This window comes from Ranitomeya imitator, chromosome 5 (assembly GCF_032444005.1).
Source record: "Ranitomeya imitator isolate aRanImi1 chromosome 5, aRanImi1.pri, whole genome shotgun sequence".
NCBI classification, from domain to species: domain Eukaryota; kingdom Metazoa; phylum Chordata; class Amphibia; order Anura; family Dendrobatidae; genus Ranitomeya; species Ranitomeya imitator.
This window is the reverse complement of record NC_091286.1, coordinates 596,230,849-596,302,937: the sequence shown is the minus strand read 5'-3', so window position 1 is coordinate 596,302,937 and position 72,089 is coordinate 596,230,849.

Here is a 72,089-nt window from a genome sequence, read left to right as displayed (position 1 = left end):
AGTCTGTCTGTGATTTGAGACTGGGATAGAGGTTCAACTTCCAACAAGACTATGATACAAAGCTTACTGCTAAAGCAACACTCAAGTGGTTTAAGGGGAAGCATGTAAATGTTTTGGAGTGGCCTAGTCAAAGCCCAGACCGTCATCCAATAGAGAATCTGTGGTCAGAATTGATGATTGCTCTTCATGAGAGGAAACCATCTCACTTGGAGGAGCTGGAGCAGTTTTGCTTTGATGAATGGGCAAAAATCCCAGTGGAAAGCTCATAGAGACTTATAGTTATAAAAACTGGTAGAAAAATGAGCACTCACCATTCGTACAAAAATTATCCTCTCTTTATTAAGGCTTCATTATAAAATAGCAGGATATGGCAGGGAGAACCTGTGGATCCTAGTGACGACGGCCGTTTCACTCTCCTGAGCTTCTACGGGTCTTGATTAGACCCGTAGAAGCTCAGGAGAGTGAAACGGCCGTCGTCACTAGGATCCACAGGTTCTCCCTGCCATATCCTGCTATTTTATAATGAAGCCTTAATAAAGAGAGGATAATTTTTGTACGAATGGTGAGTGCTCATTTTTCTACCAGTTTTTACAGTTGTCAGTATTGTTCTTTTCCAATGAGCACCCGTATTTCGTTGTGGCTTTGATAGCGCCATTTGGTCCGCAGAAGGTGAATAATTAGGGGTGTACAAAAGAGCTGATTGTGCGTTACACTTTTTTCTCTTTTGGTTTTTGCTACAGACTTATAGTTATGCTCACTGAATGTTTCTGTAATTTTGTGCTACTTTTTGTTTGCTTCACAATAAAAAGAAAACCAAATGTTCATAGTTGAAGGCATATTCTTTACATGAGCTGATGCAAAATAAAAAAAAATAAAAAACAGTGACATTCCAGGTTTGTGAGGCAGCAAAACACAAAAGATTACAAAAATTACAAGGAGATGAATACTTTTGCAAGCCACTGTAGATAGTGAGAGCATGTAAATAATTGTGTCACAGTGATGGAGTCATGGCCACATAATTATTTTAGGCTGTATGAGTGCTCATACCCTTTACTAATTTAAAAACTCTCCATCCCGAAACCCAAATGAAAGATCAATAAAATTAAAAAATAAACAAAAAAGACCATCTAACGTGCCATGCTTCAAAATGTAAGGAAAACTATTGTTCAGCTGTAGATTGTGAGCCCTCGCGGGCAGGGTCCTCTCTCCTCCTGTACCAGTTATGACTTGTATTGTTTAAGATTATTGTACTTGTTTTTATTATGTATACGGCTCCTTACATGTAAAGCGCCATGGAATAAATGGCGCTATAACAATAAATAATAATAATAATAATAATATCTACAATTTTAATAGATCAAAATGGATGTGTTTCGAGATGTGACCACCTTACTCAAACAAGTAGATCTAGTACTTGATCCACTCATTCAATCTACGTGACTGAAAATGAGGTTCTCACTTCTGAAACATGTCCATATTGATCAAATAAAAATTGTTTTTATGCCATTAGCGTCCTTATATTTTGGAGCACGGCCCTTTAGATTTTTTAATTTTTTTTTTATAATTTGCTACTTTCTCACTTATTATTCAAGCAAGCTGAAGTCCTAAGGAAGTCCGCTGCTGGAGAAGTTGACCCCTCTTTCTTCCTGATTTAGGGGACAGTCACTTTTCCACACAGGGCCCTAAAGGTTTGGATTTCTTTTTCACTAAATAATAAAGACTTAAATTTTAAAACTGCATTTTGTGTTTACTTGTGTTATCTTTGTCTAACATTTAAATTTGTTTGGTGATCTGAAACATTTAAGTGTGACAAACATGCAAAAGTATAGGAAATCAGGAAGGGGGCAAACACTTTTTCTCACAGCTGTATATGCAGCCTATCACCCTTCCTGAACATACGAACTGTCGTATGCTGTGATCTTCTTTCTTTTTTTTATTGGGTGTTCTCCGAGTATCTTGGTTGTGCACGTATATTATGTTTGAGTCCCCGCAGCGGCATGATTTGAGGCTGCTAGGGAATCCCCACATGTATTCAGGCTGTCAAGCAGCCGCAAACCATGCAACTGCAGGGACTCAAACATAATATACGAGCACACACAAGATACTAGGAGAACACCAGAGCATGCTCCGAAAATTTGAGCAATGAGCATACTCGTTCATCACTAATTATCACCTATTATAGGTTAGGTGACAACTTGATCAGTGGGTGCCCCATTACTGTGATTTGCGCCGATCGGCACATCAGGGAATTTTTTATCACCATCACAAAATGGCTCGGCGGTTCAATGCTTGACTGCTGCTTCATTCATTCCTTATAGTGTTGCCCCATAGGAAAATAAAGAAGCAGTGATCAAGTTTGTAAACTGCCACTTTATTTTAATGGGGATAAAAGCGGCCCATTCTCCCGACTACTGCGGGCCCTAGAAGTAGGACCCGCATCGATCAGGAAGGTATCATCTATCCTTGGAAAAGTGATATCTTGTTTTCACCGGACAACCCGGTACATGGGGTACTGCAATAACAGAAGTAGATAGATAGATAGATAGATAGATAGATAGATAGATAGATAGATAGATAGATAGAGGACTGATTCAACATACAATTCACGGATCAGTCTTATCAAATATAATATGGGTAAAAACCTCAGCTAAACAGAAAATATAATAAAAAACATAGAGAAGAAATAGGAGGAGAACCAAAATAGTATTATATATATATAGATTTTTTTCCTTTTTTTTTGCATCTGTCATTTAGTTGCTATCTCACATGTGACTGCTTAATCCATCAGAATGCTGTGAAGATAATGTTTTGGGCAACATAACATGAGAGAGGAGACAGACTCCCAAGGACCAGTATCTTTATTGCTAGCAGGATAAACGGATTATGTCAACTATTTTCTGTCGCTGACAGCTTTTCTTATTAACCGATTTTATTTTTTAATCTTCTGGGGAAGAAATATGGTTTTTATGTCACAATAAAACGCTGGTCACATCTAATTCTGCCCTCAAACAAACAGATTTCTTTTAAAGCTTCTGCAGAAGAATTTAAAATAAGTTATAAACACAGGGAGGAGATTTGTAGGGGGGGATTGTGTATTAAAAATGTGCTATATAGGGGGCACATACAGGAAAATGAGAGAGAAGACAGCAAGATAATCAGAAACATTGTGTGCTTGAGATAGTTTTGTGCAGCAGAGAGAATGTACAAATAAAAGGGGTGCACATACTATCCTCGTGTATACAGCTTGCCTGTTACCCAAACAATACATTTTCCTTTTTCCTTGTCTGAGTGATTTGCTCCATCAAGCTTTTAATTAGTAAAGGTGAATCCCAATACTACCCGTACTATGGACATGTACACTATCATGACAGTAAGCTTTTTTTGTCACCAGGTTTTCCCCATATACAGTTAAAGCACCACCTTTAAGTAGAATCTCTCAGCAGGTTTTTGCTATGTAATCTGAGGATGGCAGGTAGGGGCTTACCCCATCATGACATATGCCATATATGTCCAGCGCATGTCGGGTCTTCCCCTTTGATGTGGGCTCCTGCAGTAAGCTCACATTTTTCCCAGCAAATGTCAGCTGATTTGAACAGCTGACATGTGCCACTATCAGCCATCGCAATCCACCTGTGGCTGTTAATTCTTACATGCCGCTGTCAATCTCTGACAGTGGCATTTAACATAATCGCACTGGAGGAGCACCACTAATCCCGCCCATCGGCGCCTGTGCCACATGACCATGGGTCGCCAATGGGTCGGAATTACCCATTCCAAGACCTGTGTTTGTCATTGGCGATTGCTATGAGTGCCGCCAAGCAATTGGCGCTCATAGCAAGTGAGCATTTTTCTTCGCACTGACTTTGATGCAGATTCAGAAACTTGTACCACATCTTTTCTGGCAGATGATGGCTGTGATATTCAACCATCATCTGCATCTAACAGCTGTGGATGGATTGGAACGCCGTTCATGCCTGCTAACATATAAAATGTGACTGTCATTTTCTGACAGCGTCATTTACAGCACACAGGGCCAGGAGATGCATCATTCTATAAGTCAAATGGCAGCCTCTTGATGAGATTATGAGGCGAGGATGGGCTGCCATGATGCTGAAAACTTCCATACCTGTTATATACCATACTCCTGGGAAGGCTAGCTACTGGCTGGTGTTCATACGAGACTCTGATTTTTGCCATATACAACAATATTTATGGTACAATCAATCAGATGATTGAAAGCTCAAGTCACCTAAGTGGACTAAGAAATAAAGTGAAAAGTGAAAACATTTTTTAAAAATATGGGAAAAAAAAAGTTTGAATCACCCCAATTAATAAAATAAATTAAAAAGCACACAATGTGGTATTGCTGCCTCCATAAAAGTCCAGTGTCTCAAAATATAAAATTAATTAACTCAAATGGTAAACAGCATAATGAGAAAAAAATGATAAATGCCAGAATTAACTCGTACATTTTTAGGCCTCCACAGCACTTCGAAAAAGCAAATAGGGAAAATAGAGCATCGTATCTACGCCATAATGGTATCAATAAAAACTTTGGCTCAGGGTGCAAGAATAAACCTCCACACAGCATTACAAGCTAAAAATTGGATACATGACATGTCTCAAATATTTGACACACAAGCATTTTGTTTTTTACAAATTTCAACATTTTTTTTCACTTCTTAAAGAAAAACCTTGCATATTTGGTATAGCCATAAAATTGCTGCTCTGCAGAATCTTATTGCTAGGTATGTTTACCCTATAGTTCACTCTTTAAATAAAAATATCCAAAAAACAGTTGTGGATCCATGCCTTTTGGGCCCTTGATTTTTTTTCCCTGTTTTCCAGAACATCACATGATAAAATAAATGGTGTCATTCAAAAGTACAACTTGTCCCACAAAAGAATAGTTCTCATATGGCTATGTTGATAGAAAATCTTCTTTGAAGACGGTAAGCAAAAATCAAAACACAAAAACAGACAATAGACCAAGGGGAAGGGGTTAATCTATTATAGAAAACAATTGTTTTGAGTAAATGGCCATGTGGAGCATAGAAAATGTAGGAACTACAGGTCACGAGACGACTTAGGGCACATGGTTCTGCATGTATGACTCCTAATAATCAGCATAGCTCATTAGATAGACATACTGTATAATAGGCTCAAATGCGCTGTCTATAGGCACTTCACTTTTGCAACCAACTGTTGCTAATGTTCCACTCTATCAAAATGAAACATAAATTAACTTTGCAGTTGATGTTCATTAAAGAAGACATCCTCCTATCAAAATTTGTATCCTCTTGATATATTGCAGTCTTCATATTATATAGCACTGTGTACTTACAATTGCTCATTTTGCCTTTCTACCCATTTAATTCTTCTCTTTTCCATTAGGTTTATGACATCACATTATTAAAAACTGACTAGCTGATTCCTTCTAATCTCTATGAAGAAACAAGAGGTTAATTTTCTCTGTAAAACTCATCAGTCACTGCAAAAGCCCTTGACAAGGGGAAGGATGGAGCATCTGGGTCAGGAGTTGAAGAGGAGAACGATTCGTACAAGGACAAGAGACTTCCTGTCTCTACATAGAGTAGAAAAAAGAGAAGAATTATCTGGGTAGAAAGGCAATATGATCAATTGTAAGTACACAGTGCCATATAATATGATGATTGGAATATATTGAGAGGATAAAAACTTTGATAGGAGGAGGAAGGCTTTTTTAAACCCATTTTGATTTAGCTGGCATTTTTTAACAAGTCTTATGCAGACCTTTGTATCTTTATAGCAACAGGCATCAAACAAGCTATTTAGCCCTTGTTTGATGTCATTTTGTCTTCTATCTGTACCCTGCTTTCCGCTACATTGACACTATACAGTGGGGAAAAAAAGTATTTATTCAGCCACCAATTGTGCAAGTTCTCCCACTTAAAAATATGAGAGAAGCCTGAAATCGACATCATAGGTAGACCTCAACTATGAGAGTCAAAATGAGAAAACAAATCCAGAAAATCACCTTGTCTGATTTGGCAAGATTTACTTTGGAAATTATTGGTGGGAAATATACGTATTTGGTCACATAACACATGCTAACTTCTTCTTTAAGAGGCTCCTTCTCTTATTATCAGTATAAAAGACACCTGTCCACAAGCTCAATGAAAATGACGAGCAAAAGGGTAACAATGGTTTGAACATTTCTGTTTCCATATCTCATCACCCACTCCTGCTTTGATTGTGAGACTGCCATCATTTTATAGACAATCATCTTGGCTATCATACATAAATTTGAATTGTAACTATTTAGCATATGATTAGTTATGGAGATTCTTGTCAAGTCACTGGATTGTTACTGTTTTGCTCCTGGTGGTGGAAAGGTATTTTTTCTTCCTAAATATTACAAAATACAACCTGTTCTCATATTCCCTAATAGCTCAGTGTGTTATTAGGTTCATTCCCAAGTGAAAGGTCACTGGTGCGAATCGAGGAGCAACCATGAAGATGATTTCCCAAGAATAAAGAAATCCCATCATCCAGCTCATTGATTGTAGTCTCTCGGCTAAGAAAATTGCCAAACTGCATCATGTGAGTGCCATGACAGTTGGAAGAATATGAAATGAAGTGTGTCCATCCATTCAGAAGCCAAGAGGTGGACATCTAGGCAAAACATCAAAGTCAACAAGTCGGCTCATCCCAAGGTCTATCAGTTCTGTCAGGACAAATACCACAGTGGAGGTGGCTCACATGCTTCATAAAGCTGGAGTCACACACAACGTATAAAAAAAAAATCGGTCCATTTTACACGGACGAGAATCGCACAAATGTTTAATAAACAGTGATCCGTGTGCAGTGCGAGGATGCGAATTTCTCGCATCAAACTATCCGTGTGACATCTGTATGACATCCGTATGGCGAGATTTTCTCGCCGGCTTGCAAAATGGACATATAACTTTTTTTAACTTGTGACATCCATGTGACATCCGTATGACATCCGTATAGCAAGATTTTCTCGCCGGCTTGCAAAATCGTTTTTTTAACCAGAAAGTCATTTAAATCATCACTATTTAATGGCCATAAAACAGGTGGCAGCCACCAATCTATGCAGTAGAGTCCCTGCTTGTGTTGGTGTATTTCTTCTTTCTGAGCAACATGTCAGATCTCCTTACTTTTAACACCACAGAGCGTGTGCTTTACAACTGGGTACTGTCCCAACGTTTGGGGCAGCCATACCCAGTGATTGTGGATCCGAGGAAGGCAGAGACGGATGTGGGTACATCCACTTTTGAAGCAATGGATCAATACAGGTCATTTCAACTGTCTGTATTTAGCTCTGAGGACAAATCCGGACAAGTTCTTCAACTATTATTGGATGAGGATTCAAACGTTTGACATTTTCTAAAATAGACTAATGTTCCTGTTTGAATTGAGTTGTATTTAAAACAAATATATATTGTTAAGTATTTACATCATGCATGTAGTTCAAACAAAACATGACACTCATTGTTTGAAAAAAGTTTTTACGGGTCAAAGCATATATATAGTAGCCAAAAACATATTCTCATCATATGTCATTTTAGGCATATTAACCACAGCAAACAATAAAGCATAATATGCCAAGGCCACAAATAGCCTTACACCCAAAACACTGTCAATGGCACCCAAATAACTATTACATAAAAATTGCAGGTTCTGGTAGGTTGGGGGTGGTGATGGCGGGTGGCCAGCATGTGCGGAACTTGGCCTAGGTAGTTGACCAACCTGACTGTCAACCTGTGGTATGCCAGATATATATGTCGGATTTTGGTGCAAGGATCTATCCTGTGTCTGAGGGAAAAATTGTTGTTGAGGGTAGAAGTGCATTAACTCCTTGGAACTGGATTGACCTATTTGGTCATACCCCCCAATATGGCCATGTCGAGCAGACACATGTTGGGACCAGCCTCCAAATGTGTGTCTGCTCAAGTGGCCAGATTGGGCAGGTGCTGGATACTCATACATTGGCCTAGGTTGTGTTTGTTGGTGGGTTTGGGCAGGCTGTGGCTGTGGCTGTGGTGCAATACGTGGCGGCGTAGTGCTGCGACTGGTTCTGTTTGCTCCTGTGGAAGGTCTTGCACTGCAGGAAGGTTGGAAAATGACATTTGCCAACTTTCAAGATAGTGAAACACAGGAGTTGGGTTGTTTGAGTGTGTTGCCGCATCTATCACTATTTGTAGACAACCTCTGGTCCGCAGCCTGAGCGAGCGTGGAATGGGGCACAAGTAGCGGGCAAGACTGCGGAAATACACTTCCTCCCCATCGTCATGGGCAGCTCTTGACAAATAGTCTAACACCCCTGTATCCACTTGCCTCCTTGTGGCAGTGGTAGAAGGCACCCTTCGGCGCCACCCACAGTGTGGTCTTGTAGAAGGCTGTGGTGATGTATCCAGAGCCAAGGTTGGACTGCTGCTGTGGGCCCCTTCCTCAACCTCTGGATTGGCCTCCTGTGTGGCAGAAGACGCTGGTGGTGGTGGTGGTTGGTTGCTGGCTGTTGGTTGGGCAGATGGGCCAGCCACTTCGCCACCTTCACCAACGGGGTCAATCACCACCTCGGAGTCAGATGCAGTCTCCCTTTCTGTAAGATTTGACTCTGTTCTGGTAATCAAAAAATAAATAAAAACAAGTTTAAAAAACATATTCACGTTATAACATGTGTTTTAATTTTTTGGACATGCATGCACTTACAGTCTGAGCTCCATCACCGGTGCAAGAAAATTAAGATGCTCAAAATATACATATTTTCTTTTTTGGGGGGCTGCATCACCACTATGCCCAAAAAGTTGACGTTCACGCTGGTATTGGTCCCTGCAACTCCGCAGCGTCTATTGACATCATTCACTGCAAAAAACACAAGAATAATAATAATAATCTTTATATAGCGCTAACATATTCTGCAGCGCTTTACATTTTGCACACATTATCATCACTGTCCCCGATGGGGCTCACAATCTATATTCCCTGTCTGTATGTCTTTGGAATGTGGGAGGAAACCGGAGTGCCCGGAGGAAACCCACGCAAACACGGAGAGAACATACAAACTCTTTGCAGATGTTGTCCTTAGTGGGGTTTGAACCCAGGACTCCAGCGCTGCAAGGCTGCTGTGCTAACCACTGCGCCGCCACCGTGCCGCCCAAGAATTGATTTAACTATCAAGCACATAACTCCAACAGGTACAAGGTTTGCAATCGCACACGGGCCCTGGAGCCTAGAGGGAAATAAAAGTCCCTTTGTCCTATATAAAAGGACTATTGCTATTAAATGTGACACATATTTGGGTGTCATGTTGCTCATTTCGCATCCCCAAACAAGAGATTAACAGTTACTTCACTAATAAGCACATCTCATATGTTAATTTATTTCACAAAGGCAATTTTAATATATTTAGTGAAAGGATTGTACTTACAAATTTCTTTCTGCACCTCATGAGGTCGCTCATCAATATCGGGGAACATGTGGCGACAGATTGCCCTCCATGCTGCATCTTTACGTGCATGGTCTGCATAATGTGTGTCGTGTTGGCCCATAATTCTGACCTATCATGGACCAGAGCTATTAGCATCTCTACATTTATATGTCTGGCCATGCTGATACACTCCGTGGAGGCGTGCTTCCTGGTTTTCTCTACAGTGTGGTCAAGAAATTTGCATAACAAAGCTTCCTGATAATAGATGATTCAATTTCCTGTCACCTGGAGTAGTCTTCCGTATTCCTCGCAATGCACACGCATGGTCCGTGTGTAATCCGATTTTTTCTCACACCCATAGACTTGCATTGGCAATTCTCGGCCGAGATACGCTGACAATTTCAGCATGCTGCGATTTCACTCGGATCCTGAATACGGCCGAGAAAACAACGGATAATAGGAGCTGCCCCATAGATTAACATTGGGCCGAGTGCTATGCGATTTTTTATCGCATTTCACTCGGCCGTATTACGGTCTAGTGTGACTCCAGCCTTATAGTGAGATCACAGACATCAATGCCAGCACCGTGCGACACACATTACACAAGTTTGGAATGGTGGCCCGAAATAAGGTGAAGAAGCCTCAACCTGAATGTTGTCATAAGAAGTGTTGGTTTGAGTTTTTAAACAAGTACGGAAAGTGGATATTTACGTGAATGCCCACCGGGCTGCATAGGATTTTCCCTATGATTCTGCAAAATTCTTGCTCACTGTCTACTTATCAAGGAAAAATTGTATGATTAAAGGCATTTAGTGAATGAGGTTTCATGGCTGATTTGTGAATACCAAGTTGCAATTAACCTTATTTTATTATTATTATTATATCCAAAAATATGTTTTCCTAAGAAAGTCACTGCTATTGATGATATGCCTCTCACCCAGGGTGTGGTGAAGTATATCGGTATGGAGGTGTTCTTACTTTACAATTTGTATAACATTCATCCCCAACCTCTATAATCAGCTGTTGGAGCTTGTTGGTTCACCAAGCTTGATCTTCGGGATTCGTATAACCTGATCCATTTAAGAGAAGGAACGGAGTGATGGTCAGCATCTACAGTAACACATCTGAGGGTCACTATGAATATCTTGTGATGCATTATGCGCTAAGGAATGTGCCGGCTATTTTCAGAATTTTTTACTGACAAATTCAGAGTTGTCAGTGTATGTCATTGTCTACATAAAGGACATTTTGTTTAATTTACCAGATATTAAGTTACACATCTGACATGTATGTATTGTACACCAAAGTCTCAAAGACAATTCTTTATTTGCTGAACTTGAAAAACGTGTTTTCCTTTGTGCAGGAAGTACATATATTTCCGTAGGGTACTTAGCAAACTTTACTAAGTACCCCATGGTATTTATATGTACTGTTACTATTTACTTGCTTACAGCAGGTTACATGCTCATTTTGCTTCTATCTTAGCATTTGCTCTCAGATAGGGTAGTAAAACCTGGTGATAGATTCCCTCTACAGCTTCATTCCTTTAGGTAAGCCATAAATTACAGAAAGTTATATGCAAATAAGCTCTTAAGAGAGGAAGAGGAGCTGAGCTCTAGTGCGACCTATTGGATGTAGCAATCCTAAAAGTCGATATTGACTTTTATCATTGCTATAACCAATAGGTGGTGCTAGAGTTCAGTTATTTGCATATTTAAATTTCTTGAGGAGCATTGCATGACCTGTGTAATGAATGGAAGCAGAGGCACAGGTGATGAAGTTCACATTCGTTGTTTATTTTTTGAGTGGAACTTTGGGAACTCAGTCCGGAGGGCTCCGAAGGGGGCATAACTAGTGAGCCCCAGGTATCTGTAGTAAGATCCCTCAAACAGGACCAGAGTGGAATACCTGGGGGACACAGGTGCTACCTCCAGTTAGACCCCGGACAAATGGCAGCTGTCCCAGTGGGACAAACAGGTAAACAAATATAACAGAGATGGTGGAGAAGACCGACGGACACCGGGTAGGAGATGAGAAGCTGGCTCTGGTGAGGACAGTTAGATTCCGGGTAGATGGGAGGAAGCTGGCTCTGGAACCATTAGTGTTGTCCAGGGGTACGGAAGGCATGTGGCAGAACAGGATGGCATTTGAGTATATAGGCACAGGTGTCATCTTAGGATAGCCGAGAAACTGGTCACTGATATTCTGCGGAAACAAACAGTATAAGAAAAGTGCAAAATGGAAAGCTATCACAGCGCAGACAGAACAGGAACAGAACCGGGATTAGCAAGATAGATATTTGTTGCTCCGGCACCCTCCCTATGACGGCGGGGCCAGAAGTAGTAACCAGTGCGCTGCCATTGGTTAATTAAGATTTTCAAAAAATGTGCACTATCCCTTGAAGAGACCAGAGATATGCTCGCTCGTGTCCTAAGCATTCTCCCTGGAGGCCTGCTAGCAGCGTGCCAGGAAGTGGGGAAGGGAGAAGCCACAGCAGGACGCTGAGGAACAGACCGAGAGCGAGGATCTGGGCAGGGACCTTGCAGAGGTGCAGGGGCTACCTCGGGAGCAGGAGCAGGTCAGGGACCAGAACTAGGGGCAACGCCAGAACTGGGTGTAACAACCTGTAAGTCTCATTATGCCATCTTGGCACTCTCCACAAGGTGAAGTGTTGTCTTTTACATCCCCAGAAAGTGATATAGAAGAGTGTGGTTATGCTTTGCTAAGAAGCATTTTCGTAATATCTTTGGACCCATAAGGTCAAGAGTGATTGTTTTTCATTGCAAACAGTAGGACCTATAACAGAACTGTCTTCTGCGCTTGTCTCTCATGGACACAAGTTTGCATACAAGGGTCCAAAAATGGCGCTCAGCCTCAAACTTTTCCCTTTTTATAAATATTTGTGTAACTAGCTTGGTTGTACATTAAAGTTCACTTGTGGAGTGGAAAGATTAACAAAAAAGCATTAAAGAAGGGGATTGAACTTGGTCTATATGTTTGGAGAAACTCATCATTTCAGGTCCGGGATTAACAACATTTCATCTTCTCAATTCTAAAGAATTAGCAGAAATCAAAGTAATTTTTGCAGATTACAGCACTGGCAAGAGCTTTAAGTAAACAGTTTAGCTGAAGGTTAGAACCTGAAATTGCTTAGTATTGCAAAGCTGTTTTTTAAAAACAGTTTAGTTAAAATGCAATTGTCATTTACTTTATAGAGGAGGGGGATATTTGTGCAGCAGAATGCAATTCATGAAAGCATTAAAAGAGCACTGCCGATAAACGGGTGAAAAGAAATCATCACCTATGTACAGGATAGGTAACTAATAAAATGGTGGAGTCTGACGGGTGGAACACATGCTCCCACGTAAATGGAGCGGTGGTTGAATACATGCCGTTCCATTCCGCTATCTTTGGCCGAATCATAGAGAATGAATCGCATGGTAGTAAGATGGCTTATCTGCAGCATTCAAATTAGGACAGGAATCTCCACTCTGGTGATAGGGGCAGGTCAATTGATCAATTCATTATTACCTACTCTGTGGATCAGTGATAAAATCTTGTTAATGGGGTGATACCGGTATAAAGAGTTATCTAGGTTTGGAAAAAAGTTAAAAAAAATAATCTAGGTTTGTAAAAAGGGAATTTCTTTTCCAGAAACAATGTCACTTCTGACCAAGAGCAATGTCTATCCCATTCATCGCTGGGGTAGAAGTTGTTTCCCTTCTTAGTATTAATGGATTCATACCAGGAATTGAAGTCATTCCCTATCTTCAGGATATAACTTTCTGATAGCTGGAGATCTGAGCACTGAAACCCTACTGGGAATGGAGGGAAGGTTGAGCATGTGCCCCTCTGCTCCATTAATCAATGGAAATACCAGAGATAGGTGAGTACATTGCTATGAAGAGCCCCCTGCTTGGGATCAGTGGGTTTCCGAGTAGTTGAGCCCAAGTAATAGATAATTTATCCACTATCCAATGGATAGGGAAAAATGTCAAATCTTGGTACCAACTCTATAATAATGTTAATTAAAGTGCTACTTAATTCTAATCAATGGCTTTTTTTATGACATCCTTTAGACAATCTTCTTTAGATGTCACTGTGATAATGTGAATATCACATAGTCATTCTAAAACAGAGATTTCAAAGTAGTAAATTGCTGTCACTCACTGCTGTCAGTTACTGAGCCCTGGTGGCAAACAGCTAATTTAAAGCTCAAGGAAAAGCTCAATCCAAAATCAATAATCCTGTTACACATAGTGCAGTTACACTCTTCAACTGATAACATTGGTGGATTCTGTGCTGTAAATTTGGGTTAGTTGGCACCTCTTGAACTAAAACAGTTTTTGAACGTTAGCACTGCTGGTGATCAGGATCTCTAATATAATATATATATATAGTTTAATTTGATCGAAAGATACAAGACAATGGTCTGGCTCCCGATTATTCATTAGCATCTATTTAGTCTCTCGTAACAAATTATATTTCACAGTAAATGATATCTTATTTAGATGGATGTACGTGTTTACAAGTTGGTAATCACAATAAATTGGGACCAATCTTTCAAAATGACACATTTAGCATAAGTAATTTATTTTCCTTACAACATGTCTCAGTTGTCAAAATAGTTTGCCCCACAAAAGATTTTTTTGTGAGAATTAGAGAAATTGACGACCTTAGGAAGGGATCCATACTATAAGGCCGGAGAGGGGAACCTGAGGCCTGCTGAACATTTACAGCCCTTGACCTTTTATCCGGCCCCAAGGCAGATTCCAGAGAACCACAGTGCTTTGGCCGGCAACTGTATTTTGATGGCTGCCAGCCCATTAATTTATTCTTGCTCTGTGAGTACATGCACACAGTGTTCAGGGCCGGCGTCAGCACCCGGCGTACCCGGGCAAGTGCCAGGGCCCTGGCGAGACAGGGGGGCCCATTCAAGGCCGGCGTTAAGGGCAGGCAGCTGCCAGTGCCTAGGACCACCGCTCCCCCAGGGGCCCTCAGCTAGCCATCACGGTACTCACTTGGCAGGGGAGGGGGAGCGGCTGGGGGCTGTCTAATTATACTCACCTACTCCTGGCGGCTGGCGTGGTCCCTGCAGATCCTTGGCTCCTCAGCTTCTTTCTGTACTGAGTGGTCACTTGGTACCACTCATTACAGTAATGAATATGTGGCTTCACCTCCTATAAGGGTGGAGCCGCATATTCATTACTGTAATGAGCGGTAACGGTGACCGCTCAATACAGGAAGAAGCTGCCGGCACCGAGAAGCAGGGACTGCACAGCGCCAGGAGCAGGTGAGTATAACGGGGAGGGGAGCGCAGCGTTGCGCGATATTCACCTGCTCCTCGTTCCAGCCGCCGCTCTGTCTTCAGCAGTGACACTGAGGTCAGAGGGCGCGGTGATGTGGTTAGTGCGCACCCTCTGCCTGAGCGTCAGTGCAGAAGACGCTGAAGAAAATGGAGTGGCGGCTGGAACGATGACAGGTGAATATTGAAAGTGCCGGGGGCCTGAGCGATGGAGAGGTGAGTATGTCATTTCTTTTTTTTTTATCGCAGCAACAGCAAATGGGGCAAGTGGATGTATGGAGCATCTTATGGGGCCATAACGTTTGTGCAGCACTATATGGGGCAAGTGACTGTATGGGGCCATAACGTTTGTGCAGCACTATATGGGGCAAGTGTCTCTATATACTTCATGGCTGTTCTATATACTACGTGGGCCGTGTTATCTACTACGTGGGCTGTTATATGCTACGTGGGCTGTGCTATATACTAGATGGCTGTTTTATAAACTACGTGGGCCGTGTTATATATTATGTGGCTGTGCTATATACTATATGGGCTGTGCTATATGGAGCTCCCCCAGACACAGGGTCACGCGTTCTCGGTACCGGGCCTCTCTGGTTCGGTTCTGAGGCTGTCAAGGTGGCTAGACCCGGTCCGCGACCCTGCTAAGGGGCATCCAATAAAGGTGGTACAGTCTGTCAGGGCTTCGTGATGCCACCTGTGGTGTTCAGTCAGGGTGACCGACGCTGCTGTGGGGTCCGCTGGGGTGATGGAATGACAGCTGGATGGTATACCTTCCCACAGGTGAAGTATGTCCCCAGGGCTTCTCAGTAAGGTAGATGGTGATGGTGTGAGGTGCAGGCAATAGCGAGGACACAAGGTTGCAGTCTCTTTACCTCTTTACTGAAGACTTCAGGATCCTTAATCCAGAGCATGTTTAACAGGGCTATCAGAGGCCGGCCGGTCTGATGGGCACTTCCAGAGTTTCCCTCGCAGATGGAAATCGTTGCCCACCACTAGCCTTCGGAATAGTCCTCCCAACTGCTGTTCTCGTTTAATCGTTCTCTACAGTTCTCTCTCTCTTTAGTTCCAGATGTTGCTAGTTTCTCGTCCCCCAGTATGTTTTGGCTAGAACGCACCCGTATGACGGGAAGACCTGGAGGTCTTCCGGGACCCTAGAGACGCCCCTCTCCCACTGTTGCCCCCTATGTCTTCTTAGGAAATTTAAGGTAGACAGCCAACCTATAATTAACTGTCCTGCGGAGTTTGAAGTAAGGCCTAAAGTCAGTTACTCCCGCGGTGTTCCAGCCACCGGCTACGCGCCTCAGTAGGATGTTGCCTCGGTCTCACGGCACGACTCCTACTGGTACTCCTTTTTGCTTGATCTCGTTTACACTGTTCCACAATATCCTTCCTTTCTTGTCTCTTTCTTAGGATACCACCGCAAGGTAGTGCAGGTGCGGTTCCGTAACGTTCTGTTCTGTTCGCTAGGCACCTGCCAGGTTCCCACGCCTGACAGGGACCCCCCTGTGTCTTCTCCCTGCAACACCCCCTGCCACGGGATGTTGCCTGAATCCAACCCTGTCAGCTTCTGACTAACTTTCTATCTAACCCCTAGTTTTACCAGTGTGAGGAGGGGCCCAATAAATAAAGCCTTTTGCTCCCCCTAGTGGCCGGAGTATGAAGTGTAATGTGTGCTGGTGATACCTGGTCAGGAGAATTCCTTCAGTGCCATCAGACGTACCATCACTCCCCTTAGTGGCAGAGTGTCATACTGCAACGACCAGATCTCTGGGGCGATGCACTATATACTACGTGGCTGTGTTATATGCTACGTGGGCTGTTATATACTACATGGCTGTATTATATGCTACGTGGCTGTGTTATATACTACGTGGGCTGTTATATACTACATGGCTGTGTTATATGCTACGTGGCTGTGCTATACACTACGTGGGCTGTGTTATATACTACATGGCTGTGTTTATATGCGATCATGAATCGTGGTATGTGTTAAAGGGGGGCCCACTGAGACTCTTTCGCCAGGGTCCTTCAAAAATCTGGAGCCGGCCCTGACAGTGTTAACTACTGAATGCAGAGGTGCGTGCAATGAATAATTATATCCTCATACCAGTGCCCTCGTCAAGATGTACTTCGGAGGTGGAGTTTGCACGCTAATTGTATGGCCCCTGAAGGATAGTATACATATTCAAATGGCCCTTGGCAGAAAAGAAAGATTCCCCACACCTGATCTAAAGGATAGGTAGTTCTAGTGAGAAATTTTGGAAACTTTCTTAAGTAAAGTTGCGTATTGTTTTGGGGGTCACAACAGAAAGTAATTGGGTAAAAACTTTAGACACATCAAATTCATGGGATTTCTCTCTTAATATTTTTAGGGCACAGCCTTCCTGTCAATGGTTGTCATTTCCAAACCTACAGGATTGCTGGACTACCCCATGGTTCTCACATATTGGTGAAATATGATTTCCTTTATTTGTCATTTTTTACTTTTATTTATTCATAAAACCTATTTTGTAATTGGACAGGTAGTTGGTGACTCACTTTAGCCTGAGCTGATGGCTAAACTGTAAGGTTAGATTTGTACTTAAATTTAATGGGGAGGAGTCTCTTTGCCTGATTTGCATACAGACTATTACAAGGCAGAAAGAGCTGAACAGAGTAATATACAGGTTTTTGGTGACAGTTTCAGTAAACCTTTTGATTATTTATTTTTTTGTTTAAACCTCTGATCCCACCTGCAACGTCATTAGGAGCCCATTCCGCAGGTGGTGCCATCATTGCAATGGACCCAGACTATGACAGTTCCTGAGCTGTGAGCTCCTAATGACATTGCGGGAGCCTGTAAATTGATCTTGCAAAGGCATCAGGAGCTCACTGTGCTGGGTAGACAAGTCATTGATGGAAGAATTACCCGTCAATCAATGATTGTAGACTGGCAGTAGGCTGCGAAGTGTCCAGAGCTGTGACTGAAGTACCCACCCTGATGAACTTAGGATAAAACTTCAAAACTAGAATTCTCAAAAATGTCCCAATTAAATTCTATTAGAAAGATATGAATCTAATAAGCATTAAAGGGGTTTTATACTCATACCTTTAGCTAGAGTTTGAATATTCTGCTGACAGGTTTAAATTGGGCTCTTAAAACAGTTGACAAATCTTAAGCTTTTCTGTAATTTATTTATCATTTATTTGCTTTCTTGTGTTTTTTTCTGGTTTCAAATTCTCCATCCAAAAACGCACACAGTAACCCTAAAATGCTACATTGCTGAAAACCTACTCTCAGTTTCAAACCTGGAAAGGATCATGTGTCAAAAGCATGCAATAATTACGGTGGCTAAATTGGACTATTAAAACAGGTTTTCAAAAATTAAAACGTGTCATTATTTTTAAAGATTAAAAACAATAACACCAAGCAGTAGAAAACAAGAAAAACCATGTAAGTTTATGTCACAAAAGCCTGCATTTTCTATTACAAGAAGGAAGTATTCAGAAAATGTCACATTTCTTTACAGCATGCAGGTAAACCATTGCATTTACATGGAATGTAGAGATTTTTCTTTTGTCTTTTTTCTTTTAATGTAGCTTATGGATTGTTCCTTGTTCTCACAAGTCAATAAACATACTATATCTGACACACAAGCCTTGGATTTAGTCATTTTTTTCAGTAGCAAAATTAGGACAGAGGAGTATTAAACTGCCCTCCTTGTTTGTAGAGTGTCAAAAATAAGAAGTTATACTGCAGTATTAACAGACCAATCGATTCAGTCACACTGACTATGAAGGTCTAGCACCTCCCTGTCATTTGAACCTTTTTATTACCTTTCACTGACTGAAACTACCACTCCTATAGTCATTGTTTTTCAGCACTGCAGTAGTATACCACAATCAGATTTAGGTCTTTATAACCCTTAGCTGTAAATATGATCTCTGCACTTTGACCTCCTAGTCCTAGGCTGTAAAATCCAAAACAGATCCTGTCTTTCTCTGACCTCATCTTTTACAGTCCATGTGACAGTAACCCCCTCACTGGCTGCATTAGACCATTTAATGTGATAGCTGCAAGGCAGACTGGGGAAGCCACGTGATGCCATGAGCCTGCTTTCTGGCTGGTGTAATCTTCAACAACATGTTAAAGGCTCTGGACATTTTGTTTGTGATTCTTGCAAATTGAATCACAAATTGTTTTAATTTGCCATTACGTGCAAGTTTCATGAAATTTGAATTGAAGTCAATTCACAGCAAATTGATCCATTCATCTCTACCACTGAGCAAGAGCAAACATAGAACTCATGAGGTCTCATATCACAGGTCCTAGCTGGAACTTGTTTCTTAGAACCCCCACCAAAAAAAGTATTACCAGAGTAGATGGGGTACCAGCGCATAGGTACAGTCACAGAAGGTTATGGTTCCCAATTTTTAAAGATTGGAAAAGTAACATGTATAGCCATTAGCCACAATTAAACAGTAATTTTCCCCAATTGAAGCTTGATATTGTTCTCACTCTATAAAAGTCTTTCATGACCCCAAACAGTATGATTTCCGCAGAAGTGCCCCCATAGTGAATTCCCCCAGAGTACCATCGCACACAGTATGTTGCCCCCACAGTACCCCCAACACAGTATGATGCTGTCACAATCCCCAAAACAGAATGATACCCCCACAGTTCTCCCAGCATACTATGATGTTTCCCCACACACATGATAAGGCCTTTACAGTGACTCCCCTCAATATGATGCTATGACAATGCCCATCACACCTATTGTGTGTTTTCCCAACCCACAGTATTGTTCACACACAGCCTACCACACAGAGTGATGGCCCCTATTCCATTTGATGCCACCACACAGTAAGATAGCTCCAAATACATCACACACACATAATGGCTCCCAACAGTATGATGGCCTCCCATTGACTGCCATGCAACATGATGGCCCCCACAGCCTCCCACACAGTATAATGTTTCCCACAGTTCCCCAACTTATTATGGCTTCCACAGTCCCTCCCACAGTATGATACCCCTCCACACAGTATGACAGCCCCATCACCCTCCGCCCATAGACAATATGGTGCTCCCACAGGCTTACACACACAGTACAGGGTAACCGAAAATTAGGCATAGGGATGTTTCAACAAGAATCAACATTGATGGAAGTCGTTTCAAGTGCTTATGAAATTAAACAGCATTAAACAAATGTAAATGTAACAAACATATATGTAATAAAATGAAAATAAACTTCTTTTGTTTTGTGGTAGTGTGTATTATTACCAATATAGTCTGTTGTGCAAAATTACATTTCAACCCTTTGCCTACTTTGGCCATCCTCTTCAAATCTATGTCCCCTATTGGATTAAATGAATAACTTAACTTCACGAGTTTTATCTGAATTGTTTGTATTCAAGATAAGGTTTAAATGAAAGGTAATTACTGGTGTACTGTATAGGTCTTCCAGAAGACCACAAGACAGTTCCCACTGAAAAGTGGAAACTACATTAGTAAAGGTTCTTTCAGAGTTTAACCCCACTGATCCATTGGTAGTTAATAGATTTTATCATAAATGGAAAGTACCCCGGCATGGGAGGGCTATGCTGGTAAGTCAACATTTTAAGTCTACTGCTTAACATAATTTCCAATGACATTAATTATCTAGATATAATGAATTGGTATGATTTGGAAATGTGAGGCAGAGTCCTCTGTGCCGCTGGCATTGTTGTTTTGAACAAGGGCTGGTTATTAAATGCTGCCCTTTGAATATATTTACTCACATCCGGCAAAGATATACTGCTTGGAACGCAATTTGCGGTCACCTCACCGGATATCCTATAATCCAGCATCCTTTGTGATGGAACGCACGATTTCCACTCGGCACCGCCCCTAAACCCCTGGGCGTTAGTGTCTATCGAGTGGAACGCATATGCGCTTCACTCACCGGAAGTATGATGGCGCCAGGAGTAACGATGCGTCATTTCCGGTTTGATTTATGCTGTTCATGGCGGCAAGAGAAATAAAAAGCAGCGTACGGTAAGACATGTGTAGCCCTTTTTTGCAAGTGGTCACGACGAGAAGCAGCATACTATAGCTGCCTCGTACTGGGAGAAGTCCTGTTCCTTCCCCTGATGAACCCTGGTGTACTGTCCTGGGGGGAAACGTGTCGGGAGGGCAACCACCTGGATGAGTACATCCTTATTTCTCTTTGACCACTGTGCAGATATGATTATTAATGAGTATTTCCCTGCATCAGTTTTATTATAAGAGCTAGGAGCTATATGCATTAAGGGAATAGAATCATTACACCCTGAAAATGCACAGATATGCTATCTATTCTTGCTCCCTCTCTCCTTTCTTATGTATTATTAAATAAGAGGTTAACAAAAGGAGTATTGTTGAAACTATAATAGCCATTGCAATTTTGAGATTTATCCCTGTCTCTGATACGATACACAATTGTACCCCTAGTATATAAGGTATCAGGGTCTAAAAACTATGACCCTGAAACAACGTGGGATTTACCCAAAAAAGACTACTGCAGTTTTGAGTTTTGACCTAGCACTTTGTAAGCACATTTGCCCTTTAGGTAAGATTTGGTGTCGGTGGTGGTTTCTTTGTTAGGTTCCCTTTAGGGTCTTAAGGGAGAGCCGTCAGTGAGCGAGGGCGCCATGTCGAACTTAGGGTGCCAACCTCCGCTGTGAGGTAGGGTGAGTAAGGGAAAGATCACTCCCTCACCATATTAGCCTCTATCCTTTTTTAGTATTGTTTATATTGATAAGATATACTGTTTAAGCTATTATTGTCTCCTGACCCTATAATAAAGGTAATTTTTACCCAGGAATATTAAAAGTTACATTTTAGGGGTATTTTTGTTTTTCTTTTGGTTTATACCTAATTTATACTCCGGTATTTATCATTTTTGGTACAAATACCACCCTGTGTAATGCCCGCACAACCTCCATAAACTGTATGACTCCCAGTATGCACTCCACAAACAGTATGATGGACTTCACAGACACAATACTCTAAAACCAAATAAATGAATCGTTCACATGTTGGTATAAGCGCAATGTGTGGTGTACGTTCACAATACAGGCATTTAACAGACAAAACCTTGGATAAAAACAAAATAAGCAAATACCCTGCAGTAAGCTTAGGTGACATCATTTTGATGAAATAGAGCATGAAAACCATCCTACCGGGACAAAGTGTACCCAATCTGGATGGACTCTATAACTCTTGTTGTTTACTTCAATGTGAGTCAGCAAACCTCCAAAAAGACATATGTAGAGCAGGACCCAGACTTGACCTGTATGATGATAAACGGTGTGATGACCCCACAACTTCCACGGTATGATAGCTCCCTCACACATTATGATGCCTCCCACAGTACACACAGTGTGATGCCCATCACAACCCTACAGCACATGATAATGGCCCCTACAGTCCCCATCACACATTTTGAGGCATCATGGTCCCATATCATTACCGATGGGAAAAAACTACTCTTCTAAGTCCATTCCCCTCTGGTTGGTGCTGTGTGAAGACTGAGACTCTGCACAGCAGGTGTGATCTAGAGATGTTCTTGCATTTGCTTTGCTCCAACTGGGACATACACAATGGTGGTGCAGGGAAACAACAATGACTCCCTGTTTCACCATCTCATTCAAAGAGTCAACAGTATCTGCATTCTGACGATGCATTGACCTTAGTACACGAGAAGCCAGATGAGTGGGCAGTGCCATTCGAAACCTTGCCCTCCCGACTCACCGACTCCATTATTAGCAGTAGACCACTGCCATTGAGAGATCTATCGGTGTTTGTGAAATGATGTGAAGTGATCCTCCTGGAATTTCCAGTCAAAAAGTGATTGTTTTTTCTGACAGATATGTCACAAGATTTCACAATACAAACTGCATTCTAAACTAAAAAAAAAAATAATAATTTCTCCGCAGTTTTGCCAATATCCCCTAGTAATCTCTTCATTTCCCCTCAAAATTTGCACAAGTCGTAATACTGTGAAGTTTGTTATTGCTCATAAAATGAAACTATAAAGAAAGCGAGAACCCCGCTGACCATAAGAGAGCCAGTAACCCAGTGACTCCATAAATGGAAACCGTCTCCACTGTCTAAACTGTGCTCCACTGAGGAACTTCTGATCTATGATGGCCCAGGTACTGACCACCACTGTGCAAGGTATGATAATCCACTCGACGTCATAGCTGCAGGACATTATGGAGAGGGCCATGAGGAAGTACAAAATGACACTGTTGCTTCAGCAGTGTAAGAAATGGTGGCGGGAAAGTTATTTTTTTGTGAACCATGAATCAAATCTCAAAGGTTTCAAATTTGTATGAAACCTTGGATTTCATGAAATTCAACTCAATCCCCTGCAGATTGATCCGCTCAACTCTAGTGTTTACCCCTGGCACTGTGGATCTGGCCACTTTTGGAAATTTATTTTCCAGCATGTAGAAATTAAGTTAAATCTCCAAACAAAAAAATCATTAAATATTCAGGGTCATTGAACCAGGGATTCAAGCTTCAGGAGGCTAATTTGCATATTCCAGGTGCCTTCTGGGAGAAGCGAAGTCTCCCTAAGCTAGAAGATCGTTGGGTACAGCCGGGACCAGCTGCTTCGAAAGCATCACCAAACCGCGCGCCTTACGGCGCGCAAATTTTTGCCTGTAGGACATTATTGCAAGAGAGCTTGGCTGAGTAGATTACACAAGAAGGAAAACACACAGCAAGTCAGCAGGATCTAGGAGCAACATGGCAGATGTGACAACCTACATGGTGAGCTGCAGCATGTGCTACATGTTCACAGATCGACCAGAAGAAGAATCCAATTTCACCTGTCAGAAGTGTAGACTAGTGGCCCTTTTAGAAGAAAAGGTGCGGGGTCTGGAAGAAAGAATAGCAACTTTGAAACTCATCAAAGAGAATGAAGACTTTCTAGACAGAACAGAAGCATCTCTACTGGTCACAGAAGGTGCAAAAAGTGTCAGAGAACCTCCAAAAGCAGATGAGTGGAAGCATGTGACCAAAAGAAGCAAGAAGACCATGGAGAAATCACCAACCACACAACTGAAGAACCGATATCAAATCTTTGTAGAGGATGAAGATGGCACACCTAAGAATGAAGCAATACCAGCAAGCAAAAAAGAAAAGGGCACACAGCAACAAGTGACAGCAAAAAGTACAGCCAAGAAGCAACGAAGAGTGGTGGTGGTGGGAGACTCACTACTGAGAGGCACCGAAGCAGCCATCTGCAGACCGGACATAACTGCAAGAGAAGTATGCTGCCTTCCAGGTGCGATGATCAAGGATGTGACCGATAGGATACCAAAGCTCTTCAGCTCCAAGGACGTCCACCCATTTCTTCTGATACATGTTGGCACCAATGACACGGCAAGGAAGGACCTACCGACAATCTGCAAGGACTTTGAAGAGTTGGGGAAGAAAGTAAAGGAACTGGATGCACAGGTAGTTTTTTCTTCTATCCTTCCAGTAGACGGGCATGGCACCAGGAGATGGAACAGGATCCTTGATGCAAACAACTGGCTAAGACGATGGTGCAGACAACAAGGATTTGGATTCCTGGACCACGGTGTGAATTACTGGTATGATGGACTCCTCGCCAGAGACGGACTACACCTCAACAAACCTGGGAAACACACATTCGCCAGAAGACTCGCTACACTCATCAGGAGGGCGTTAAACTAGAAGAAGAGGGGACGGGAAGAAAAACATTAGACTCGAACAAAGACGACCCAGGAAAACATACTCAGAAGGGAGGTAAGAACATTTCTAAAACAATCCACAGTGAGGAGATTGGAACAAAACAAAATCCTCTAAACTGCATGCTCGCAAACGCCAGAAGCCTGACAAACAAGATGGAAGAACTAGAAGCAGAAATATCTACAGGTAACTTTGACATAGTGGGAATAACCGAGACATGGTTAGATGAAAGCTATGACTGGGCAGTTAACTTACAGGGTTACAGTCTGTTTAGAAAGGATCGTAAAAATCGGAGAGGAGGAGGGGTTTGTCTCTATGTAAAGTCTTGTCTAAAGTCCACTTTAAGGGAGGATATTAGCGAAGGGAATGAGGATGTCGAGTCCATATGGGTTGAAATTCATGGAGGGAAAAATGGTAACAAAATTCTCATTGGGGTCTGTTACAAACCCCCAAATATAACAGAAAGCATGGAAAGTCTACTTCTAAAGCAGATAGATGAAGCTGCAACCCATAATGAGGTCCTGGTTATGGGGGACTTTAACTACCCGGATATTAACTGGGAAACAGAAACCTGTGAAACCCATAAAGGCAACAGGTTTCTGCTAATAACCAAGAAAAATTATCTTTCACAATTGGTGCAGAATCCAACCAGAGGAGCAGCACTTTTAGACCTAATACTATCTAATAGACCTGACAGAATAACAAATCTGCAGGTGGTTGGGCATTTAGGAAATAGCGACCACAATATTGTGCAGTTTCACCTGTCTTTCACTAGGGGGACTTGTCAGGGAGTCACAAAAACATTGAACTTTAGGAAGGCAAAGTTTGAACAGCTTAGAGATGCCTTTAATCTGGTAGACTGGGACAATATCCTCAGAAATGAGAATACAGATAATAAATGGGAAATGTTTAAGAACATCCTAAATAGGCAGTGTAAGCGGTTTATACCTTGTGGGAATAAAAGGACTAGAAATAGGAAAAACCCAATGTGGCTAAACAAAGAAGTAAGACAGGCAATTAACAGTAAAAAGAAAGCATTTGCACTACTAAAGCAGGATGGCACCATTGAAGCTCTAAAAAACTATAGGGAGAAAAATACTTTATCTAAAAAACTAATTAAAGCTGCCAAAAAGGAAACAGAGAAGCACATTGCTAAGCAGAGTAAAACTAATCCCAAACTGTTCTTCAACTATATCAATAGTAAAAGAATAAAAACTGAAAATGTAGGCCCCTTAAAAAATAGTGAGGAAAGAATGGTTGTAGATGACGAGGAAAAAGCTAACATATTAAACACCTTCTTCTCCACGGTATTCACGGTGGAAAATGAAATGCTAGGTGAAATCCCAAGAAACAATGAAAACCCTATATTAAGGGTCACCAATCTAACCCAAGAAGAGGTGCGAAACCGGCTAAATAAGATTAAAATAGATAAATCTCCGGGTCCGGATGGCATACACCCACGAGTACTAAGAGAACTAAGTAATGTAATAGATAAACCATTATTTCTTATTTTTAGTGACTCTATAGCGACAGGGTCTGTTCCGCAGGACTGGCGCATAGCAAATGTGGTGCCAATATTCAAAAAGGGCTCTAAAAGTGAACCTGGAAATTATAGGCCAGTAAGTCTAACCTCTATTGTTGGTAAAATATTTGAAGGGTTTCTGAGGGATGTTATTCTGGATTATCTCAATGAGAATAACTGTTTAACTCCATATCAGCATGGGTTTATGAGAAATCGCTCCTGTCAAACCAATCTAATCAGTTTTTATGAAGAGGTAAGCTATAGGCTGGACCACGGTGAGTCATTGGACGTGGTATATCTCGATTTTTCCAAAGCGTTTGATACCGTGCCGCACAAGAGGTTGGTACACAAAATGAGAATGCTTGGTCTGGGGGAAAATGTGTGTAAATGGGTTAGTAACTGGCTTAGTGATAGAAAGCAGAGGGTGGTTATAAATGGTATAGTCTCTAACTGGGTCGCTGTGACCAGTGGGGTACCGCAGGGGTCAGTATTGGGACCTGTTCTCTTCAACATATTCATTAATGATCTGGTAGAAGGTTTACACAGTAAAATATCGATATTTGCAGATGATACAAAACTATGTAAAGCAGTTAATACAAGAGAAGATAGTATTCTGCTACAGATGGATCTGGATAAGTTGGAAACTTGGGCTGAAAGGTGGCAGATGAGGTTTAACAATGATAAATGTAAGGTTATACACATGGGAAGAGGGAATCAATATCACCATTACACACTGAACGGGAAACCACTGGGTAAATCTGACAGGGAGAAGGACTTGGGGATCCTAGTTAATGATAAACTTACCTGGAGCAGCCAGTGCCAGGCAGCAGCTGCCAAGGCAAACAGGATCATGGGGTGCATTAAAAGAGGTCTGGATACACATGATGAGAGCATTATACTGCCTCTGTACAAATCCCTAGTTAGACCGCACATGGAGTACTGTGTCCAGTTTTGGGCACCGGTGCTCAGGAAGGATATAATGGAACTAGAGAGAGTACAAAGGAGGGCAACAAAATTAATAAAGGGGATGGGAGAACTACAATACCCAGATAGATTAGCGAAATTAGGATTATTTAGTCTAGAAAAAAGACGACTGAGGGGTGATCTAATAACCATGTATAAGTATATAAGGGGACAATACAAATATCTCGCTGAGGATCTGTTTATACCAAGGAAGGTGACGGGCACAAGGGGGCATTCTTTGCGTCTGGAGGAGAGAAGGTTTTTCCACCAACATAGAAGAGGATTCTTTACTGTTAGGGCAGTGAGAATCTGGAATTGCTTGCCTGAGGAGGTGGTGATGGCGAACTCAGTCGAGGGGTTCAAGAGAGGCCTGGATGTCTTCCTGGAGCAGAACAATATTGTATCATACAATTATTAGGTTCTGTAGAAGGACGTAGATCTGGGTATTTATTATGATGGAATATAGGCTGAACTGGATGGACAAATGTCTTTTTTCGGCCTTACTAACTATGTTACTATGTATGTTACTATGTTATTTCAACAAACTTTGTAGAATTCAATAATATAGATGAATATACCTTTGTGATCTATGTTGTTAGAGAAATCTGTTTCTTTTTGCACTTAGGCTGTGTGCACACGTTGCGTTTTTTTCGCGGTTTTTTTTGTGATTTTTCCCGATAAAAATGCTATAAAACCGCAAAAGAACCGCATACAATAAGCATCCCATCATTTAGAATGAACTCCGCATGTTTTGTGCACATGATGCGTTTTTTTCCGCGAAAAAAAAAACGCATCGCGGTAAAAACCGCAGCATGTTCAATAATTTTGCGTTATTTTTTTGCGGATTTCCCACTACAAAATACATTGGGAAGTGTCCGGAAAAAAATGCGGTAAAAATGCGTCAAAACCACGGCAAAATCGTGGCAAAAACGCATGCGGTTTTCTTGCGGATTTCTTGCAGAAAATGTCCGGTTTTTCTCAGGAATTTTCTGCGAGAAATCCTGAACGTGTGCACATAGCCTTACTGTATATGTCAGTTTTCCTCGCTCCTGCCTCCTGAACTCCCTACTCACATCACTCCTTACGCTGAAAAATAGCTCAAATTCATCTTGGTCAGAGCAAGACAGTCTGTAAGCTTACCGAGGGATCAGGTTATAACATAGTAACATAGTAACATAGTTAGTAAGGCCGAAAAAAGACATTTGTCCATCCAGTTCAGCCTATATTCCATCATAATAAATCATAATAAATACCCAGATCTACGTCCTTCTACAGAACCTAATAATTGTATGATACAATATTGTTCTGCTCCAGGAAGACATCCAGGCCTCTCTTGAACCCCTCGACTGAGTTCGCCATCACCACCTCCTCAGGCAAGCAATTCCAGATTCTCACTGCCCTAACAGTAAAGAATCCTCTTCTATGTTGGTGGAAAAACCTTCTCTCCTCCAGACGCAAAGAATGCCCCCTTGTGCCCGTCACCTTCCTTGGTATAAACAGATCCTCAGCGAGATATTTGTATTGTCCCCTTATATACTTATACATGGTTATTAGATCACCCCTCAGTCGTCTTTTTTCTAGACTAAATAATCCAAATTTCGCTAATCTATCTGGGTATTGTAGTTCTCCCATCCCCTTTATTAATTTTGTTGCCCTCCTTTGTACTCTCTCTAGTTCCATTATATCCTTCCTGAGCACCGGTGCCCAAAACTGGACACAGTACTCCATGTGCGGTCTAACTAGGGATTTGTACAGAGGCAGTATAATGCTCTCATCATGTGTATCCAGACCTCTTTTAATGCACCCCATGATCCTGTTTGCCTTGGCAGCTGCTGCCTGGCACTGGCTGCTCCAGGTAAGTTTATCATTAACTAGGATCCCCAAGTCCTTCTCCCTGTCAGATTTACCCAGTGGTTTCCCGTTCAGTGTGTAATGGTGATATTGATTCCCTCTTCCCATGTGTATAACCTTACATTTATCATTGTTAAACCTCATCTGCCACCTTTCAGCCCAAGTTTCCAACTTATCCAGATCCATCTGTAGCAGAATACTATCTTCTCTTGTATTAACTGCTTTACATAGTTTTGTATCATCTGCAAATATCGATATTTTACTGTGTAAACCTTCTACCAGATCATTAATGAATATGTTGAAGAGAACAGGTCCCAATACTGACCCCTGCGGTACCCCACTGGTCACAGCGACCCAGTTAGAGACTATACCATTTATAACCACCCTCTGCTTTCTATCACTAAGCCAGTTACTAACCCATTTACACACATTTTCCCCCAGACCAAGCATTCTCATTTTGTGTACCAACCTCTTGTGCGGCACGGTATCAAACGCTTTGGAAAAATCGAGATATACCACGTCCAATGACTCACCGTGGTCCAGCCTGTAGCTTACCTCTTCATAAAAACTGATTAGATTGGTTTGACAGGAGCGATTTCTCATAAACCCATGCTGATATGGAGTTAAACAGTTATTCTCATTGAGATAATCCAGAATAACATCCCTCAGAAACCCTTCAAATATTTTACCAACAATAGAGGTTAGACTTACTGGCCTATAATTTCCAGGTTCACTTTTAGAGCCCTTTTTGAATATTGGCACCACATTTGCTATGCGCCAGTCCTGCGGAACAGACCCTGTCGCTATAGAGTCACTAAAAATAAGAAATAATGGTTTATCTATTACATTACTTAGTTCTCTTAGTACTCGTGGGTGTATGCCATCCGGACCCGGAGATTTATCTATTTTAATCTTATTTAGCCGGTTTCGCACCTCTTCTTGGGTTAGATTGGTGACCCTTAATATAGGGTTTTCATTGTTTCTTGGGATTTCACCTAGCATTTCATTTTCCACCGTGAATACCGTGGAGAAGAAGGTGTTTAATATGTTAGCTTTTTCCTCGTCATCTACAACCATTCTTTCCTCACTATTTTTTAAGGGGCCTACATTTTCAGTTTTTATTCTTTTACTATTGATATAGTTGAAGAACAGTTTGGGATTAGTTTTACTCTCCTTAGCAATGTGCTTCTCTGTTTCCTTTTTGGCAGCTTTAATTAGTTTTTTAGATAAAGTATTTTTCTCCCTATAGTTTTTTAGAGCTTCAATGGTGCCATCCTGCTTTAGTAGTGCAAATGCTTTCTTTTTACTGTTAATTGCCTGTCTTACTTCTTTGTTTAGCCACATTGGGTTTTTCCTATTTCTAGTCCTTTTATTCCCACAAGGTATAAACCGCTTACACTGCCTATTTAGGATGTTCTTAAACATTTCCCATTTATTATCTGTATTCTCATTTCTGAGGATATTGTCCCAGTCTACCAGATTAAGGGCATCTCTAAGCTGTTCAAACTTTGCCTTCCTAAAGTTCAATGTTTTTGTGACTCCCTGACAAGTCCCCCTAGTGAAAGACAGGTGAAACTGCACAATATTGTGGTCGCTATTTCCTAAATGCCCAACCACCTGCAGATTTGTTATTCTGTCAGGTCTATTAGATAGTATTAGGTCTAAAAGTGCTGCTCCTCTGGTTGGATTCTGCACCAATTGTGAAAGATAATTTTTCTTAGTTATTAGCAGAAACCTGTTGCCTTTATGGGTTTCACAGGTTTCTGTTTCCCAGTTAATATCCGGGTAGTTAAAGTCCCCCATAACCAGGACCTCATTATGGGTTGCAGCTTCATCTATCTGCTTTAGAAGTAGACTTTCCATGCTTTCTGTTATATTTGGGGGTTTGTAACAGACCCCAATGAGAATTTTGTTACCATTTTTCCCTCCATGAATTTTAACCCATATGGACTCGACATCCTCATTCCCTTCGCTAATATCCTCCCTTAAAGTGGACTTTAGACAAGACTTTACATAGAGACAAACCCCTCCTCCTCTCCGATTTTTACGATCCTTTCTAAACAGACTGTAACCCTGTAAGTTAACTGCCCAGTCATAGCTTTCATCTAACCATGTCTCGGTTATTCCCACTATGTCAAAGTTACCTGTAGATATTTCTGCTTCTAGTTCTTCCATCTTGTTTGTCAGGCTTCTGGCGTTTGCGAGCATGCAGTTTAGAGGATTTTGTTTTGTTCCAATCTCCTCACTGTGGATTGTTTTAGAAATGTTCTTACCTCCCTTCTGAGTATGTTTTCCTGGGTCGTCTTTGTTCGAGTCTAATGCTTTTCTTCCCGTCCCCTCTTCTTCTAGTTTAACGCCCTCCTGATGAGTGTAGCGAGTCTTCTGGCGAATGTGTGTTTCCCAGGTTTGTTGAGGTCTAGTCCGTCTCTGGCGAGGAGTCCATCATACCAGTAATTCACACCGTGGTCCAGGAATCCAAATCCTTGTTGTCTGCACCATCGTCTTAGCCAGTTGTTTGCATCAAGGATCCTGTTCCATCTTCTGGTGCCATGCCCGTCTACTGGAAGGATAGAAGAAAAAACTACCTGTGCATCCAGTTCCTTTACTTTCTTCCCCAACTCTTCAAAGTCCTTGCAGATTGTCGGTAGGTCCTTCCTTGCCGTGTCATTGGTGCCAACATGTATCAGAAGAAATGGGTGGACGTCCTTGGAGCTGAAGAGCTTTGGTATCCTATCGGTCACATCCTTGATCATCGCACCTGGAAGGCAGCATACTTCTCTTGCAGTTATGTCCGGTCTGCAGATGGCTGCTTCGGTGCCTCTCAGTAGTGAGTCTCCCACCACCACCACTCTTCGTTGCTTCTTGGCTGTACTTTTTGCTGTCACTTGTTGCTGTGTGCCCTTTTCTTTTTTGCTTGCTGGTATTGCTTCATTCTTAGGTGTGCCATCTTCATCCTCTACAAAGATTTGATATCGGTTCTTCAGTTGTGTGGTTGGTGATTTCTCCATGGTCTTCTTGCTTCTTTTGGTCACATGCTTCCACTCATCTGCTTTTGGAGGTTCTCTGACACTTTTTTCACCTTCTGTGACCAGTAGAGATGCTTCTGTTCTGTCTAGAAAGTCTTCATTCTCTTTGATGAGTTTCAAAGTTGCTATTCTTTCTTCCAGACCCCGCACCTTTTCTTCTAAAAGGGCCACTAGTCTACACTTCTGACAGGTGAAATTGGATTCTTCTTCTGGTCGATCTGTGAACATGTAGCACATGCTGCAGCTCACCATGTAGGTTGTCACATCTGCCATGTTGCTCCTAGATCCTGCTGACTTGCTGTGTGTTTTCCTTCTTGTGTAATCTACTGAGCCAAGCTCTCTTGCAATAATGTCCTACAGGCAAAAATTCGCGCGCCGTAAGGCCGTAAGGGTTTGGTGATGCTTTCGAAGCAGCTGGTCCCGGCTGTACCCAACGATCTTCTAGCTTAGGGAGACTTCGCTTCTCCCAGAAGGCACCTGGAATATGCAAATTAGCCTCCTGAAGCTTGAATCCCTGGTTTGGTGATGTTTTCGAAGCAGCTGGTCCCGGCTGTACCCAACGATCTTCTAGCTTAGGGAGACTTCGCTTCTCCCAGAAGGCACCTGGAATATGCAAATTAGCCTCCTGAAGCTTGAATCCCTGGTTTGGTGATGCTTTCGAAGCAGCTGGTCCCGGCTGTACCCAACGATCTTCTAGCTTAGGGAGACTTCGCTTCTCCCAGAAGGCACCTGGAATATGCAAATTAGCCTCCTGAAGCTTGAATCCCTGGTTTGGTGATGCTTTCGAAGCAGCTGGTCCCAGCTGTACCCAATGATCTTCTAGCTTAGGGAGACTTCGCTTCTCCCAGAAGGCACCTGGAATATGCAAATTAGCCTCCTGAAGCTTGAATCCCTGGTTTGGTGATGCTTTCGAAGCAGCTGGTCCCGGCTGTACCCAACGATCTTCTAGCTTAGGGAGACTTCGCTTCTCCCAGAAGGCACCTGGAATATGCAAATTAGCCTCCTGAAGCTTGAATCCCTGGTTTGGTGATGCTTTCGAAGCAGCTGGTCCCGGCTGTACCCAACGATCTTCTAGCTTAGGGAGACTTCGCTTCTCCCAGAAGGCACCTGGAATATGCAAATTAGCCTCCTGAAGCTTGAATCCCTGGTTTGGTGATGCTTTCGAAGCAGCTGGTCCCGGCTGTACCCAACGATCTTCTAGCTTAGGGAGACTTCGCTTCTCCCAGAAGGCACCTGGAATATGCAAATTAGCCTCCTGAAGCTTGAATCCCTGGTTTGGTGATGCTTTCGAAGCAGCTGGTCCCGGCTGTACCCAACGATCTTCTAGCTTAGGGAGACTTCGCTTCTCCCAGAAGGCACCTGGAATATGCAAATTAGCCTCCTGAAGCTTGAATCCCTGGTTTATAGCTGCAATTAAACTCTATGGAGAGATCAGTCAGACACAGACAGACACAGTCTCAAACACGCAGCTTGTGCTGTAGTTTTTTAGCAAATTTATTCCACCTCAGTTCTGGATTCACATCCACACAGCTCAGTACTGGTGTATAATGTATTTCATGTTACTGACATTGTTTTGATCTGTGTGACACAGAGAATGAAGAGTAGAAATCTATTTCTATGCATTTATTATGTATGGTAGACATCATAGCAACTTGTCTTCACCCACCAACTCAGAGAGAACTGAACAATGGAGCGGAGCATGCCTAGGGTAATACTGGTGACAATGCAAGGTACAAGGCCATAAGTAGTGCTAGGGATTATTTTGAAAAGTTGACAGTAATAACAGGTAAGCTTTAATATTCTTAGTGGTTGCAAGCCTCAGGTGGCAGGACATCAATGACACCCCCATGACTAGGATAGGCATATGCTAGTGGGTTTTCTAAATATTAATAATCATAAAAAATAATAAGGTTCACAAAATTCTACAAGTTCTTCAGGAGCTGATCACATTTGTAATGTACTTTGGACATATTTTCGCTAGAGTCTAATAAATAATCTATGAAAATTTAAATATCGGGCTTTATTGCGTGCAAAATCAGATTTCAATATTATTGCCACATACACAATCTTGAACTACAGCTCTTTGTATAAGTAGTTAAGAGATCTGAACCTCATTCCCCGCTCCGTATACTACGGATCTTGTCACCAGCCTTTGCATAGCTTAAACATGTACTATCTGACAGTGTGAGAATGAAGAATTGTGATCATTAGAAATCCAGACTCTTCTGCAAATCTCCTTCCTTTTGATCTGTGTCATATAAAAAGAAATGGAAGGATTACCAGATGCCTTAGTATAATGAGAAGGGAAGGCTGTAAGAACTTGCGGCATGTATATTGGGATTATATGTAAATGTTGCCATTTATACTCCTTCATTGACTAAATCGTTACTGTTCTGTTTGTATTTTTGTACCTTTTTTCTCTTTGTTTAATAATAAAGACCAAAATTATAAGAAATGCCGATTAAACTTTCACGGATGTTCAGTAGTGATGCCACCAGGGGGCAGCAATAGTGAATGTAAAGCGATGACATCACCATGAAGGATTGGGATTTCATTTAGTTGTGGGACAAATAAGTAAATATAAGAAACATACAGAACAGGAAATATCACCGCAAGAGCGCAAAGACATCATACAACAGCAAATATTAATAAGAATGAGTCTAATCATCATGGAGCATCACTGTGTGGAGATGTCATTCTTTGTCTCCATTGTCCTGATTGACAAACCTGACTATGCAGTAATTCCAAACTTGATTTAATGATGAATTTCAAGGCAGATTTGCCATTCAGGCCACTAGGAAACCTGAGTGACAACCTGTATGGGGACTGTAATGGTGATAGTATTTGTCAATCAGCTTTTCCTTCTCAGTTTTTATGTTTTAGATATATTTATGTATGTAATGTATATACATTAGAATTAGGAATTTTTGTATGGGCTTGATGGATATCTTACAATTCTCAATTCTAATATATATATATATATATATATATATATATATATATATATATATATACTGTATATATATAAACATACAAGTGCTTCTCACTAAATTATAATATCATCAAAAAGTTAATTTGTGTCAGTTCTTCAATACAAAATGTGAACCTCATATATTATATAGAGTCATTACAAACAGAGTGATCTATTTCAAGTGTTTATCTGCTAAGGTTGATGATTATGGCTTACAGACAATGAAAACCCAAAAGTCATTATCTCAGTAAATTAGAATAATTAACAAAAAACACCTGCAAAGGCTTCCTAAGCATTTAAAAAAGGCCATTAGTCTGTTTCAGTAGCTCCACAATCATGGGAAAGACTGCTGACTTGACAGAGGTCCAGAAGGCAGTCATTGCCACACTCCACAAGGAGGGTAAGAGACAAAAGGTCATTGCTAAAGAAGCTGGCTGTTCACAGAGTGATGTATCCAAGCATGTTAATGGAAAGTTGAGTGGAAGGAAAAAGTGTGGTAGAAAAAGGTGCACAGGCAACCGGGATAACCGCAGTCTTGAAAGGATTGTTAAGAAAAGGCCTTTCAAAAATTTGGGGGAGATTCACAAGGAGTGGACTGCTGCTGGAGTCATTGCTTCAAGAGCCACCACACATAGATGTATCCAGGACATGGGCTACAAGTGTCACATTCCTTGTGTCAAGCCACTCATGACCAATAGACAACGCCAGAAGCGTCTTACCTGGGTCAAGGAGAAAAAGAACTGGACTGTTAGTCAGTGGTCCAAGGTGTAGTTTTCAGGTTAATGTACATTTTGCATTTTATTTGGAAATCAAGGTCCCAGAGTCTGGAGGAAGAGTGGAGAGGCCACAATCCAAGCTGCTGGAGGTCTAGTGTGAAGTCTCCACAATCAGTGATGAATTGGGGAGCCATGTCACCTGCTGGTTAAAACCTGGTTTAAAAATAAAAAAAAAAACAAAGAAAGCAAAACTCCACATAAGGCCAGTAAATAAAAATTATAAATATCTTTATTTAAAAAAAATAGACTATTAAAAACAGGCAGATACCACAGGTACAGGAGAAAAACAGGTGGGATGCCTACAGGAAACGCCCATACATCATAATATGCAAAGTTTTCTGTTTTTCTCCTGTATCTGTGGGATCTGCCTGTTTTAATAGTCTATTTTTTTGGAATAAAGATATTTATAATTTTTATTTACTGTCCTTCTGTGGAGTTTTGCTTTCTTTGGTTTTTCATATAAATTGCTTCATGGCTCTTTTTGGGGTATAATTACTGTAGGTGTTTCTGGTTTAAAAATAATAATATATAATCTTTATTTTTATATAACGCTAACATATTCCGCAGCGCTTTATAGTTTGCAAACATTATCATCGCTGTTCCCGATGGGGCTCACAATCTAAATTCCCTATCGGTATGTCTTTGGAATGTGGGAGGAAACCCATGGAAACACGGGGAGAACATGCAAACTCTTTGCAGATGTTGACCTTGGTGGGGTTTGAACCCAGGACTCCAGCTCTGCAAGACTGCAGTGCTAACCACTGAGCCACCGTGTTGCCAACAGCATCTCTGTGCTTGATTGGTCAGCAACCTCACCTGACCTTAACACCATAGAAAATCTATGGGTTATTGTCAAGAGGAAGATGAGAGACGCCAGATTCAACAATGCAGACGAGCTGAAAGCTGCTTTCAAAGCAACCTGGGCTTCCATAACACCTCAGCAGTGCCACAGGCAGATCGCCTCCATGCCATGCAAAATTGATGCAGTAATTGATGCAAAAGGAGCCCCGACCAAGTATTGAATGCATTTACTGAACATACATTTCAGTAGGTCAACATTTTGGATTTTAAAATAATTTTTCAAGCTGGTGTTATAAAGTATTCTAATTTACTGAGATAATGACTTTGGGGCTTTCATCAGCTGTAAATCATAACCCCTTCACGCCGCGGCCCTTTTCGTTTTTGCATTTTCGTTTTTCGCTCCCCTCCTTCCCAGAGCCATAACATTTTATTTTTCTTTCAATATGGCCATGTGAGGGCTTATTTTTTGCAGGACGAGTTGTACTTTTGAACAACACCATTGGTTTTACAATGACTTGTACTAGAAAATGGGTAAAAAATTCCAAGTGTGGTGAAATTGCAAAAAACTGCAATCCCACACTTGTTTTTTGTTTGGCTTTTTTGCTAGGTTCACTAAATGCTAAAATTGACCTTCCATTATCTTTATCCAGGTCATTAATGTCTAGGTTATTTTTGATCTAAGTAGTGAAAAAAATTCAAAACTTTGCCAAAAATAAAAAAATTGTGCCATTTTCAGATACCGGTAGCGTCTCCATATTTCAATATCTCGGGTCAGATGAGGGCTTATTTTTTGCGCACCAAGCTGGCATTTTTAATGATACCACTTTTGTGCAGATACGTTCTTTTGATCACCCGTTATTGCATTTTAATTCAATGTCACAGCAACCAAAAAAAACTAATTCTGGTGTTTTTAATTTTTTTTTCGCTATGCTGTTTAGCGATCAGGTTAATGCTTTTTTTATTGATAGATTCTGAACGCGGCGATACCAAATATGTGTATGTGTCAATCTGAAGAAAAACAGTTGACAGCACCACCACGATCCAAAATAGAAAGACGGACACGCCAACTTGCAGCTGAAGCTTGAATATAGATACCGGGTGCTTAGCCGAAAAACACATGAAGTAGCAATCCACAATCAAATCTTCGAAATATGTGTATGTTTGATTCTTTATTTATTGTTTTATTTTGGATGGGGGCGAAAGGGGGTTATTTAAACTTTTATTTTTTTTATTTTTTCATATTTTTTAAAACATTTTTTTTAAACTTTTGCCATGCTTCAATAGCCTCCATGGGAGGCTAGAAGCTGGCATAGCCTGATCGGCTCAGCTACATAGCAGCAATCATCAGATCGCTCCTATGTAGCTTAACTACAGGCTTGCTATGAGTGCCGACCATGCAAACTCGGCTTCAGAAAAATGGCCGCCGCGATCTCCATCTGCGCACACGCGGCATTCCGCGGCCATTTTCCTGAAGCCCCGGGCAGCAGAGCACTCCATCTGTGCACGCGCGGCCTCAGGAAGATGGCCGTGCCCACCGATAACCAAGGGAATAGCGCAGATCACGCTTTTTTTCTTCACCTGCGCAGTGGATTCGGCAGTTGGACATGCGCAAACCACTACGCCACCAACGGAAAGCTAAGCAAGATCTTGGGGAAGAAACAGCGATGTCACAACGCCCATCTGACCAGACCAGCCTGATTGACAGGCGAAAACGGTGACTTTGGTAACGTATTTCGGCAGCATAGGTGGGGAATCAGGGTTCACAAAATACACTATTGTAATGCGCAGCTCAGGCCCTATTTAGCGGTATTTTTATCTCAAACTGAAAAAACGGGGTGACAGGTTCCCTTTAATCAATTTGCATAGTTTGTTCTCTTTTTTGCAGGTCAACAAGCCACAGGACCCACACAATGGTCAATCAACAAATTAAGGAAACATCCATTGTTCAATAACTCTGCATCCCTGCCTTGCAAAGATAGCAGACAATAAGTTACAATAAACATTAACTGAAAAGTCAACATAAAGTTAATAGTCTCTGTGCCTACTGAATTTATGTCTGGCGTCATTAAGAAGAAATGCTGTGTCATGACAATCTCACCATTACTATTCTGCATATCCTGTAGTGGGACGCTGTTGACGGCGCTGCTAGACATGATAGGCTAAGGATCATCTTTCTCTACTTGTCGGGACAGTCCACCTACATTTCCTTGATCTCTCTCCTTTTTATGAGAGACCGAAAAATGATAGGACTATAAGGCCATACTCCATCTGGGTAAATGTCCATTGTCCTCAGCAGTCTGATTTAGCCAACTTAACCCCTTTACACCCAAGGGTGGTTTGCACGTTAATGACCAGGCCAATTTTTACAATTCTGACCACTGTCCCTTTTCGAGGTAATAACTCTGGAACACTTCCATGAATCCCGCTGATTCTGACATTTTTTTCTTGTGACATATTTCACTTCATGTTAGTGGTAACACTTCTTTGATAAAACTTGCGTTTACTTGTAAAAAAAATGGAAATTTGGTGAAAATTTTGAAAATGTTGAAATTTTCCAACTTTGAATTTTCATGCCCCTAAATCACGGAGATATGTCACAAAAAATACTTAATAAATAGCATTTCCCACATGTCTACTTTGCATCAGCACAATTTTTGAACCATCTTTTTTTGTTAGGAAGTTATAAGGGTTAAAGTTGACCAGCGATTTCACATTTTTACAACACCATTTTTTTAAGGGACCACACCACATTTGAAGTAACTTTGAGGGGTCTATATGATAGAAAATACCCAAAAGTGACTACATTCTAAAAACTGCACCCCTCAAGGTGCTCAAAACCACATTCAAGAAGTTTATTAACCCTTCAGGTGCTTCACAGGAATTTTTGGAATGTTTAAAAAAATGAACATTTAACTTTTTTTTTTACAAAAAATGTACAGTAATTCAGATCCATTTTTTTTATTTTACCAAGGGTAGCAGCAGAAATTGGACCCAAAATGTTGTTGTCCAATTTGCCCTGAGTATGCTGATACCCCATATGTTGGCGCGAACCACTGTTTGGGCGCATGGCAGAGCTCGGAAGGGAAGGAGCTCTGTTTGACTTTTTCAAACTAAAATTGGCTGGAATTGAGATTGAATGCCATATCACATTTGGCAAGCGCCTGATGTGCCTAAACAGTGGAAACCCCACACAAGTGACCCCATTTTGTAAACTAGACCCCATAAGGAACTTATCTAGATGTGTTGTGAGCACTTTCAACCCCCAAGTGCTTCACAGAAGTTTATAACATAGAGCCATAAAAATATAAAATCATATTTTTTTCACAAAAATGATATTTTTGCCCCCAATTTTTTATTTTCACAAGGTTAACAGGAGAAATTGGACTCCAAAAGTTTTTGTCCAATTTGTCCCGAGTACGCCGACACCCTATATGTGGGGGTAAATCACTGTTTGGGCGCACAGCAGAGCTTGGAAGGGAAGGAGCACCGTTTGACTTTTTCAACGCAGAATTGGCTGGAATTGAGATCAGATGCCATGTTGCGTTTGGAGAGCACCTGATGTGAATAAACAGTGGAAGGCCCCCAATTCTAACTCCAACCCTAACCCCAACACACTCCTAACCCTAATCCCAGCCCTAACCATAACCTTAATCATAGACCTAACTCTAACACACCCCTAACCCTAATCCCAACCCAAACCCTAATCCCAACCCTAACATTCATCCAAACCCTAACATTAGCCACAACCCTAACTTTAGACACAACCCTAACCCTAACTTTAGACACAACCCTAACCCTAACTTTAGCCACAACCCTAACCCTAGCTTTAGCCCCAACCCTAACCCTAATGGGAAAATGGAAATAAATACATTTTTTTTATTTTTTCCTAACTAGGGGGGTGATAAAGAAGGGTTTGATTTACTATTTATAGCGGATTTTTACAGCGGGTTTTTTGTTTGGCAGCTGTCACACACCAAAATACGCTTTTTATTGCAAAAAATCATTTTTACATCACCATATTTTGAAAGCTATAATTTTTCCATATTTTGGCCCACAGAGTCATGTGAGGTCTTGTTTTTGTGGGACGAGCTGACGTTTTTATTGGTGCCATTTTTGAGCACATGACATTTTTTGATCGCTTTTTATTACGATTTTTGGGAGGCAGAATGAATAAAAAAACAGCAATTCATGAATTTCTTTTGGGTGGGGCATTTATACCATTCCGCATGTGGTAAAATTGATAAGGCAGTTTTATTCTTTGGGTCAATATGATTACAGCGATACCTCATTTATTTTTTTATGTTTTGGCGCTTTTATAAAATTAAAACAATTTTATAGAAAAAATAATTTTTTTGCATCACTTTATTCGGAGGGCTATAAAGTTTTTATTTTTTTGCTGATGATGCTGATTGGCAGCTCGTTTTTTGCAGGACAAGATTACGTTCTCAGCGGTACCATGTTTATTTATATCCATCTTTTTGAACACGTGTTATTCCACTATTTGTTCAGTGGTATGATGAAAAAGCATTGTTTGTTGCCTCGATTTTTTTTTTTTTTTTTACGCTGTTCACTGAAGGGGTTAACTAGTGGGAAAGTTTTATAGGTTGGGTCCTTACGGATGTGGCGATACTAAATGTGTGTACTTGTATTGTTTTTTTATTTACATAAAGAAATGCATTTATTGGAACAAAATTCATATTTTTCTTTATTTAGGAATTTAAAAAAAATATATTTTTACACAGTATATTTTTTTTAACTTTTTTACTTTGTCCCAGGGTGGGACCTCACTGTATAAAGTCAGATCGCTGATCTGACACTTTGCACAGCACTGTGTCAGATCAGGGATCTGACAGGCAGTGAAGGACAATTGCCGGTGACTAGTGTTGAGCATTCCGATACCGCAAGTATCGGGTATCGGCCGATACTTGCGGTATCGGAATTCCGATACCGAGATCCGATACTTTTGTGGTATCGGGTATCGGTATCGGATACATAGAGATGTGTAAAATAAAGAATTAAAATAAAAAATATTGATATATTTACCTCTCCGGCGGCCCCTGGACTCAGCGCGGGTAACCGGCAGGCTTCGTTGTTCAAAATCAGCGCTTTTAGGACCTGAGAATCACGTCCCGGCTTCTGATTGGTCGCGGGCCGCCCATGTGACCGCCACGCGACCAATCACAAGCCGCGACGTCACCGCAAGCTATTAACGCGCTCATTTTTAAAAATGAGCGCGTTAATGGCTTTCAAAGACGTAGCGGCTTGTGATTGGTCGCGTGGCCGCGACCAATCACAAGCCGCGACGTCACCGCAAGCTATTAACGCGCTCATTTTTAAAAATGAGCGCGTTAATGGCTTTCAAAGACGTAGCGGCTTGTGATTGGTCGCGTGGCCGCGACCAATCACAAGCCGCGACGTCACCGCAAGCTATTAACGCGCTCATTTTTAAAAATGAGCGCGTTAATGGCTTTCAAAGACGTAGCGGCTTGTGATTGGTCGCGTGGCCGCGACCAATCACAAGCCGCGACGTCACCGCAAGCTATTAACGCGCTCATTTTTAAAAATGAGCGCGTTAATGGCTTTCAAAGACGTAGCGGCTTGTGATTGGTCGCGGCCACGCGACCAATCACAAGCCGCTACGTCTTTGAAAGTCATTACCGCGCTCATTTTTAAAAAATGAGCGCGTTAAGGACCTGCGAATGACGTCACGGCTTGTGATTGGTCGCGTGGCGGTCACATGGGCGGCCCGTGACCAATCAGAAGCCGGGACGTGATTCTCAGGTCCTAAAAGCGCTGATTTTGAACAAAAAAGCCTGCCGGTTACCCGCGCTGAGTTCAGGGGCCGCCGGAGAGGTAAATATATCAATATTTTTTATTTTAATTCTTTATTTTACACATCCCTATGGATCCCAGGGCCTGAAGGAGAGTTTCCTCTCCTTCAGACCCTGGGAACCATGAGAATACCTTCCGATACTTGATGTCCCATTGACTTGTATTGGTATCGGATATCGGTATCGGCGATATCCGATATTTTTCGGGTATCGGCCGATACTATCCGATACCGATACTTTCAAGTATCGGACGGTATCGCTCAACACTACCGGTGACTGCTCTCAGCAGGCACTGAGAAGCCAATTCTCTGCAGGACCCGGAAGGACCCTGCAGCCATCTTGGATCCGGTGGTCTGCAGGCAGAGAGAACCTCAGAACAACGCAATCACATCATGTTGTTCTGAGGGTCTCAGGGAAGCACGCAGGGAGCCCCCTCCCTGTGCGATACTTCTCTATGCCACCGGAATGCTGTGATCTTGTTTGATGGCAGTGTTCTGGGGTTAAAATTTTGGGAGCAGTCCGTGAGCACTCCTGGCACTTAGTGCCGGGTGTCAGCTGTGAGAATCACCTGACACCCGGCCGCGATCGGCCGCACTCCACCTGTGCTTATGACGTACTATTCCGTCCATGTTAATTAAGTGGCAGGTCACATGGATGGAATAGAAAGTCGGATGGCAGAAAGGGGTTAAAGGATTGTGGTAGTTTATGACTGTGTATTCCTTGCAGTAGAGGTAGGGCTGCAATTTTTTTAGGGCCCAAACTATGGCCAAGCATTCTATTTCTATTGTGGCATATGCCCTCTCCCGATCGCACAGCTTCCGGGATACATAGGCTCGAGTGTTCCTGACCATCATCCTCCATGTACAGCTTCAAATCCGGTCTCCTATGCATCTGTTTAGACAATGAAGTCAGTAGTCAGGACTCAGAAGCAGTCAGGACTGGCCTTTGGAGTAGGTGGATTTTTAACTGGAGGAATGTGAACTCGCATTCTGGGGTCCAGGTGAGATTGCAGGCATATCTTTTGGTGGTAAGGTCAATGAGGTGTTTTGCCACTGTGCTGTAATTGGGGATAAACTTTTGATAATAGTTTGCTGTCCCTTAGAATGTGAGGAGCTGTTTTTGGTTGGACAATGGGTAATGGCTTCTACTTTTTTGGGTTTGAGACAAATTCACCCACTTCCCACTCGATGTCCCTGGTGTAGTACCTCAGACATCCCCATCTGGGACTTGTCTTGTTGGATGGTAAGCTGGGCTTTGGCTATTGTCTGCAGCACCTGGGACACATTCTGAAGATGCCCTTCCCAGGTGTCGCTAAAGATAGCAATGTCATCCAGGTAGGCTTGAGCATGCCCCTGACATCCCTCTAGTAACTGGTCAACTATCCTTTGGAAGGTAGCCAGGGTATTCTTCATCTCAAATAGCATAATGATAAATCAATACAGGCCAAAATGGGTGCAGACTTCTCTTGAGCCTCTTTTGTGAGTGAGATCTGCTTGTATCCCTTGCTCAGATCGATGGTAGATATGAACCAAGATCCTCCTAATCTGTCTAGTAGTTCATCACCCGAGGCATGGAATAGGCGCCTGTAAAGCTGATCTTATTGAGTTGCCTATAGTCGACATAGAAGCAAGTACTCTTGTCTTTTTTGGGCATCAACACTACACTGGCTGCCCATGGGCTGTGAGAAGCAACTATGATCCCCATATTCAATATATCATCCACCATCGCCCTCATCATTGCCAACACTGGAGGTGTCACCTGGTAGGAAGGTTGTCTGAGTGGAGTGGCTATTCTTGTATTGACATGATGCTGGACCAGGGGTGATTGACCCGGTTGACTCGTAAACAGAGCACCATATGTTCTGTGATGGATCAAGATGCTCCTCCAACAGGAATTCTGTTACGAAAGGAATAAAAGTAAACACCCAAGCTTGTTTCAACTCCAAAAGGCAATACTAAAGCAGCAAAGTGATGAACAAACACCCCTGGTGTTGTATGGATGTAAAAAAACACTGATAAAAATATATACAGTATATGACACTGTGCTAGATGGAAATATACAGCAAAGGAAAGATTATATATATATATGTGACACCCCAGGTTCCTGGTTGTTACAATAGCATTGCTTTCCTTACAAGGAGAGTGATGTAATGCTTGGAAGCGAAGAAAGATTTAGCAAGTAATCACAAACATTCAACATGTTCTTACTCCAAGTCATAAGGGGGAGCTCTGAACCTGTTTAAGAGGAGCTTCCCTAGATATAGATATATATTCTCGTCTGGAGGAGGAGTCATTCAGTGTGTGAGAGGAGTCAGTGAGTGCCAGACAGCAAAATGGAGTAGTCTGAGGCAGAGAGTCTGAGAAAGAGAAAGAGAGGGGCCGTGCAGCCACGTGAAGTGCTGCAGCTCCAGAAAGGAAAGAACAGAACATGTTGTAGACAGCATGGAGGAGGAAAAGAAGCACAGGAGAAGTAAGGAGCTGGAGGAGAGCTGCGAGTGGGCTTTCTACAAGCTGAAGTGCAGATACCTGTAGCTGGAAGACCGAGGTTGTGCAGTACTTTAAGTCTCACAGCAGAAACCAACGGACAGCTAGACTTCAAGTCACCTGTCCACCCTAAAACCTGAAAATACAGTAGCACAGAGAGCCCGGGTTGTGCTAGAGAGCCTGTAAAAATGCTCGAGCTAACTGTCATATGGGTCAGTGTCCTACATGCAAGGAGGACAGAGAGAAAATGTGAGGACATTTTGAGAGGCCTAGGGCAGCAAGGGACTACAACACCATGCTAGAAGGAAGGCTTCCAACCCCAACTGGTAAGGGGGATTCCCAACTCCCTTCCAAGCCGGCTGGGCCATACCAATACCTGTGATCCGATACCCTGGACTGTGGCTGCCTGAATCCTACAGTAAAGAGGTAAAGAGACTGCAACTTGTGTCCTTTGTTTCTTGCTACACCATCTACCATCTTTATCTATACATCGGGAGCCCTGGGGACCCAGCTTCACCTGTGGGAAGCTATACCATCTCTGCTGCCACAACATCACCCCACAGCACCCCTTTAAGCAGCGTCGGTCACCTCTGACCGAATACCACAGGTGGCGTCATGAACACAAACTTTATTTTCATTTTCAAATCCCCTTTTACATGGGTGCCCAGGGCCACGGACCGGGTTGCTGCCGCTGTTACACATCCCTTTAAGTATCGGACCCGGTACCGAGTACCCCTCGACCCTGGCGGGCGTTCCATCTTTGCATCACGAACAGGATGAACCGACCCATTGAAGTGGGTCTTGTGCACCTAAGAGATTGTGATTTGTTGAGAGACTATTGCATTGCTAATTGCCGCCATTACTGCCACCATAATAGCACCATGTTGTGCGCAGGAGGAAAAGGGCGTGTTGTCGTGGATGGCACTTGGAGGAACGGCGCGAAAGCTATGGCCGCCTGTGACGGGGTGTACGGCAGAGCAAGAAGGGACAAACAGGCCGAGGGATGATTCAACAGATTTATTATCAAGAACGCTGGAACAACACATGCAGGTAGATCTACAGAGTCCACAATTAGTCCAATGGAACAGGTTCAGGGGCACCTCCCGATAATCCTTGTGCCAGGTAACAAAGCAATAGTCCACAATTAGTCCAAGGGATCCCAAAACAATCTCACGAACGACGAGATATGTCCTCAGCTCAAGTCTCGCCCCGTTCGCTTCTGCAGTCCCAGATGGACATGGGGTCTTGCCTCAGCTAAGAATCCCCACTCCTTCTCCTTCAAGGATCAACTCACATCTGATCTCAAAATAAGAATGGATTGTCTGAGCTCCTGGGATCCGCCCATGAAAGGGTAGGGGTTACACCTTCTATTCAATGGTTGGGTCCACCAGAAGATTCTAGACTGGTGGGCTCCAGGCAGTCTATGTAATATGTACATTTGACTAGCCACCTGCTGTGAGGAAGAATGGCTATTCCTCCACTAGTGATGTTGACAAAGCTTAATTACATTAGAGCTTAGGGCTGCAAGTATTGGGGGAAGGAGACATATTGTTACAGGTGAACTCCCAGCCAAGAGAATACATAAATTACAGCTAATAGAAACCAGAGAACAGTTACATACATCAAATGGCATATTATTCAAATACAGGACAGGGCAAAAGTACATATCATGACAATCCCTTCCCCTCCCAATTTGTGTACGTACCAGGGACCTCTACAGGTCGCTGGTTAAGTACACACAGGCAGAGCGTAACTTACATGTGGCTTCATGCAGCCACGAATTGGCATTGTAGCTCTCCCACATCATTGCCCAGGAGAACATCTGCAGGCAGACCACCCATCACCCCAACCACACATCGCCTGACCCCAAAACCAAAGTTCAGATCCACAGTGGCTGTGGGAATAGTCCTCCATTGTCCACCAGCCAGTTCAATGACAATCCCAGGTCCTCGATGGATTGCCTCAGGCCGAACCACTCGGGGATCAGCCAGTGTGAGGAAAGCCCCTGAGTCACAAAATCCAATAAGTCTCTGTCCATCCAGCACGACCTCCTGCAAGTGCTTACCTCGATGAGCAGAAGTCGTCATAGCTGCGGGTCGCACACCATAAACTCCTAGTGGTGCAACATGGGTGGGTGAGGCACTAGGCCAGTCCTCACGTAGTGGTGACACGTCGTCCTCCATGGCACTTGGGTGTACATAATTAATACTACGACTGGGTACAGGATTAATCCTCATTTGAACAGCTGGGCAGGAGGCTTGCAGATGCCCCGGCTGTCCACATCGATAGCATCTCTGCTGGGTCTCACTCCATCCAAGGCGTCCTCTTGGGCGAGGGGTAAGGGAACCTGGAGGCCGGCTTCCACCTGAAGGTGCTGTAGGGGTTTGAGGACGACTTCTCCATGAGCTGGCTGGGCATGAGGCCTGCAGATGCCCCGGATGCCCACAACCATAACACCTGCGCTCTGCTACTTTCTCTCCTCGTTGTATTCCAGAAAACACAGTAGAAGCAACTGGAGGCACATTTACACGGGTATCAGCATGAGGTGGTGGCTTAGAGGAACGGGGAACAATGGGGACAGAAGAACAGGGGGCCACCGGTGTTGTGGAGCTGGTAGGCCTCTCTCCATCCTCCAACAGAACCCTCCACTGAGGCTTGATGGTGAGAGCCTCATCAGCTAGAGCTGCAGCTTCCTCCACAGTGGCTGGTCTCCTCTCACGCACCCATTCCCGGATCTCAGCAGGGCACTTGAAGTAAAACTACTCTTTTAAGATAATCTGGAGGAAGGTCTCCCAGGTTAAGGCCTCCTCTGCCTCCAGCCAGCGATGACATATTTGTTTGAGTCTGTGGGCATACATCTTGAAAGACACTTCCTCATCACAGGCTAAAGTACGGAACTGAGTCCTGTAAGTGTCTGGGGTAACAGCATAATGTTCTAGAATAGTCCGTTTAATCTCTGCATACTCACAGTTTCCCTGAGGGTCCATAGCTCTATAGGCTGCGGCAGCTCTACCTTCTAAGAGCCCTACCAGATGTCGGACTCGGTCCCTTTCCGGGACCTCCATTAATCGACACTGATGCTCAAAGTCCTGGAAGAAGCCCTTAATGTCGCCTGCAGCCTCATTAAAGGGCTTGAAGTCATTGCGGGACACTCTGGGGAGTTCCCTCATGGTGGGTGCTGGGGTTACAGTCTGTCTGGAGCTTCTAGCTGCTTCCAAAGCGATCTGCCTCTCCAGCAATGCCATCTCCTGAGCTCTGTCCTCGGCTCTGTGAATGGCCTCCCTCTCCCTCTCCTCGGCTCTGTGAATGGCCTCCCTCTCCCTCTCCTCGGCTCTGTGAATGGCCTCCCTCTCCTCGGCTCTGTGAATGGCCTCCCTCTCCTGAGCTCTGTGAATGGCCTCCCTCTTATCGTCCATGGTGGCCTCTTCTCCCAGCAATGCCAACTCCTCCTCGTACCACACAACCCACTGACTTTTTTGGGTATTTACCTCCGGCTGCAGTCTTTCCTCCATTTGCTGTGAGGGTCCTTCCTCAGCGTCATCTTGCAGGCGAACTCCTTCCAAAGCCTCAATAAACTGCTCCTTGGAGAGTCCCTTAAAATGGACTCCTACTTCACGGGCCTTTGATTGTAGGTTCCCCAAAGTCCAGTTCTTGTACTCTGCGGTGTTGGTTCCCGATATTGGGCCATTGTCCTCCATTCCTTCTGCTCTGGTCCCACTGCTTGCCACCAGTTTGTGACGGGGTGTACGGCAGAGCAAGAAGGGACAAACAGGCCGAGGGATGATTCAACAGATTTATTATCAAGAACGCTGGAACAACACATGCAGGTAGATCTACAGAGTCCACAATTAGTCCAATGGAACAGGTTCAGGGGCACCTCCCGATAATCCTTGTGCCAGGTAACAAAGCAATAGTCCACAATTAGTCCAAGGGATCCCAAAACAATCTCACGAACGACGAGATATGTCCTCAGCTCAAGTCTCGCCCCGTTCGCTTCCGCAGTCCCAGATGGACATGGGGTCTTGCCTCAGCTAAGAATCCCCACTCCTTCTCCTTCAAGGATCAACTCACATCTGATCTCAAAATAAGAATGGATTGTCTGAGCTCCTGGGATCCGCCCATGAAGGGGTAGGGGTTGCACCTTCTATTCAATGGTTGGGTCCACCAGAAGATTCTAGACTGGTGGGCTCCAGGCAGTCTATGTAATATGTACATTTGACTAGCCACCTGCTGTGAGGAAGAATGGTTATTCCTCCACTAGTGATGTTGACAAAGCTTAATTACATTAGAGCTTAGGGCTGCAAGTATTGGGGGAAGGAGACATATTGTTACGGGTGAACTCCCAGCCAAGAGAATACATAAATTACAGCTAATAGAAACCAGAGAACAGTTACATACATCAAATGGCATATTATTCAAATACAGGACAGGGCAAAAGTACATATCATGACACCGCCCCTCACCAATAATACTATGTGAGAGAAGTATGTCAATCAACGAGAGAGGTCCACCTCCTAGTTTAGGATGGCGGGAAGAAGAGGAAGAACCACCAACGAAGACAGGTAGCTCTTTGGGAGCTACAAAGAAACTGGCCCCCAGGAGGACCGCCCCAGGAAAGGAAGACCAAGATTCACCTCTGCTTCTGAGGATAAGTTTATCTGAGTCAGCAGCCTCAGAAATCGCAGGTTAACAGCAGCTCAGATTAGAGACCAGGTCAATGCGACACAGAGTTCTAGCAGCAGACACATCTCTATAACAACTGTTAAGAGGAGATTTTGTGCAGCAGGCCTTCATGGTAATATAGCTGCTAGGAAACCACTGCCAAGGACAGGCAACAAGCAGAAGAGACTTGTTTGGGCTAAAGAACTCAAGGAATGGACATTAGACCAGTGGACCGTGTCTTTGTGCGATGCAGAAAAGGTGAACGGATGGACTCTACATGCCTGGTTCCCACCGTGCAGCATGGAGGAGGACGTGTGATGGTGTGGGGGTGCTTTGCTGGTGACACTGTTGGGGATTTATTCAGAATTGAAGGCATTCTGAACCAGCATGGCTACCACAGTATCTTGCAGCGGCATGCTATTCCATCCGGTTTGCGTTTAGTTGGACCATCATACATTTTTCAACAGGACAATGATCCCAAACACACCTCCAGGCTGTGTAAGGGCTATTTGACCAAGAAGGAGAGTGATGGGGTGCTATGCCAGATGACCTGGCCTCCACAGTCACCAGACCTGAACCCAATCGAGATGGTTTGGGGTGAGCTTGACCGCAGAGTGAAGGCAAAAGGGCCAACAAGTGCTAAGCATTTTGGGGAACTCCTTCAAGATTGTTGGAAGACCATTCCCGGTGACTACCTTTTGAAGCTCATCAAGAGAATGCCAAGAGCGTGCAAAGCAGTCATCAACGCAAAAGGTGGCTACTTTGGAGACATAATTTCAGTTATTTCACACTTTTTTGTTAAGTATATAATCCCACATGTGTTAATTCATAGTTTTGATGCCTTCAATGTGAATGTACAATTTTCATAGTCATGAAAATACAGAAAACTCTTTAAATGAGAAGGTGTGTCCAAACTTTTGGTCTGTACTGTATATGGGTGAGGACACCAAAGACAACAGACAACTGAGATTAAAAAGCGTAGAGCCGCAGCGTCAAACACGCAGCATCCAGATGTTACAGCATAGTGGAGGGGATTTCATGAAATCCCATCTCCACTATGCATTAAAAGACGCATGCGGCATATCTGCCGAAACGGACACGTCTTTTAAGAACGCAGCAGGTCCTTACAATGCTAAAACAATGCAAGAACAACGCAGGTGACCTGCCAGTGGCCTCAGGTGCAGATTTACGCAGGTAAAATCCTGACCAAATCCTGATGCAATCCTGAACGTGGACACATACCCTTACCGAGCTCCATGCCTGTCTGGTTCCACCTTGCACTGCTCCTTCAGGAAACATCGCAGCTGCAGTGAACACACATGGACTTTTTCACAGCTCCTTTTACAGGACTTTCATCACAGCAGTGAGTGTTTAGAGACATTGTGTTCCATCTTTGAGATAGCGCTATATTTGCTATTAGCAACAGTATTGTGCACAGCAGGTTACGGGTGTCAATTGTTCCAGTTGGTGCTTGCAGTTGAGGTTCAACTTAATTCAACATCTATATTTTCAGCATCCATGCATCAAGATACAGTATGCTTGACAACTCGCTATTTAATCCAGTTGTACACCAAACAGGTTGTTTATTTTTTTCATCTTCACTCAATTTGCTATACCATTTACAACCTGGTTGGTTTATAGTCCTTTTCTACTTTTAAATCATAGCCTATGTTGGAACTTTTTTGTTCACTTATTCATCATATTAAGTTGACACTAACTGTTGCAGGTAGGGTTGAGCGACCTTGACCTTTTTAGAGTCGAGCCGTGTTTCGCGAAACCCGACTATCTTAGAAGTCGAGTCGAGTGGAATCGGCCGATTATCGCGAAAAGTCGGGTATCGCCCGAAACACGAAACCCAATGCAAGTCAATGGGGGAGCATAGTCGGCAGTGAGTGGAGGCCAGGAAAACACCTACACTGCCCATTTTAATGGCAAAAACATCCATTCTTGTTAAAGAAGCTTGTCAATCGTAATTTACCTTATAATAATTGGAAGGCATTTGAAATTGGGGGTCATTTGGCTAAAGTTGTGGGGGGTAGGGCTGGTTCAAGTAATTAGTGGGCCCAGTAAATCTGGACCACGTCACGGCAGTGGAGCAGGGAGAGGTAAGTATTTAAACTTTGCAAGTGCTGTGATCCTGAGCAAGCAGGGGGGGCCCACTCGTTGGCATTGGCACTGGCACAGGGCCCCTCAAAGTACAGCGGTGTGTTTGCACGGCGGGGGCGCCTCCCACCGGCAGCAACACTTTTGCGTACTATGAGAGGCCCTGTGCCAGTGACGTCGCCAACTAGTATTCCTCCCCCCATCTGATGAAGGAACCTGCACTTTCATCTGCACCTTCCTCTTTGTCCCCGTGTAAGGTGGTATGGTATGCGGGAAGAGGAACCTGACTTTCAGCAGGGTCACAATCTTGCTGTGTAGCGTGCACGGGGAATTTTGCGTTATGGGTCAATGTACCAGCAGACTCATCTATCACTGGCTGGGCAATGGGCAGGATGAGGAGGAAACACAGATATAGACCCAAAGAATAAAGTGGGCTAAATGCAGTTCAAAATTGGTAACACAGGACTAACCAGGGGGCATTGCAGTGGAGGACAACTGGAATGAGAGGCTGACACAGAGAGTAGGCCCAAATCAGTAAGTAGTCGACATGCAGTTCAAAATTGGCAACCGTAGTAAACAGGCGGCCCAGCTTTGTTCAGTTGAGGAGAACAGCAAGGAGTGGCAGACACCGATAGTAGGCCCCAACCCAACTAGTAGGCCAAATGCAGTCTAACATTAACAACTACTTAACAAGAGCCTGAAAATGGAATTTCAGGACAGGAAACCAGGAGAACAGCAAGGAGTGGCAGACACCGATAGTAGGCCCCAAACCAACTAGTACGCCAAATGCAGTTGTTCCATTTAACTACAATTTAATGAGAGCCTGAAGATAGAAGTTCAGGAAAGGCAACCTGGAGAACACCTTGGAGTGGAACACACCATCTCTCTACACCCCATACCCAATTTGTAGGCCTAATGCAGCGTAGTTTCCAACAACTACTAAACGAGAGCATGAAGATCGAAGCAATGGAGAGGAAACCTGGGGAACACCTTGGAGTGGAACACACCATCTCTCTACACCCCATACCCAATTTGTAGGCCTAATGCAGCGTAGTTTCCAACAACTACTAAACGAGAGCATGAAGATTGAAGCTCAGGAAAGGCAACCTGGAGAACACCTTGGAGTGGAACACACCATCTCTCTACACCCCATACCCAATTTGTAGGCCTAATGCAGCGTAGTTTCCAACAACTACTAAACGAGAGCATGAAGATTGAAGCAATGGAGAGGAAACCTGGGGAACACCTTGGGGAGGCAGACACCGTTAGTAGGCCCTACCAAAGTTGTACACCCAATGCAGTTTTAAAATTCCTAGAGGCTGAAAACAAGACTATTGACGCTCAGCTTTTTTCAAAGGAACACAGCTGAATTGAGTGGCGCAGACAGACACAGGTAGTAGGACTCAAACCAAAAATGTGGCTCACTGCAGCAGAAAAAAGTTACAGGGGTACACAAGCTGCAGTGCTCTGGGCAGTGGAGGACAATTTCAATAGTGAACCGCAGACAGACTTTTTACGCCTACTATTAAAAAAAGGATGCTCTATGCAATTATAAATAGGTTCCAGGGGTACACGGGCAGGAGTGGTGTGGTCAGTGGAGGCCTAGTGGAAGGAGTGACCGCAGACAGGCATCGAAGGCCTAAAATAATAACACATGGCTGTAGGCAATTTTAAATTGGTTCCAGGGGTACACGGGCAGCAGTGGTGTGGTCAGTGGAGGCCTAGTGGAAGGAGTGACCGCAGACAGGCATCGAAGGCCTAAAATAATAACACATGGCTGTAGGCAATTTTAAATTGGTTCCAGGGGTACACGGGCAGCAGTGGTGTGGTCAGTGGAGGCCTAGTGGAAGGAGTGACCGCAGACAGGCATCGAAGGCCTAAAATAAAAAAATTGGGCTGGCTGTAGGCAATTTTAAATTGGTTCCAGGGGTACACGGGCAGCAGTGGTGTGGTCAGTGGAGGCCTAGTGGAAGGAGTGACCGCAGACAGGCATCGAAGGCCTAAAATAAAAAAATTGGGCTGGCTGTAGGCAATTTTAAATTGGTTCCAGGGGTACACGGGCAGCAGTGGTGTGGTCAGTGGAGGCCTAGTGGAAGGAGTGACCGCAGACAGGCATCGAAGGCCTAAAATAATAACACATGGCTGTAGCCAATTTTAAATTGGTTCCAGGGGTACACGGGCAGCAGTGGTGTGGTCAGTGGAGGCCTAGTGGAAGGAGTGACCGCAGACAGGCATCGAAGGCCTAAAATAATAACACATGGCTGTAGCCAATTTTAAATTGGTTCCAGGGGTACACGGGCAGCAGTGGTGTGGTCAGTGGAGGCCTAGTGGAAGGCGTGACCGCAGACAGGCATCGAAGGCCTAAAATAATAACACATGGCTGTAGGCAATTTTAAATTGGTTCCAGGGGTACACGGGCAGCAGTGGTGTGGTCAGTGGAGGCCTAGTGGAAGGAGTGACCGCAGACAGGCATCGAAGGCCTAAAATAATAACACATGCCTGTAGGCAATTTTAAATTGGTTCCAGGGGTACACGGGCAGCAGTGGCCTGGTCAGTGTAGTAGCAGTAGAAAGAACGGACCGCAGACAGGCATCAAAGGCCTAAAATAAAAAAATTGGGCTGGCTGAAGGCAATTTTAAATTGGTTCCAGGGGTACACGGGCAGCAGTGGTGTGGTCAGTGGAGGCATATTGTAAGGAGTGACCGCAGACAGGCATCGAAGGCCTAAAATAATAACACATGGCTGTAGGCAATTTTAAATTGGTTCCAGGGGTACACGGGCAGCAGTGGTGTGGTCAGTGGAGGCCTAGTGGAAGGAGTGACCGCAGACAGGCATCGAAGGCCTAAAATAAAAAAATTGGGCTGGCTGTAGGCAATTTTAAATTGGTTCCAGGGGTACACGGGCAGCAGTGGTGTGGTCAGTGGAGGCATATTGTAAGGAGTGACCGCAGACAGGCATCGAAGGCCTAAAATAATAACACATGGCTGTAGGCAATTTTAAATTGGTTCCAGGGGTACACGGGCAGCAGTGGTGTGGTTAGTGGAGGCCTAGTGGAAGGAGTGACCGCAGACAGGCATCGAAGGCCTAAAATAAAAAAATTGGGCTGGCTGTAGGCAATTTTAAATTGGTTCCAGGGGTACACGGGCAGCAGTGGCCTGGTCAGTGTAGTAGTAGTAGAAAGAACGGACCGCAGACAGGCATCGAAGGCCTAAAATAAAAAAATTGGGCTGGCTGTAGGCAATTTTAAATTGGTTCCAGGGGTACACGGGCAGCAGTGGTGTGGTCAGTGGAGGCCTAGTGGAAGGAGTGACCGCAGACAGGCATCGAAGGCCTAAAATAAAAAAATTGGGCTGGCTGTAGGCAATTTTAAATTGGTTCCAGGGGTACACGGGCAGCAGTGGTGTGGTCAGTGGAGGCATATTGTAAGGAGTGACCGCAGACAGGCATCGAAGGCCTAAAATAATAACACATGGCTGTAGGCAATTTTAAATTGGTTCCAGGGGTACACGGGCAGCAGTGGTGTGGTCAGTGGAGGCCTAGTGGAAGAAGTGACCGCAGACAGGCATCGAAGGCCTAAAATAATAACACATGGCTGTAGGCAATTTTAAATTGGTTCCAGGGGTACACGGGCAGCAGTGGTGTGGTCAGTGGAGGCCTAGTGGAAGGAGTGACCGCAGACAGGCATCGAAGGCCTAATATAATAACACATGGCTGTAGGCAATTTTAAATTGGTTCCAGGGGTACACGGGCAGCAGTGGTGTGGTCAGTGGAGGCCTAGTGGAAGGAGTGACCGCAGACAGGCATCGAAGGCCTAAAATAATAACACATGGCTGTAGGCAATTTTAAATTGGTTCCAGGGGTACACGGGCAGCAGTGGCCTGGTCAGTGTAGTAGTAGTAGAAAGAACGGACCGCAGACAGGCATCAAAGGCCTAAAATAAAAAAATTGGGCTCGCTGTAGGCAATTTTAAATTGGTTCCAGGGGTACACGGGCAGCAGTGGTGTGGTCAGTGGAGGCATATTGTAAGGAGTGACCGCAGACAGGCATCGAAGGCCTAAAATAATAACACATGGCTGTAGGCAATTTTAAATTGGTTCCAGGGGTACACGGGCAGCAGTGGTGTGGTCAGTGGAGGCCTAGTGGAAGGAGTGACCGCAGACAGGCATCGAAGGCCTAAAATAATAACACATGGCTGTAGCCAATTTTAAATTGGTTCCAGGGGTACACGGGCAGCAGTGGCTTGGTCAGTGTAGTAGTAGTAGAAAGAACGGACCGCAGACAGGCATCAAAGGCCTAAAATAAAAAAATTGGGCTGGCTGTAGGCAATTTTAAATTGGTTCCAGGGGTACACGGGCAGCAGTGGTGTGGTCAGTGGAGGCATATTGTAAGGAGTGACCGCAGACAGGCATCGAAGGCCTAAAATAATAACACATGGCTGTAGGCAATTTTAAATTGGTTCCAGGGGTACACGGGCAGCAGTGGTGTGGTCAGTGGAGGCCTAGTGGAAGGAGTGACCGCAGACAGGCATCGAAGGCCTAAAATAATAACACATGGCTGTAGCCAATTTTAAATTGGTTCCAGGGGTACACGGGCAGCAGTGGCTTGGTCAGTGTAGTAGTAGTAGTAGAAAGAACGGACCGCAGACAGGCATCAAAGGCCTAAAATAAAAAAATTGGGCTGGCTGTAGGCAATTTTAAATTGGTTCCAGGGGTACACGGGCAGCAGTGGTGTGGTCAGTGGAGGCATATTGTAAGGAGTGACCGCAGACAGGCATCGAAGGCCTAAAATAATAACACATGGCTGTAGGCAATTTTTAATTGGTTCCAGGGGTACACGGGCAGCAGTGGTGTGGTCAGTGGAGGCCTAGTGGAAGGAGTGACCGCAGACAGGCATCGAAGGCCTAAAATAATAACACATGGCTGTAGCCAATTTTAAATTGGTTCCAGGGGTACACGGGCAGCAGTGGCTTGGTCAGTGTAGTAGTAGTAGAAAGAACGGACCGCAGACAGGCATCAAAGGCCTAAAATAAAAAAATTGGGCTGGCTGTAGGCAATTTTAAATTGGTTCCAGGGGTACACGGGCAGCAGTGGTGTGGTCAGTGGAGGCCTAGTGGAAGGAGTGACCGCAGACAGGCATCGAAGGCCTAAAATAATAACACATGGCTGTAGCCAATTTTAAATTGGTTCCAGGGGTACACGGGCAGCAGTGGCTTGGTCAGTGTAGTAGTAGTAGAAAGAACGGACCGCAGACAGGCATCAAAGGCCTAAAATAAAAAAATTGGGCTGGCTGTAGGCAATTTTAAATTGGTTCCAGGGGTACAAGGGCAGCAGTGGTGTGGTCAGTGGAGGCATATTGTAAGGAGTGACCGCAGACAGGCATCGAAGGCCTAAAATAATAACACATGGCTGTAGGCAATTTTTAATTGGTTCCAGGGGTACACGGGCAGCAGTGGTGTGGTCAGTGGAGGCCTAGTGGAAGGAGTGACCGCAGACAGGCATCGAAGGCCTAAAATAAAAAAATTGGGCTGGCTGTAGGCAATTTTAAATTGGTTCCAGGGGTACACGGGCAGCAGTGGTGTGGTCAGTGGAGGCATATTGTACGGAGTGACCGCAGACAGGCATCGAAGGCCTAAAATAATAACACATGGCTGTAGGCAATTTTAAATTGGTTCCAGGGGTACACGGGCAGCAGTGGTGTGGTCAGTGGAGGCCTAGTGGAAGGAGTGACCGCTTTCAGGCATCGAAGGCCTAAAATAAAAAAATTGGGCTGGCTGTAGGCAATTTTAAATTGGTTCCAGGGGTACACGGGCAGCAGTGGCCTGGTCAGTGTAGTAGTAGTAGAAAGAACGAACCGCAGATAGGCATCGAAGGCCTAAAATAAAAAAATTGGGCTGGCTGTAGGCAATTTTAAATTGGTTCCAGGGGTACACGGGCAGCAGTGGTGTGGTCAGTGGAGGCCTAGTGGAAGGAGTGACCGCAGACAGGCATCGAAGGCCTAAAATAATAACACATGGCTGTAGGCAATTTTAAATTGGTTCCAGGGGTACACAGGCAGCAGTGGTGTGGTCAGTGGAGGCCTAGTGGAAGGAGTGACCGCAGACAGGCTTCGAAGGCCTAACATAACAAAAATGTCAATACAATGGTATTGTCAGTGGCAGGCATTGAAGGATGTCAGCGCATAGACTAAACATTGGTGGAGCTGTGAGATAATTTTGCAAGTGGTAGAGCACTGTTTGAGCTGGAGGGGGGGAACTGTCTTGTGGCCGGCGGTACAGGCCCAGGGCCCCTCATATTACAACGGTGTGTCTGACGTTGGGTGCGCACCACCACCGCCAGAGACACTTTATTGTACTAGGAGGGACCCAGTGGCAATGCCGTCGACCAAAAGCGGGCACACCCACCTCTTCAGACAAACAGCACTCTCACGGGTGCTGTCGCCAAGTGTCGATACCACGGCCCCGTGTGGGGAGTTTGGCCATTTAGTGAGGTGTAAACATGTCGTATGCTGGACAATCAGGTGCAGAAAATTACGAGATTGGAAAAGGCATTCAGAATAGTCCACAGGCAAGACCTTTTCATAGGAAAGCTAGGTGTCAGCCGGGCAAGGTGGGGCAAAAGATTTCGAAATCCAGTTGTGGTTCATTTTAATGAAGGTTAGATCATCTACATTTTGGGTAGCCAGACGAGTCCTTTTTTCTGTTAGTATTGAACCTGCAGCACTGAATACTCTTTCTGATAGGACACTAGCTGCCGGGCAAGCAAGCTCCTGCAATGCATATTCTGCCAATTCTGGCCAGGTGTCTAATTTTGATGCCCAGTAATCAAATGGGAATGACGGTTGAGGGAGAACATCGATAAGGGATGAAAAATAGTTTGTAACCATACTGGACAAATGTTGTCTCCTGTCACTTTGAATTGATGCTGCAGTACCTGTCCTGTCTGCGGTCATAGCAAAATCACTCCACAACCTGGTCAGAAAACCCCTCTGGCCAATGCCACTTCTGATTTCTGCCCCTCTAACTCCTCTGGTCTGCTGGCCCCTGCAGCTCGTGTGAGAACGATCACGGGCGCTGTGTGCAGGGAATGCCAGAAGCAAACGGTCAACAAGAGTTGATTGTTTGGTTGCTAATATTAGTTCCAAGTTCTCATGTGGCATTATATTTTGCAATTTGCCTTTATAGCGAGGATCAAGGAGGCAGGCCAACCAGTAATCATCATCGTTCATCATTTTAGTTATGCGTGTGTCCCTTTTGAGGATACGTAAGGCATAATCCGCCATGTGGGCCAAAGTTCCAGTTCTCAAATCTGCGGTTGTGCTTGGTTGAGGGGCAGTTTCAGGCAAATCCACGTCACTTGTGTCCCTCCAAAAACCAGAACCCGGCCTTGCCGCGCCACCAATTTCCAGTGGCCCCGGAAAAGCTTCCTCATTAAAAATATAATCATCCCCATCATCCTCCTCGTCCTCCTCCTCCTCTTCGCCCGCTAACTCGTCCTGTACACTGCCCTGGCCAGACAATGGCTGACTGTCATCAAGGCTTTCCTCTTCCTCAGCTGCAGACGCCTGATCCTTTATGTGCGTCAAACTTTGCATCAGCAGACGCATTAGGGGGATGCTAATGCTTATTATGGCGTTGTCTGCACTAACCAGCCATGTGCATAGCTCAAAACACTGAAGGACTTGACACATGTCTTGAATCTTCGACCACTGCACACCTGACAACTCCATGTCTGCCATCCTACTGCCTGCCCGTGTATGTGTATCCTCCCACAAAAACATAACAGCCCGCCTCTGTTCGCACAGTCTCTGAAGCATGTGCAGTGTTGAGTTCCACCTTGTTGCAACGTCTATGATTAGGTGATGCTGGGGAAGGTTCGAAGAACGCTGACAGGTCTGCATACGGCTGGAGTGTACGGGCGAACGGCGGATATGTGAGCAAAGTCCACGCACTTTGAGGAGCAGGTCGGATAACCCCGGATAACTTTTCAGGAAGCACTGCACCACCAGGTTTAAGGTGTGAGCCAGGCAAGGAATGTGTTTCAGTTGGGAAAGGGAGATGGCAGCCATGAAATTCCTTCCGTTATCACTCACTACCTTGCCTGCCTCAAGATCTACAGTGCCCAGCCACGACTGCGTTTCTTTCTGCAAGAACTCGGACAGAACTTCCGCGGTGTGTCTGTTTTCGCCCAAAACACTTCATAGCCAATACAGCCTGCTGACGTTTGCCAGTAGCTGCCCCATAATGGGAGACCTGGTGTGCAACAGTGGCAGCTGCGGATGGAGTGGTTGTGCGACTGCGGTCTGTGGACGAGCTCTCGCTTCTGCAGGAGGACGAAGAGGAGGAGGAGGGGGTGCGAACGGCTACAGCCAACTGTTTCCTAGATCGTGGGCTAGGCAGAACTGTCCCAAACTTGCTGTCCCCTGTGGACCCTGCATCCACAACATTCACCCAGTGTGCCGTGATGGACACGTAACGTCCCTGGCCATGCCTACTGGTCCATGCATCTGTTGTCAGGTGCACCTTTGTGCTCACAGATTGCCTGAGTGCATGGACGATGCGCTCTTTAACATGCTGGTGGAGGGCTGGGATGGCTTTTCTGGAAAAAAAGTGTCGACTGGGTAGCTCGTAGCGTGGTACAGCGTAGTCCATCAGGGCTTTGAAAGCTTCGCTTTCAACTAACCGGTAGGGCATCATCTCTAACGAGATTAGTCTAGCTATGTGGGCGTTCAAACCCTGTGTACGCGGATGCGAGGCTAAGTACTTCCTTTTTCTAACCATAGTCTCATGTAGGGTGAGCTGGACTGGAGAGCTGGAGATCGTGGAACTAGCGGGGGTGCCGGTGGACATGGCAGACTGAGAGACGGTGGGAGATGGTATTGTTGCCGCCGGTGCCCTAGATGCAGTGTTTCCTACTACGAAACTGGTGATTCCCTGACCCTGACTGCTTTGGCCTGGCAAAGAAACCTGCACAGATACTGCAGGTGGTGCGGAAAATGGTGGCCCTACACTGCCGGAAGGGATGTTGCGTTGCTGACTAGCTTCATTGGCCGAGGGTGCTACAACCTTATGGGACGTTTGGTAGTTAGTCCAGGCTTGCAAATGCATGGTGGTTAAATGTCTATGCATGCAACTTGTATTGAGACTTTTCAGATTCTGTCCTCTGCTTAAGGTAGTTGAACATTTTTGACAGATGACTTTGCGCTGATCAATTGGATGTTGTTTAAAAAAATGCCAGACTGCACTCTTTCTAGCATCGGATACCTTTTCAGGCATTGCAGACTGAGCTTTAACCGGATGGCCACGCTGTCCTCCAACAGGTTTTGGCTTTGCCACGCGTTTTGGGCAAGATACGGGCCCGGCAGATGGAACCTGTTGCGATGTTGATGCCTGCTGCGGCCCCTCCTCCTCCGCTTCAGAACTGCTGCCGCCTGCACCCTGTTCCCCCAATGGCTGCCAATCGGGGTCAAGAACTGGGTCATCTATTACCTCTTCTTGTAGCTCGTGTGCAACTTCGTCTGCGTCACCGTGTCGGTCGGTGGTATAGCGTTCGTGATGGGGCAACATAGTCTCATCAGGGTCTGATTCTTGGTCATTACCCTGCGAGGGCAATGTTGTGGTCTGAGTCAAAGGGCCAGCATAGTAGTCTGGCTGTGGCTGTGCATCAGTGCACTCCATGTCAGATTCAACTTGTAATGGGCATGGACTGTTAACTGCTTGACTTTGTAAGCCAGGGACGGTATGTGTAAAGAGCTCCATGGAGTAACCCGTTGTGTCGCCTGCTGCATTCTTCTCTGTTGTTGTTTTTGCTGAAGAGGACAAGGAAGCGACTTGTCCCTGACCGTGAACATCCACTAACGACGCGCTGCTTTGACATTTACCAGTTTCACGAGAGGAGGCAAAAGAGCTAGAGGCTGAGTCAGCAAGATAAGCCAAAACTTGCTCTTGCTGCTCCGGCTTTAAAAGCGGTTTTCCTACTCCCAGAAAAGGGAGCGTTCGAGGCCTTGTGTAGCCAGACGACGAACACCTGGCTCCACAGCTCCAGACTTAGGTGCAATATTTTTTTTCCCACGACCAGCTGATGCTCCACCACTACCACTACCCTCATTACCAGCTGACAATGAACGCCCCCGGCCACGACCTCTTCCACCAGACTTCCTCATTGTTTTAAAAACGTAAACAAACTAACGGTATTTGTTGCTGTCACACAACTTACACGGTGAGCTATAACTTCAGTATGATTTAGCTACCCCTTTACAGGTGAGTGAGACCACAACGAAAATCAGGCACAATGTTACACACTCTGTTGTTGGTGGCAACAAATGAGAGAGATGCCACACACGCAGGACTGTCACTGAAGCACAAATGTAAATATTAATCTCCCACTGATTTGATTTTTTTTTTTTTTTCAGGGAGACTTTAGGAAAAAAAAATAATAGAATAAAATGATTTTTTCAGGAAGAATTTAGAAACCAAATAAAATAAAATGATTTTTTCAGGGAGAATTTAGAAAACAAATAAAACAAAAAAAGGCTTTCTATGGCCCACTGAGTGAGAGATGACGCACACAGGAGTCAGGAGTGGCACACAAGCCCAGAGGCCAATATTTATCTCCCACTGATTAATGTAGTGATTTTTTCAGGTAGATTTTGGAACCCAAATCAAGCTAAAAAAATAATAGGCTTTCTATGGCCCACAATTGGAGAGAGAGAGAGAGAGATGGCACACCCAGGAGTCAAGACTGGCACACAAGCAGAAAGGGCAATATTAATCTCCCACTGATTTGTTTTTGTTTTGTTTTTTCAGGGAGACTTTAGGAAAAAAAATAATAGAATAAAATGATTTTTTCAGGAAGAATTTAGAAACCAAATAAAACAAAATGATTTTTTCAGGGAGAATTTAGAAAACAAATAAAACAAAAAAAGGCTTTCTATGGCCCACTGAGTGAGAGATGACGCACACAGGAGTCAGGAGTGGCACACAAGCCCAGAGGCCAATATTTATCTCCCACTGATTGACGTAGTGATTTTTTCAGGTAGATTTTGGAACCCAAATCAAGCTAAAAAAATAATAGGCTTTCTATGGCCCACAATTGGAGAGAGAGAGAGAGATGGCACACCCAGGAGTCAAGACTGGCACACAAGCAGAAAGGGCAATATTAATCTCCCACTGATTAGTTTTTTTTTTTTTTTCAGGGAGACTTTAGGAAAAAAAAATAATAGAATAAAATGATTTTTTCAGGAAGAATTTAGAAACCAAATAAAATAAAATGATTTTTTTCAGGGAGAATTTAGAAAACAAATAAAACAAAAAAAGGCTTTCTATGGCCCACTGAGTGAGAGATGACGCACACAGGAGTCAGGAGTGGCACACAAGCCCAGAGGCCAATATTTATCTCCCACTGATTGATGTAGTGATTTTTTCAGGTAGATTTTGGAACCCAAATCAAGCTAAAAAAATAATAGGCTTTCTATGGCCCACAATTGGAGAGAGAGAGAGAGAGATGGCACACCCAGGAGTCAAGACTGGCACACAAGCAGAAAGGGCAATATTAATCTCCCACTGATTTGTTTTTTTTTTTTTTTTCAGGGAGACTTTAGGAAAAAAAAATAATAGAATAAAATGATTTTTTCAGGAAGAATTTAGAAACCAAATAAAATAAAATGATTTTTTTCAGGGAGAATTTAGAAAACAAATAAAACAAAAAAAGGCTTTCTATGGCCCACTGAGTGAGAGATGACGCACACAGGAGTCAGGAGTGGCACACAAGCCCAGAGGCCAATATTTATCTCCCACTGATTGATGTAGTGATTTTTTCAGGTAGATTTTGGAACCCAAATCAAGCTAAAAAAATAATAGGCTTTCTATGGCCCACAATTGGAGAGAGAGAGAGAGAGATGGCACACCCAGGAGTCAAGACTGGCACACAAGCAGAAAGGGCAATATTAATCTCCCACTGATTTGATTTTTTTTTTTTTTTCAGGGAGACTTTAGGAAAAAAAAAATAGAATAAAATAATTTTTTCAGGAAGAATTTAGAAACCAAATAAAATAAAATGATTTTTTCAGGGAGAATTTAGAAAACAAATAAAAGAAAAAATAGGCTTTCTATGGCCCACGGAGTGAGAGATGACGCACACAGGAGTCAGGAGTGGCACACAAGCCCAGAGGCCAATATTGTTCTCCCAATGATTGATGTAGTGATTTTTTCAGGTAGATTTTGGAACCCAAATCAAGCTAAAAAAATAATAGGCTTTCTATGGCCCACAAGTGGAGAGAGAGAGAGATGGCACACCCAGGAGTCAAGACTGGCACACAAGCAGAAAGGGCAATATTAATCTCCCACTGATTTGTTTTTTTTTTTTTTTTCAGGGAGACTTTAGGAAAAAAAAATAATAGAATAAAATGATTTTTTCAGGAAGAATTTAGAAACCAAATAAAATAAAATGATTTTTTTCAGGGAGAATTTAGAAAACAAATAAAACAAAAAAAGGCTTTCTATGGCCCACTGAGTGAGAGATGACGCACACAGGAGTCAGGAGTGGCACACAAGCCCAGAGGCCAATATTTATCTCCCACTGATTGATGTAGTGATTTTTTCAGGTAGATTTTGGAACCCAAATCAAGCTAAAAAAATAATAGGCTTTCTATGGCCCACAATTGGAGAGAGAGAGAGAGAGATGGCACACCCAGGAGTCAAGACTGGCACACAAGCAGAAAGGGCAATATTAATCTCCCACTGATTTGATTTTTTTTTTTTTTTCAGGGAGACTTTAGGAAAAAAAAAATAGAATAAAATAATTTTTTCAGGAAGAATTTAGAAACCAAATAAAATAAAATGATTTTTTCAGGGAGAATTTAGAAAACAAATAAAAGAAAAAATAGGCTTTCTATGGCCCACGGAGTGAGAGATGACGCACACAGGAGTCAGGAGTGGCACACAAGCCCAGAGGCCAATATTGTTCTCCCAATGATTGATGTAGTGATTTTTTCAGGTAGATTTTGGAACCCAAATCAAGCTAAAAAAATAATAGGCTTTCTATGGCCCACAAGTGGAGAGAGAGAGAGATGGCACACCCAGGAGTCAAGACTGGCACACAAGCAGAAAGGGCAATATTAATCTCCCACTGATTTGATTTTTTTTTTTTTTCCAGGGAGACTTTAGAAAAAAAAAATAATAAAAAAAAAAAAGATTTTTTCAGGAAGAATTTAGAAACCAAATAAAATAAAAATGATTTTTTCAGGGAGAATTTATAAAACAAATAAAACAAAAAATAGGCTTTCTATGGCCCACTGAGTGAGAGATGACGCACACAGGAGTCAGGAGTGGCACACAAGCCCAGAGGCCAATATTTATCTCCCACTGATTGATTTATTGATTTTTTCAGGTAGAATTTAGAACCCAAATCAACCAAAAACATAAATAGGCTTTCTATGGCCCACTATTTGTGAGAGAGATGGCACGCTCAGGACTGGCACACAAGCCCAGAGGCCAATATTAATCTCCCACTTTTTATTTTTTTTCAGGGAAAATTTATAAACCCAATAAAAAAAATAATAAATAGGCTTTCTATGGCCCACTATCTGAGAGAGAGAGATGGCACGCTTAGGACTGGCACACAAGCCCAAAGGCCAATATTAATCTCCCTTTTTTTTTTCAGGGAGAATTTATAAAACCAAAAAAAAAAAAATAAATAGGCTTTCTATGGCCCACTATTTGTGAGAGAGATGGCACGCTCAGGACTGGCACACAAGCCCAGAGGCCAATATTAATCTCCCACTTTTTTTTTTTTGTTCCAGGGAAAATTTATAAACCCAATAAAAAAAATAATAAATAGGCTTTCTATGGCCCACTATCTGAGAGAGAGAGATGGCACGCTTAGGACTGGCACACAAGCCCAAAGGCCAATATTAATCTCTCTTTTTTTTTCAGGGAGAATTTATAAAACCCAAAAAAATAAAATAAATAGGCTTTCTATGGCCCACTATTTGTGAGAGAGATGGCACGCTCAGGACTGGCACACAAGCCCAGAGGCCAATATTAATCTCCCACTTTTTTTTTTTTGTTCCAGGGAAAATTTTTAAACCCAATAAAAAAAATAATAAATAGGCTTTCTATGGCCCACTATCTGAGAGAGAGAGATGGCACGCTTAGGACTGGCACACAAGCCCAAAGGCCAATATTAATCTCCCACTGATTGATTTATTGATTTTTTCAGGTAGAATTTAGAACCCAAATAAAGCAAAAAAAAAAAAATAGGCTTTCTATGGCCCACTGAGTGAGTGATGATGCACACAGGAGTCAGGAGTGGCACACAAGCCCTGAGGCCAATATTTTTCTCCCACTGATTGATGTAGTGATTTTTTCAGGTAGATTTTAGAACCCAAATCAAGCAAAAAAATAAATAGGCTTTCTATGGCCCACTGACTGAGAGATGGCACACACAGGAGTCAAGAGTGGCACACAAGCCCTGAGGCCAATATTTTTCTCCCACTGATTGATGTAGTGATTTTTTCAGGTAGATTTTATAACCCAAATCAAGCAAAAAAATAAATAGGCTTTCTATGGCCCACTGAGTGAGAGATGGCACACACAGGGATGGCACTCTAGCAGAAATGTCAATCTTAATCTCCCACAAAAAAAAAAAAAAAAAAAAAACAGGGAGTGTCCAACAATTACTATCTCCCTGCAGTAATCTCAGCCAGGTATGGCAGGCAGCAATAAGGAGTGGACTGATGCACAAATTAAATAAAAAGTGTGGACAAACAAAAAAGATAGCTGTGCAGAAAGGAAGGAACAAGAGGATTTGTGCTTTGAAAAAAGCAGTTGGTTTGCACAGCGGCGTACACACAGCAATGCAGTTATCAGGGAGCCTTCTAGGGCAGCCCAATGAGCTACAGCGCTGAGGGGAAAAAAAAAAATGTAGCTTCCACTGTCCCTGCACACCGAAGGTGGTGTTGGGCAGTGGAAATCGCTACAGCACAAGCGGTTTAATGGTTAATGGACCCTGCCTAACGCTATCCCTGCTTCTGACGAAGCGGCAGCAACCTCTCCCTAAGCTCAGATCAGCAGCAGTAACATGGCGGTCGGCGGGAACGCCCCTTTATAGCCCCTGTGACGCCGCAGACAGCAAGCCAATCACTGCAATGCCCTTCTCTAAGATGGTGGGGACCAGGACCTATGTCATCACGCTGCCCACACTCTCCGTTTACCTTCATTGGCTGAGAAATGGCGCTTTTCGCGTCATTGAAACGCGACTTTGGCGCGAAAGTCGCGTACCGCATGGCCGACCCCGCACAGGGGTCGGATCGGGTTTCATGAAACCCGACTTTGCCAAAAGTCGGCGACTTTTGAAAATGAACGACCCGTTTCGCTCAACCCTAGTTGCAGGTACACCACAAGTCATCTAGCAGCTGTATTTTCATTAATTTTTCACTATATATGTGTATATATTTTCCTTTATGTGCGAAATGCTGTATATTGCCATATAGCACAGTGACATATATATATTTTTTATCGTTAGGACATTTGATACCCTCATTCCTATTTTGGATTCCACCAATAAGTCCGAGATCTGGTCCATGTATGTGTCATCTAAAGGGAGACAACAAACTGCTAAGTTGGTAACTTCCCTTTCTTCACAAGCTTTTCGCCTGTTGACATGATAGGTCTGTTGAAATACACCTGCTCGATCCAAGGCCATGGTATAGTCAGTCTCTCCGCATTTTCCGGTGATGGTGAACAAACTCCTTTACATGGCTTGCAGCTTCTTTTTGCGTACTGGTACTAGTACTAGAAACTTCTGTTCACAGGTAAATTCTCGGAGTCTGGCAGCACGGTTGTAACACTCCCATTGCCTTTCCTGAGATACTTCTAAATTCCCAGGGGCCATGGCAATAAGGTACCTCATCTTTTCCTTAAACTTTTGGATATACTTCAGAATAGGAACCTCTTCTGTGGGGTTAAGTGTCCTCCAAACTCTCTCGTACGAGCTCCAAAGGCCCTTGTATTTCTCGGTCATACAGCAATTCAAAACGAGAGAATCAGGTAGAATCCCGCAGCACCTCGTGGTATGCAAACAGGTGCTGCTGCAGATTTTTCTCCCAGCCTCCCCCCTCCGGCTCCGACTAATGAGATGCTTGAGTGTTCAGTTGAAATGCTCACACAATCTGTTAATTTTTGGTGGCAAGGGGTGGTGCAAATGGGGTGTACCCCATGTTTCTCCCAGAGGGTCTGAATCAGCTCGCTTTGCAACTGAGTTCCCTGGTCAGTCAATACCTCCAGCGCCAACCCAACTCAACTAAAAATGTCCAGTAGAGCTTGAGCCACATGCTCTGCAAATATGGATGACTGGTCAATGGCCTCCAGGTAGCAGGTGGCAGTCAACCAGTGGCTGGAGACAGGATAGGGGCCAATAAATCAATTGAAACCATTTGGAACAGTTCACCTATTAGGGGCATGAATTGGAGTGGGCACGACAGGGTTCTACCCCATCCGTTGACAAACTGAGGTATTCCCTCAATATTCCTCTGGAGGGACTCTTGGCCAAAAGAAATGTGCAGCAGATGGGCCCAAGTCTTTTTGACCGTCATGTGCCCAGCTGCAGGGACGTTATGGACCAAGCGCAGTAGTTGGGGTCAGTACTGATGGTGTACCACAAGCTGATGGACAGGGTTTCTCTGGGCAGGATGTGGGCTTTTCCCAGATTTACTGTCCATTCTCCCATCTATACCTCTCCACCTGATTTCTTTCCCCAGGTCAAGCAGCCGTACGGCGGGCAAGCTTTATGGTGGGTTCAGTGAGTTGGTCTTCCCTAAACTCCTTGCCATCTATCTCCCCCCAGTCAATGGCCAAAGTCTTGTCAGGTGTACTCACAGCCACTGGCTCAAATGAGGCTGATGGAGACTTTGAGTGTGGCTTATCCTTGGGATGGGTGGCAGAAGGATCCACATCAGAGTGTTGCTTGGCTTGGCTGCGCATGATGACTGTGAAAAATTGGCTGGGCAGTCCTCACCCTAGATTGTTACCTAAAATAACATTTGTGGGGAGGCCATCCATGAGTCCAGCTTCAAACTCTCCCTGGTCGGTTCCCCCAAGTCAACTGCACACATGCAAGAGGGCTGTCCGAGTGCTGACCTCCAATCACTTGGTGGCCTGTTAAATAGTGTTCTAGTGGGATAATATCTGGGCTGTCCAGAGTGATGGAAGACCCAGTGTCTTGAAGTCCCTCAGTGTGGATATCACCATGACCCACTAGATGCGGCGATGGAGATTGGCTGGTGTAAGGTGGCCAACCAAATGCAGAGTATGGATGGGATATATCACTTCCTCTGCTGCTGTGTATCCTTTGGGTAGCAACCCTCATGGCTAGTTTTGGCAGATGTTGACTGGCTCGGCTGGCAGATGGGCTCCAGGCATGGGGTCCTGGGGACAAATTTGACCACCAGTCCAAGGCGCCCACATGTATAAGAGCACCATGGGTTGGTCAAAACACGGGTACTTTTGGGAACCCTTTGGCATGGTGGGTTTTCTGCTGAAAGCGGGATAGTCTGCTTGAGTGATTGATGGCCACTCGATTCTTTAGTGGAGGAATCTTCTGGGGTTGGTAGGCATATTGGGTGTAGTTGGGTTGGTTGGCTGTAAACTCATTGCCCAATCAATCAATTTCTGTGGACATTTTCTCCATAAGGTACTCGAGCACAATCATGTCCCAAAGGGCAGCAGCAGAGTAGGCAGTCCTACCATCGAGCCAGCAGGTTACAATATTATCGGAGTTGACTGCCAAATTCTACATAGAAGACAGTCTAGAGAGACATTGTCCAGAACTTGGTGCGTTATCTCTTGTGGATGATGACAAAAAGAGTCAACAAAGTGTCCTTCATAATTCCATAGTCTAGGCAGTACTGTTGCCCAAGAGACCCGGCATCCTGTGCATGGCCCATCAAACTAATTCACAGCGTTGGCGGCAGAAGTACTGGATCTCCCCAAACTGATTCTATAACAGAAGCCATTTACCCATTAGAGGCTTCAGGTCCCAATGACACCAACAACTCCTGAATTCTGGCTGCTGGCGACTGGGGTGATCCCTGACCGCCACTGGATCCTTGGTCTGGGAATTCCTCTGGTTCCATCTCTGCCGAGTTTTCATCATTCTCCATGATGTTCTGGGCATCCCAACAGACATATTCCTTGATAAAATCCAACCGAGTGTCAGTGGCTCGGTATTCAATCCATCGAAGCTGGCACATCTCCTGTAGTTGTAGTCTCTTGTTGCGACTGACTACACATCCATGCCAGTCCTCTTCCAAAGGCCAAGCTGGTGGAGTGGGACATGGCAGCATCTGAATCGTGCTGTGTATGTCTCACCTATGATCTACTGAGTCTGTCTATATGTCTACCTGGTTATGAAGCCCCTGGACAGTGTTTACGAACACCAGTCCCCTGCAGCTCCCCGGATCGGTCAGGCTGAATAGTATCCCACTGCTGCAACCAAGTGTAGAGACATAGTGGATGCTCTAGTCCACTGACCGCATTGATCAGGGCTTATCCTACTGAACGCCAGCTCTCCTTTTATTGTTGGCATAATGCTACTCAGACAACACAGGGTCAGGTTAAAACAGCATGGTAATTTTTTATTAAACCACAAAACAGACAATAACACATAGAAAAGTCCCAGCAAAATACCCAAGATGGTGAAAAATTGCAGAGTTTCACTCTTCCACTGACTCACCAGGATAATAGCAGCTACAACTTTGGAGATTCCAGGACTGGCTAACCCCACCTGTGGCAAGCACAGAGAGGAGGTAATGAAAAACTTATGAAGCTGACCGAGTGCAGTGAGATATGTGGCCTAATTGTCCCAATCTGGATTATTTAAAATGTTTCTGAGGGTTTAGCAATGATCACTAGAACAGATCTGTATTGTTCCAGCTGGAGCCATAGTCCCCTAAGCTGACATCCTGCAGAATGTTCCTGGCTGTGGTTTTGTAAAGTCTTTGGACTCTCCTCTATATAGTTCACAACTGTTGTCCTTCAAGCCATAATCCAGAGGTTCAGAGGAAAGTGTGATGAGATTATCTCACTTTTTTGAGTATTTAATCAATCTGCATAGCTCTTTCTTCACTGTTTTGCAAGTCAGAAAGCCACAGAACCCCTACACAATGGTCAATCAACATATTAAGCAAACATCCATGGTTCAATGACCCTGCCTTGCAAAAATAGCAGACAATAAGTTACAATAAACATCGACTTAATAGTGAACATAAAGAGAATAGTCAATTTCTCTGTGCCTACTGAATTTATGTCTGGCATCATTAAGAAGAAATGCTTTGTAGTTACACCTGGGTTTCCGGATGTGTACAGGCCTTTATTTTTGCGGCCCTCTCCTATTCAGCAAGATGCTGGCTTTTTTACTGAATTCATGAGGAGCAAATTACAAAAAATCTGTATTTTCCAGAATGCAGAATAAAGTCACTCATCTCTAGGTCTAGGAGATCTATTTATTGTATTCAGTTTGGTATTTAAAACCTGGTAATAGATCTGCTTTATGTTCCTGTATAGGAAATTAGGCACTGCATAGTACCCATTGAAATCACATGGCTCTTCATGATATGCATGGATGAGCTGCATATCTTCAGGAAGGCAGGGGAATAACATTTGATGTTCTTAAATACATCAAACTTCCAAAGAACCTGTGAAAAATCTGGAGACATTAGATTCTTGTGACATGTTAAGGGGGCACTCTGTGCATGATATGTTTTAGGCAGCTGGTATGTCTTTTTAATTTGACACATTAGAGGTTGATAAGCAGGCCAACTAAGGTCACAGATCAAATGCGTGTGGTAGCCCAGTTACTGCAAATCTGTGCGAGTTAGTGCAGTAAGAGACTCAGTGGTTGGAGTTGCTAAGAGTAGTGACACTACAATATGACCGTTGTACGCCACTTTTTATGTTTTTGGCTCCAGGAAAGCATTACTGTAGATGTATTTAAGGAGACAAAATTATGTTACAAATTATTTTCATATGGGTTCAGAATATAACATGCTGTTTTCCTGCATCCACCAACAGAGGGAGCTGAGGAGCCTATGGGATACTGCATTATTATTGAGTTTAATGATGAACAGTATGCAGGAAGCGCCCATGAATTCTCTAATAATGGCTTTTTGTAGCATTTTAAATTAAATATTGGGTGGGATAAAGGTCACAGACGTACGGTACATACTTGCCCTTTTTTTTGTTGGGTTTTACTTTCTCCTACTTATAATACAACGTGACATACAGGTAAGCCATCACAAAATATATCTTAGGTAGGTAGATTCAAGTAAAGCTTTTCTTTGTCACTGAAATAGGTAATAAAGAAATAAATATTGCTAATTATGAATGATTAAGGCTGTCTAATTAACTAATTCCTAATTACAGACAATCCAGAATATATGTCGCTCTTTTAGATAACTGACTGCAAAGGTATCTTATCAACAGAACAGCCAGTTCTTCAGATTTACCTACTTAATAGCTATTATTTTTCTTGCTAATTGGATATGAGAATGAACGTGTTTAGAAATGAATGGTCTTAATTGTGCCCCCTCACAGATGGTGCATTCTGGGCTGGTTCCTGGCATTTGCTAGTTGATGGGAAGG